The 72,089-nt window shown below is 41.8% G+C and overlaps 1 long non-coding RNA gene across 5 annotated transcripts; it reads left to right on the top strand.

The window, feature by feature from the left end:
- Window positions 1-14,228: 14,228 nt before the first annotated feature.
- Window positions 14,229-61,612, top strand: LOC141419644 (uncharacterized). Of its 5 annotated transcripts, none has more exons than XR_012444266.1 (9): window positions 14,229-14,325; window positions 14,728-15,098; window positions 17,030-17,130; window positions 23,889-24,006; window positions 28,798-28,930; window positions 29,026-44,547; window positions 46,308-46,448; window positions 53,227-53,323; window positions 54,637-61,612. It is a non-coding gene; the product is annotated as an uncharacterized lncRNA (long non-coding RNA). The 5 variants fall into 5 exon arrangements; XR_012444265.1 differs by having other exon boundaries at window positions 49,277-53,323; window positions 54,637-61,590; XR_012444269.1 differs by lacking the exons at window positions 46,308-46,448; window positions 53,227-53,323; window positions 54,637-61,612 and adding an exon at window positions 45,429-46,301 and having other exon boundaries at window positions 29,026-39,726; window positions 41,030-41,097.
- Window positions 61,613-72,089: the final 10,477 nt, after the last annotated feature.

The raw sequence follows: 72,089 nt of genomic DNA, 5'->3' as shown, positions 1-72,089 counted from the left end.
TACCAGTGGTGAGTCACAAATGTGAAATCTGACATTCTTTAACTCCCAAGAACATCTCTTAGGCCCGCCTGCTGGGTTTCTGTCCCCAGTGGGCATTTGATCAGCCTTTCCTACTAGCTACAAATCGCTTAGAGGCAGAAGCAGGTTTTGTGGAAAGGCACACCTCCAATCTTCACTTTCTGAAGGAGAGCTGCACACCTAAGGTGTCTCTCCTTTTCAGAAAAAAAGGGAAATTGGGAGTTCCCCACATGGCACAGACTGGGAAGGACCTGCTAGTTAATGCATCCTCCCACTGACAACCTGAATGACCCCTACCGGGTTACTCCTGAAGCTGCACAGCAAAAGAGGAGTTGTGGGTGTGTCCCATGCCCCAACCTTCTATGTGGCTCTGATAGAAGATTCAGAGCAAAGCTAGAGCCGAGGTTTGGGAGCTCCTGAGACTCAAGCAGTTGTTTCACCCTGTGGAGGAGGGGTTAGGAGATAGACGTACTTCTGTATTTCCATTTAGGAACCAGCTGCATTTTTGGTGAGCTTGACAGTTATCACGCCACTGAAAGCAGCCCAACACACAGAGCCCTGCACCCTGTGTCCCATCCTGAGAAAATAATAAAATGTCTGTGGTTGACTAGGCTCTGTTACATTAAGCTCCAGTTTTCCCTCCAAAATTTTATGAGCATGGGACTTTTCTGTCTCTCTGTGTTCCTTCTTAGTGAGGAAACACACACACACACACACACACACACACACACACACACACACACACACACAAACACACTACACTAGTGGGTTGAGTGGCCACTCTTAAGTCTTTCCCCAGGCTCCAGTTTCCTCTCATTTGTAGACTTGGTGTATTGTAGCTGGCTTATTGGAATTTTAAGAAAGTGATTCCTTTGTGCAATCCTCTCCCTGTGAAGGGTGCTCTGAGCAGTACCTCTCTGGAACCAGAAAATAGACTTAGGACTGATGGATTTGAGTCTTCGCCTAGGAAACTTCCCCATTGTCTGCCAGCAGAGCTCATGACTGCAAAGGTCCGTCACACACTTACATGCTCTGTGCTGTCTCAGCCATCTTCATATTCTGGGCATGTGGATTAACTTCTCAGAAAGATACATGCCACATTTCCTTACACTTTCACCCATGAGACCTGCTGAAGATAGAAACCACTGCAGGCCTACGTTTGTCTTTAACTTCTGGTCATTTCACTGTAGTCCTCACTGCCATCGTCACACCACCATGTAAGTGATCCCCAGGGCCCCAATCAATGGTTAGACAGCCTCATTGGGGCTTGGACCTTAGCTCTCAGTTCTCCATGAGGTCAATTGTGGGCTCATGCTCAGCTCAGGAGTCAGGATCTGCTGTAAAAAGAGGTTCACAAGCCAGATAGTTGTCCTGTCCAGAAAAGAAAGCTTTTTCCTGCAGCTGCCTCATAAATGGAGCTATTGGTTTTCACATCATCTTTCCCACAATGCAGATGCGAGCTTCAAATCCCAGAGGACTCTGGTGGTTAGCTTTTCTTGGTCGCCTTCTCCCAAATTGTCCAGGCCCAGGCTGAGGAGAGCTCTTCAGATCCTGACTACCCGATGGATTTTGCCTCAGTCTGCCCTGCACATGACCTACCTGTCCAACATAAATGACCTGGTTCCCCAAAGGTGTACCAAGGCATGAAACTTTTCGATGGGACCTTGAAGAATGAGGATGTTTTGATAAAGAGAAGAACTGTGGACAGGAATTGATTGTTTTTTGGGGTAATGAAATAGTCTAACCCAGTTAGCATGTATGAGCACTTGACTCATCAAGTGGCATTTGGATTAACTGCTCATCACTTTTTCATTTTCTCAGCAGTGGGAGCCTAATCCACAGTGTTCCTTAAATATCAAACTTCTGATACACAAATGGTTCAAATCTGAATCAAAGTCTCTAAGACCATCAAAGTGGAAAGCAAGACCTTGCATGAGACTTTCACTACAAACAGCAAAAAGCATACATTTATAGAAAGTGAAGAGATATTTTTGAAAATATGATTCAAAATGTAAAAAAAATTAAAATAAACAAATAGAAACAAATTAACTCTTGAAGATTTGAGGTATCATTCATTTTAAAAGAAAATCTAACTAGAAAATACATTGTCAAAGACTTTGCCGTGCACTCATTGGCCCATGCCACAATCAAAATGGTCACCATTTCCATCACCTCCAGAAGTTTTCTCATTTCCCTTTGTGTTGCTTCCCTCCCTTCCCATCCCCATGTCTATCTCTAGGCAACCACTGTTTCACTTTCTCTTACTAGAGCTTAGTTTACATTTTCTAAAATTTTATATAAATGAAACCATATATATGCACTCTTTTTTTCTTTTTTAACTCAGCATAACTCTTTTGAGATTCATCCATGCTCTTTTTTCTACCAATAGTTCGTTACTTTATGCTGTTGAATTGTACTTTATATAATGGTTATTTGGGTTACACCCAGTTTTGATTATTACAAATAAAGCTATGAATATTTGTGTACGTGACTTTATGCAGACCTATGTTTCATTTCTCTTACATGAAAAGTCAAAAGCAGTAGGTATGATAAGTACTATGTTTAACGTTTTACGGTAGCTACAGTATTGAGCTAAGACTGGCCCTACTGGAGTGTCACTACTATATGAGGAAAGAGCCACATAACATGTCAATGAGGTTAAATTGCCAAACTCCTCCCCCCCTCCCCATCTCCCAGGAGCGCCTCTGTTCTTAATCAATGGGGAGGTGACAGAGGATGGTCAACCCTCTGAAAACAAGGAAATTAATGGTTTTCCTAATTGACGGAGTGAGCACGGGCCCTCTACCATTCCTCCCTCCCGGGAAACTGCCTTGTCCTCTTCCCTTGCTGGCTGGTGGCCTCCTGCTGTTGCCTCTGGAAGGTCTCTTCTTGTGAAGACTTCCCATCTCCAGCAACCTGTCAAGGCACAGCCCAAATGAAGTTCGCTTTGTGATACCGCCATCTTGTGGTCATGTCTTTTTACTTGATCAACCCCCAAGTTCTGGAGTTCACAAGTGGTGAAGATGATGGGATTTGGGTGGTGAACAAGAAATTAGCATACTGACTAACAGTCAGTAAGACAGGCAACTGGCAAAACAATCCTGGCAAGACATAAGTGCTGGGACTCAACATCTGGAATGCCTCTGTGTCTGTCTGGCATGGCATTTGCTCTTTGCTGTAGTGTACAATGTACTTTTTGTGGTCCCCTCCAGTGCCTCATTGACTTGGATGAGGAGTCGCACCAGAATCTCAGAGAAGCCACACCGTTAAAAACGACTTTGAGGGTACAGAAGCACCTAGTTACCTGGTGAGGGAGATCAGCTGCCCACTTGGGTCCCCAACAAGGTTGGCAGTGGACTTTGTAAGATCTGTGCACCTGAATAGAAAAAGAGTGGGAGTGCATGCCTCTGGAATGAGGCTGGATCACCCCTGAACCTGTAATGGGTATATAGTGGGAGGAGCTCCTTGCAACTGGGTTGAGGATTTGGAATTCTCTGGGAAGTGAGGATACCCTTATTGCTGAAGACCACTAAGCAGGTAAATGAGCCACTAAGACAGAGACATCATGTGAAGGCTGGTTTCCAAAATGCTCTTGGGGAAGAGGTCTTTGCAAGCATCCTCTGCTTGATGCCTCTCTGCAAGATGGCACTGCTACAGTGATACTCAATTTTGCTGTTGCAGATATCATTATTCTATCCCCTTCCTAAAGGGATATCAATATCCCAACCCAGCCAATGTGTGACTTCAAGTGAATAAAAGGCAAGGATGCTTAAAGTCCTGCCCAATCCAGGACCCTGAAGGTGTTCCAAACCATGACACATTTGCTAACTCTGTGGGAAGCACCTTATTACCAGGATGCCACCTGGAGAGGAGGTGGAAGCCCAAAATTCTAGGAGAAACACTGTGGAATAAAGTACTCTGCAGAGGAGGATTGGTGATCTATAGTAGAAAAGGCACTGCCATGTCACCATTATAGAGACTGGGGTAATTTACTCTCTGCTTTGCCAATAATCACCCAGAAGGCAATAAAGAAAGAAAAAACAACAAGGGAGAGCCCAAAAGGGGGTCAGTTCTGACTAGGAGGCAGAGACCCATCTTCTCTCTCCCCTGAGGCCCAGGGTTCTCCTTAACTACCCAAGCAAGGCACCGAAACAAACAAGGGACTTCCTGGTTATATAGAATGTATCTGGCAAGGAATGTGTTCCACCTAATAGGGGATGAAATTAAAGAATTGCTTCCCTAGTACAGAATATGCTATCCCTGCCAAAGGATTCTGTACAATTAGAGCATAATTTGGGAATGACCCACAGAAATGCTTTGGATCCCCATTCAGGTGAGAGTGTGTGTGTGTGTGTGTGTGTGTGTGTGTGTGTCTGTGTGTGTGTGTCTGTGTGTGTGTGGTTGATGTGTATTTTATGGTTTAGAGGATTGTCCACCCTACATTGTGCTTCATAAGGACCTGGGCAGACTGTCAATGGAAAATGCTAGCCAAGGCCCAAGATGTCCTCCATCCTCTGGGGATGTGGGAGAGGGTCTCCCAGGCAACAAATGAGGTGTGCCATGATGACTTGACAAGTGTAAAGCAGACCGAATTGAGTACTGAGTCCACCCAACTATTTCTCAGGTGGCCACCTGACAACTATCATTCTTCTTTACTGGGCATGGTGGCTAATGCTAAAACAAATCCAGAGACTGTAGCTGCCCTAGACCTAGCAGAATCTCATGAAAGACACACTCAGAGCCATGTGTTGCCTGTTAACATGGCAAACACCCTATCTGGCCTAAATCAAAATTACCATCATCAATGAGGCTACCCTCACTTAGGCCCAAGAAACCGTCTATAGACTGGTGCAGGTGTACCCATCAACCCTGTGATGAACAGGAGAGGTTATATCGGACCCTAACAGACAAGAAGGTCCCAAATGGATGCTCACTGGTGATTCATTGGAGCAATTGGTAAGGGCTCCCTGCCTTTGTCTCTGGAAGGGCTCCTGCTGTTAGGGACTTTCCTCTCTCCAGTAACCTTTCAAGGTACAGCCCTAATAAGCTACAGGGCAGTTGCAGCGTACTACTTGCCATCTCCTGGTCATGTCTTTTTCCTTGATCAGTCACAAAACCTGTGAAATCACCACACATGTTTATGGGAGAAGTTGCCTGAGGCCAAGATGGTGTAGAAACAAAGGGTAGATACTATTGGATTGAGTCTTCATGGCCTTTCTGCATTTCTTGTAATAGCTTGTCCTCAACCACCTTATGAAGAAAATTTGCATGTCAATATTGGATTGGGTGTTCCTCATTTGTCTGATGGAATGTAGGGTAAGTGGCAAGGGAGAACCAGTGCAAACATGAACCACTACAAACTCTGACCCCAAAGTCTCATATCTCCTGCCAACTTCTATGAAGCTATGATTCTCCAACAAATGATGTCAGCAGTGAGGACACAGAGTTTTCAGTGGACCATAACTATCAGAAGTTCAGTTGACTCACACTGCTGGTCACTTGAAACCCAATCAAGGTAAGTGTGCCTTGCTTACTGGCATGTTTCTCCCTCTTGTTAGTTCTCTCTCTCTCTCTCTCTCTCTCTCTCTCTCTCTCTCTCTCTCTCCTCTGTCCATTCCCTAATGCCTGGCTCCTCTCGTCCTTCCTTTATTTCGGCTACTTTAAGGAGAAAGATGATTAGTGATGAACCTAAAGGCATATGCATGGTGCGAAACTTCAGGAAGGGGAGGGGTTCAAATTTTATAGGTCTGTTAAATATAAGACACTATCTTACATGGTTCCAGGTAGAAGAGGAGTACTAGATATGGGGGTATCTGAAAGCACCAAGGACTCTGGAGCGAAAGTGCTGGGGGACTTGCGGGGCAGAACGGAAGGAGTCCTGAGCTCTCACGTTTTTAGACAATGGGGGTACCCAACCTGCGACAAAGAGCCAAGGGGATTTTTTTAAGGTTCCCAGTTTTCCCTCTTCTTCTCCCCCGCATCCTTGCATTCTGGCCAGGGCATAGGGTATTTCCTAACAGCTCTTACTCTAACCTATCACACATCCATGGTAAACTCTTGGTCTGAGCTCTTTTTTTAAAACTCCATAGTTATAGAGGGAGTTTCATTGTGACTTTTCTGTATATGGATGCAATGTTCCCCAGTTATGTTCATCCCCACCATTATTCTCCCTCCCCCTTCCTTAAAATGACTGATAGCTTCAGTGTTCCATTTTTGTTCACGTCTTAGAAAGTATGTCAAACATATGCACCCTCCTTTGCCCTCTCTATTTACCCTTCTGCCAGGATCGCAGAGGTCCTTGACTCGAAAGGGCTCAGGGAAGGAATGAACAGACAAGACACATATTCAGAGGGCCAGAAGGCTGATGACCAACTGGCAAAATTTTATTTTTCTCCGCAAGCTTTATACAAAAGAGGAAGAGACTTAAACATCAAAAACACTGACCTAGTTGCAGCCTTTCTGTTTTGGCCACCCTGCATTTTTGCTGGCAGTGTCCTTGACTAAGTCTAAACTTCTTTTTAGTCAGGCGAAACCATTTAGCATTCCTTCCCACCTTGATAGAGGTGTGGTGCACCTGCAGATTCCGACCTTGTCGGAATGCTGCTAAGCCACAGTGACCTTGTCAGACTGTGGCTTTTGGTTCCCAACACCCTTCCCTAACCCACTAGCACCCTCCCCATAACACGACCTGTTTTACATTCCTATCCTTCATTATTTAAGTGTATATTTGTTTTTCAAAGGGATTTTACCTTGGCATTTCACCTGTGAATACATTGCCCTTTAATCAGTCTGACCCTCTCTATAACTCTTCCTTACACTTTCCCCCCTACCCCATATTGTTCAACAGTTTTCGGTGTTTCATTGTCCCTTGTGCTGACACAGATCTGATTTAATTCAATATTTTTCATTCTTTGTTGTTCTCTTTTCCTTTCCCTCCTCCCTCCAGTCTTGTCAAACAGTTCCATTTCTGGAAACATGTTCTTTCTCTGTGTGTGTCTGTCTGTGTATATACAGTCATACTTGTATTTGTGTATATGTTCATCATTTGGATCTATTATCCACATATGAGAGAAAACATGTGACCTTTGCCTTTCTGAACCTGGCTTAACACTGTTATCTCCAGCTCCACCCATTTACCTGAAAATGACATGATTTCATTCTTCTTTCATGGCTGAATAATATTCCACTGTGTGGGGGGGGTATCACATTTTCTCGATCCGTTCATCAGTTGTAGGACATCTGGGCTGTTTCTATAGCTTGGCTATTATGAATAATGCTGCAATAAACATGGGTGTGCAGGCGTCTTTAATATGCCCCGACCTACATTCCTTTGTATATATACTCAGGCGTGGTAATTCTGAATAATATGGTAGTTCTGCATTTAGCTTTTTGAGGAACCTCCATACTGCTTTCCATAGTGGCTGTACTAATTTCCATTCCCATCAATAGTGTACAAGTGTAATTGTATAAGACTTGATCATGGTGTATGATCTTTTTGATATGTTGTTGAATTTGGTTTGCCAGTTTTATTGAGAATTTTTGCATCTATGTTCATTAAAAATAGATTGACTTATAATTCTCTTTTTTGTGTGTCTTGTCCAGTTTGGGAATGAGTGTAATACCGGCTCCAAAGAATGAGTTTGGTGGTGACCCTTACCTTTCTATTTCATAGAAAAGTTTGAGGAATATTGGTATTAGTTCTTCTTTAATGGTCTGACAAAATCATTCAGTGAATGCATCAGGTCCTGGACTTTTCTTTTTTGGGAGACTATTTATTGCTGCTTCAATTTCATTGCTTGTTATAGATCTATTTAGGTGATTTATAGCCTCTTAGTTCAATTCTGGTTGGTCCTATGCATCTAGAAATTTATCCATTTCTTCTAGATTTTCTAGTTCAGGTATAGCTTTTCAAAGTATTCCCTAATAATCCTCTGGATTTCATTGGTATTTGTTGTGATAGTCCCTTTTTATCTCTAATTTCATTAATTTGAGTCTTTTCCCTCCTCCTTCTAGTCAGATTGGATAAGAATTTATCTTTTCAAAGAACCAACTTTTTGTTTTGTTGCTTCTTTGTATAGTTTTTTTTTTAATCTCCATTTTGTTGATTTTGACCTTTATGTTTATTATCTCTCTCCTTCTGCTGATTTTGGGTTTATCCTGTTCTTGTTTTTTTAGGAGTTTGAGATGCAGCATTAGTTCATTTACTTGAGATCTCTCTGTGTTTTTAATGGAGGCACGTTAATGTAGCTCTTTAAAGGGAAAAAGTACCCTTAAAGTGGAGCGCACGGTGGGATTTGGAAGCCGTCATGACCTTGTTTGGTGGGAGCAGGGGGACTCTTTGGGATAGCTCAATGAACTGTTCTTGTTGCTTCTACATATAAATCTTACTGATTGATGGGTTCCCTGTCTGTACTTTCCCATTCCGTAGGTGCCAGGTAGAGATAGAGCTAGAAAGGGACGTCAGCAGACAAACTCCAATGAGATTAGCCGCTGATGAATGACTCAAGATTTATCATGGGGGCCTCTACCTTCTAGTGTCTGACATTTTCACTGTACAGAAGATATCTCATCAGTTGGTCGGTCACACATCTCAGTGTCAATACAGTCCTCTCCTCAAAACAGTGTTATCACATCTCTGAAAGCAAGGTTGTCTGTTAACTGATTTATGTCCCCCAGATCATGGGCCTGCTTGCCAAGTAATGCCTTGGGACTATTTGGGCAGATTCATAACACTTGATCTTTGTGATAGTCAAGGAAAAACTGATGCCTCTTCGGACACGCTACCACTGAAAAAGTGACCCAGAACCTTACCTGGCTCCTTGGGTTTCAGGTACAGTACATTTCTCTTTGACTGATGATTTTGCTGATTGGAGTGGTTAGCAAAGGGAAGATGTCAGTGCCCAGTGACAACCCTTGGAGAGTTGGACTCCTTGCCTCCCTGGAGGGGTTAGGAGGTAAAGAAGCTTTTGTAAAGAAGCTAATGTTCCCATCTTAAGGTCAGTCAACTCAGACTCAATGACTATCAAGCTGAGAAGGGCCCAATAAGCTTATGTATCACATGGAAATGGTAAAATCAAAATCACAGCCTTCTGGTCCCAGAGGCATCTCAGCTTCATGCATCAGATTGGCAACTGTCTCTCTGGGGAAAAAAAACTTAACCTTTTATCCTGCTGCTGAAAGCAAAACCACTAGCTCATTTGGGCCCTCTATTCACAGAGGTTTCCTTAAATAGCTATACTTGGCCCAGCAAAGGATAAGGTAAGTTGAAAATGGATGGTGTTCACAGGCTGCTGTGACTGTTTGGCCTTGGAACCAGCTATGCAGAAATGAAAGAGGACAAGGTTCCTCTGCTCAGTGGGCAGAAGTCAATTCTTGAGTTATGTCAATGATCCAGACTTTCGGTACACCACTTGGAAAACTGCAGTCTGGCAGATTAAAGACATCTTCTCTGGGGCTACAACATGTGGAAACAAGTCCTGGTTGCTGACTAAACTGTCTGGATCAATCATAGAGATCATAGAGATGGTAAGGGCACATTCTCTCTGAGATTAAATGTAACCGAGTGGATGATTGAGCCGAACTTTGTATATCTAATGCAGGAGCTACTGCATGCACCAGATTTTGTGATTCTTGATAAAAATGGACACATCTGTTACATGGCAGGAAGAATGTCATTGCATAGGGTTGTATAGCCACTCTATCCTAAGGGATGGACTGTGTCTGTCTTTGCTCTCCTCTTGGGGCTGTTAAATATGTCTCACCACTGTTGTGATCGCTCAGGTTACAAAGTTGCTATTCAACCTGATCAGCTGATCCCAAGCATATCATTAGGTCCTTTAAAACTAACATGCCATGATTTTTGCTTCCCAGAAAATTTGTATTCTGCCAATGGTGCCCCTTTTATTGCAAAACCCACTCCACAATGGCCTAATAATAAAGACATTTGATGGAACTCCCTTGAGTCCTACCACCCACATACCTCTAAAAATTATTCAGCAATAGCAGAATGTGGCTTTCTCAAAAATTGACTCAAAAATATTTCTGACTCTGTCTCCCTCACCCATCTTAGCAAGGCAGCTCGGTTATTGAATGGTGCTGTCCCAAGAAAAGGATCATCTCCTCTTGACTGCTTCCCGGGTAGGGATCAGGAGGAGACAGACACAGAGGTTATGTAGACTTATTTGGAAAAAATTAGGATTTCTTCCTGATCATTCCTACTCATGATATCCACACCCCCCCACACACACCCTGCAACCTTTGGACAGCCTGGTTTGCATACCTCACATGTGTGACCATAATGGGGCCTATGGAATTCGAACTTGCTAGCTAAGTTTTTTTTTTATTTATTTAAAGCTGTCCTTGTCTCTCTTGCCTTTGACTTGCCACAATGACAGTGCCAGTTTTGAACTCAGGGCCTCATGCTTGGTAGGCAGGCATTCTTACAGCTTGAGCCTCTCCACCAGCCAAAGTGCTATGTTTGAGTAGAGAGTACTTGGGAAAAAAGTTCCAGCTGACTGGAAAAGTGATATCCAAATTTTACAGAGGTGGAAGGAGAGTGGCAACCCAGCATCTTGGGAGAGAACACCTTAGAATCCAGAAGATATGGGGGGAGAAAGAAGAGGATTACTGCTCTTTTGTCTTTCCAAGCTACCCTTGGAGTCTTTCTCAGCAAGAAAAATACCCTGGTGTGGCTTTCAAACTGTTGCAAGTTCATTTAAACTTAGCTGAATGCCAATCTGCCATTCCCCTCCAGATGGGCTCTTGCCAATGCTTGACCATTATTCTGCCTTAACCATGTTGAGGTTTCAGGAGCAGGAGAAGAGCATTTCAGCACCTACATTTCCCATATAAAACACCTGCAGACTTCTTTCCCACTCCCATTATCTGTCATTCCCTGCGGCAGAAAAATGCAACCTGTCTCATGGAGTAGACAAACATGGTAGGGTGGATTGGCTGCCCTCAGGTAGTCCTTCTAAAACAATTATTCAACTGCAGGGATTCTTTACTTGGAGGCAGGCAATTTGTGTCCCCCAGCCTATGTGCTTCTCAATAGGAGGGCACCAAAAGTGCCTCCTTCCACAAAACACTTATTTGTCCCCAAAGATCAGTTGTGAGAGACCTTCAAGTGCTCACTACCTTGGTCCTAGAGAGCATTCCTGTTACCCCCATGTTCAGGATCTGGGTTGTTATGCATAACGTATCCAACTATGCCTGGACTAATTCCTTGGCCCAAGTGTATATTTAAGGAAAAAGTCACCTGGCTTTCTAAGGTAGATGTCGATTATTTATGAGATTTGGTCAGCTGGGGCACTGGGGTGAACGGTTGTAGTTCATGTTACACATTGGCTTCATCCTACTGTTTGGACTCATTGATAGTGGCATTAAATGGTGCAGGAGACAAATGGAACAATATTAAGCAAAACCAGAAAATACACTTTGTATTATTTGGATCCTTTTCATTTTAATCTGATTTCTGTTTGGCTCCAGAACATGGCCCGTTTCGTGTGCACTTATAAAGAATATGTGTTTTGCTTTCACTGTGTGGTGTGTTTTAGAAATCTCAATTAGTTCAACTTGGTTTATAGTGTGAGTCAAATCTTCCATCTTCATACTTACTGTCTACTCATTTTTATAACTTATTGAGAAAACAACCTTGAAGAATCTCATACATTTGTCTATTTCTCCTTTCAGTTCTATCAGTTATTCTCTCGTGAATGTTGAAACACTGCTATTAGGTGCATAAAACTTTCAGGAATTTTATGAACTGTAGATAGAATACATACTTGCATGAGATGGTCCTATTATTTCTGCATTTTTTCTGTGAAAACTAATTTCTTTGGCATTAATAAACACATTCCAGCATTTTTATGGTCAGTGACACATCCAACACACACACAATGTTTGCAATAACTTTATAGAGATGTAATTTGCACACTTAAAATTCACCTATTTGAAGCACACAGTTGGTCTGGGGGCAGTAGCTCACACCTGTAATGGCAGCTACTCAGGAGGTAGAGACCAGGAGACAGAGATCGCGAGGATTGCAGTTTGAGGCCAGCCCTGCCAAAACATTGGAGAAACCCCATCTCAAGGAATGAGCCAGGTGGGTGGCGTATGCCTGTGAGCTGTAGGTAGGAGGATCTCGGTCTGAGACCAGCCCCACGCAAAAACACAAGACCCTATCTGAAAAATAACTAAAGCAAAAAAAGGTTGTGGGCACCACTCAAGTGGTAGAACACTAGCCTAGCAAGTCCTGAGTTCTAACACCAGAATCCCCAACAAATAATTAATAAACAAATGAATAAATAACCTGTACAACCCAGTGGATTTTAATATAACTTAAAGATTCGTCCATATTGTAGCATGTACTTGTATTTCAATCCTTTCTGTTGCTGAAAAAATGGTAATGTGTAAGACCATGCATGTTCTTCAGTCACTCATCAGTTGAGAAAATATTGGGTTGTTTCCACAGTTGGACTATTATGAATTAGGCTGGTAAGAACACTCATGTACAAGGTCTCAGGGCGGGTATTTGTTTTCACTTCTCTTGCATATATACTTAGGAGCTAAGTCACGAGGGTCATGTGATAACTCTATAATGAGCATTGTGAAGACGTGCCTAAATATTTTCCAGAGTGCCTGCATCATTTTAAAGTCCCACCAGCAGTAAAGGAAGGTTCCAATTTGTCCACATCTTCATAGATACTTGTTATTTTCTCCTTTTAACGCTAGTCATCCTAGGACTTGTGAAGTGGCATTTCACTGTAATTTTGCTTGAACTTTCCCTAATAACTAATGTTAAGCATCTTTCCATGTGCTTGTTAGCCATCAGTATACCTAGTTTGGAGAATGTCTACTCAGATTCTTTGCCGATTTACTAATTTTCTTTTGATCATTGTGTTGTAAGAGTGTTTAGAAAATGTATTCTGGATGCAAACCCCTTCCTTGTTAGACACAGGATTTTCAAATACTTTTCCCATTTTTCTCACTTCTTTTTTGGTGTTTTCCTCTTCAGAACAAAAACTGTCAGTCACAATGAAGTCCGCTCATCTATTTTTTTTTTCTTTTGCTGTTTGTGCTTTTGGTGTCACATCTAAAAAAAAACACTACCTACCAAAAGACCACAGAGATTTACTCATTCACTTACTTCTTAGTGTCTTATCATTTTAGCATTCACGTTTAGACTTAAAATACAACTTGAGTTTATTTTTGTGTATATTGAAAGGTAGGTTTTCAATGTCCTTCCTTTACCTATGGATGCCCACTTGCCCCAATATCATTTGTTAAACTGACTAGTATTTTCCCATTTAATACTCTCAGCAATCTTTTTCAAAGTCAATTGACTGTCCTGTCAAATGATCCAACACTAAACTGGTAGTGAAGGAATATAAAGAACAGACATTTGTCCAACTGCGGATTATGTTCTCCAAACTGTCTTTAGATCATTGCAACTCGGACGATGTGAACATCTGGATTTCACAGAAAGAATTACGTACCATGGTTGACCTCGCCTGCGTTTGGTCAAAAAGTAGGGTGGGAAGTGAAAGAGTAAAAACGTCCCTGGGACAGAAAAAGTGAAAATCAACACAGAGTAAGAAAGGCAATCTTGCTGTTAGGGAGGCAGGAACGCCAGACATGCATAGGGCAATTCCAATGTTAATAGGAAACATTGCTTTTCCCAATGTCATGCAGCAGCCTGAAGTTACCATGTTAAGCGCTCCCCACCTGACAGCCCTTTTCAGTGACTACTGCTTTCTTTTCTTTTCTTTTCTTTTTTGTCTTTTTAAGCGTTTTTATTAGTATATGATAGTTGTACAGGGGATTTCGTTGTGACATTTCCGTGTGTACATACATTGTACCCCGGTTTGGTTCGTCCCCTCCATTATTCTCCCTATTAATGATGTCCTGAGACTCACTCTTGTCTATCATCTGTTACTGGGGATTCCCAATTGCTGAGCTACCCTTGCCATTCATTACACACGTAGGGCTGCATCCGTGTGGCTCACCTTACAAACACTTATGGCTCCACTCCTGCCTTAGATTCCACTTGTGAGTCACTCCTTCCTATCCGCAAGCCACCGCTCCCCACGGGCTCCCTACAGGGTCCTCATAGTCTCCAACCTTCCCATTCTCTCCGCTGGTCTCCACAAGTCAGTCTACGACTTTCTAAGAGCTCATCTGATTCGGTAAAGCACCGCCCTTCCCATCCCCTATTGGTCAGCTTGGCTCCACTCAGGCCCGCCCCATCTCAGAGGATCGGAGGCAAGGGCGGTGCTCAGAGGTCTGACGGCGGCCAGAAACTCAGGGGTGAGCCCATTCTTGGGGCTGGGGGTGGCTAAGCCTGGGTTCCAGCCAGGGTCTGACTGACCCGAGCACTGTACTTTTGCTCACATAAACGTGCAGAGTAACTTATGCCGGAGCTTCGTACGGAGTGGACCGCCGTAGGCCACAGAGGGCGGGACATGTAGAACGTTCTACGTGCTGGGCAGGGCCTCCGGGGGTTTCTCCTGGTGGGTGGGACGTTGTGCGTGTGGGGCGGGGCTTTAGCGGCGTTTCACTTGGTGGGTTGGGACATTCTACGTGAAGGGCGGGGCATTCTACGTGAAGGGCGGGGCATGAGAACGTTTTACGTAGTACGCGGATGTTCGGGAGCGTGGTGGGCGGGATGCCCCCAGAGCGGGAGGTGAGCATGCGCTACTTTACCTGCAGGTGTTTCCAGAGCCGCGGCTGCCTGCGCTTTGGGGGTCGCTCACCTTCAGGATCTCAAGTTATGGTGTTAAAGAGCCGGATCCCTGGCGTTTGTGCCTAGCTAGTGCTTTCCTTCTCTGTGCCTCGGTTTGCCCATTTGTAGGGTGGCAGTGAGGACGAACTACCTGAGCACGAACGTAGAGCCTGAACTAGGCTGCGAGCCTAAGAAAAAGGAGTTACGAGATTTTCCTGATGACAACGGGCCATCCTGATTGGAGGGAGTTAGGCTTGTGACCCAAATAGTAACAGTTAGCATTCGGCCTTAGGTCCTTAGCACTGGGCCAAGTGCTTTTCTTGCTTCAGCGCATTTTGTCGTCCTAACAAGGGGGCAGGTGAGTACTATCATAATCCGCATTTTATCAGTCCCAGGAAGGTGGTGCAGGAAACACTTTTCGCAGGACCTCTCTCCTGACCTCCCCCCCACCCTCACCCCACCCCCCACACTCTCTCACAGCTTTCACAGCCTGTTGCTTGCCAGTCTGCCCTCCAGGAACACCTGGGATGGCGTGAGTGCTTCCCCAGCCATGGACCCATTTTGACACTGTGCAGTTTCTGCCCTGGCTGTGGAGTGGATGGCATGACCTTGGATGGCTTGGATGACTCTCTCATTTCACCCTCCTCCTTCCCACTCCCAAATATCACACAACAGCCACCCCGCCCCCCCCCCGCCCCATTTTGTCATTGTGGTTTTTTGTTGTTTTTTTTTTTTGGTGGAGCTGGGGTTTGAACTCAGGAGCTTTCACTTGCTAGGCAGGTGCTCTACCACTTGAGCCACGCCTCCAGTCCTGTCATTGTTTTTTTAAGGTCTAGATTCTGAGTACGGAATGAGACAAGACCAATCAGAAGATCAGCCAGATGTGGTGATACTACCATGCGGCCCTAACGCCACACTACATTGACTCCTCTCAGGCCTGTCTAACGCGGAGATGAGCAATGCCTGAAACTGGGGGTACTGAGCACTCACCCCAGCTTTCTCTTTTCTTCCTTCGTGTACCTAAATCCTCTCTAACAATATGAATAGTGATTTCTTGCTGGAGGCATAGCTCAGGCAGTACAGCGTCTGCATAGCAAGCTCAAAACCCTGAGTTCAAACCTCAATACCGCAAAATAAATGAGTAAAATTTAAAAAACATGTCTCCTCGCCCACTCTTCCAGTAGGCACAGAGCAGCACTGGATTCCCCCCTGAATTTGTGTTACGTATTTCATTTTCTTATTCCTTTAGCTGAGACTTTCAAAACACTGTGAATGTGCTCTAGGTGTCTAAACCAGCCCCCTTTTCTCTCTCATTAGCGTCGTTGTGACTTTTCCGTATATGCATATAGTGTACTTTGATCAAACTCACCCCCTCTATTACTTTCTCTTGCCCCACTTTACCCCTTCTTTTAGACGGGTTTTGTTCTATTTTCATACATGCCTGTAAAGTCCATTGATCACGTTCACTCCCCTTCACCCTCCCCCTTCCCACTGTTTCCCACTCCCAAATATCACACAACCGCATCCCCCCTCTCCCCTCCCCCCCCCCCGTGTCACTGTTTTTTTTTTTAAGGTCTAGATTCTACATATGAAAGAGAACATGCAGTATCTGTAATGTCATTTTGTAATCTGCATGTCATTTTGGTTTGCATTATGGCTAAGGATATTGAACATCTTCATGTATTTATTGGCAGTTTGTACTTCTTTTGAGAACTGTCTGAGAACTGTCTGTTCACTTCATTTGCCCATTTATTAATTGGTCTTAGACCAGCCCTTTGTTGCCAGATTTGTAATGCCATCACCAGATTGTCCTGGGGCACCTCCGATCACATTGAGGCCCCCAAATCCAGAATTGGGAGCCCTCAATATTTATACCAATCATTATCTTGATAACCATTCCACCTCATCCTACCTTCTAAATCCATAGTCCCACCTCATAATACTCTTGACCAACCTTGAGACTCTTCCCTCGACTTGTGCTCTGATCCTTCAGCCCACCCTGTATGCCCATCCAAAACAGCCCTTAGATCCTTAGGCTTGTGCACTGTACCCTGCAGGATGGTTACTAATTGTAACATTTCCTAATTTAATCTTTTTTAGCTCAAATCTTCAATATTGATAATGAAACTGTCTCACCCATCCTCTGGTACTGCATGAGCAGCCCTAGAAGCCTTCTAGCTCTGTCCTAAAGACCACCAAATGGGCCCCATGATCCTCCCTGCCCAACTGCGACACCCCCCTCCCCCGTATCTATGGCAGTTGTTTAAATGTCTTACCTTTCAAATTTAGCTAAAACTACCAAAAACATGCCGGTCAAGTCTGCCCTGAGATGACCAAACAGCTCTGTGGCAGTGAGAAGGTGAGTGCGAATCCTACGAGCACAGGCCAAGGTGAGTCTGCTCAGTGAGGGGGGCTGGCAGGAAGACACACAATGAGGGGACTACACCAGAGAGAAGTGATGAGTTGGATGGGAGGAGAGCTGGTGAAGGATGGCCGCCTGGACAGAGCAGTGGCTCTGTAGGAGTGAGAGCCAGCCTGGGCATCTTGGTGGCAGGGAAGGCTGGGTTGCTCCTGCAGGTGAGAGAGGGATAAGGGTGAAAGGTGTGATCTCAGAAGTGCTATGTGAAGAAAGAAGTGTGGAGATGGGGAGGGCAGCAGATGGGAGAATCTTGCCTGCCTCCTTCCTGTGAATGAAAGAGGTGGGAGGGGATGCAGATGTCCTTTGAGAGCAAGGGGCTATGAAGAGTGAGTAGAGGAAAGAATGGTATGGTCCTGGATGATAAGGGGGTTTGGAAGGAATGTTGTGAGGAAGGAACATGGAATAAGACAGAGGGTACGGGAAGATAGGTGGAGAGGAGGCACCTAGAAGTCCTGTATGAGAAAGGGGGTGGGAGGAGGGGAGAGGAAAGACCTAGAAATATTTCCTGTCTTGGAAAGAGAGTGAGCGGAAGTAAATAGGAATCCTGTAGAGGTGCTATTGAACAGTGAGGTGACTCTAGATAACAGTAATCCACTGTCCATTTCAGAAAGCTGGAAGAAAGGATTTTGAAAAGTTTCACCCTCAAAGAAATGATAAATATTTGTAGAGACAGACCTGTTTTGCCCAATTTAAACATTATACGCTGCATACATGTATGAAATGTCACATGCTATCCCATAAATATGTACGTTTTAATGTTTTATGTATCAGTTAAAATTTTTTAAAAATGCAGTAGCTGAAATTCTGTAGGTGAAGGAGTGAGATACATGTGCAACACACAGGAGGCACCCAGCTGGTGGTAGGTGTTCAACAAACTGCTTTCCTTTTTCTTTGTGAGGCAGGGTCTTGTTATGTAGCCCTGTCTGGCCTTGGACTCACCAACCTGTCTCAGCTTCCCAAGTGCTGGGGATTACAGGCACATACCTGTCTCAATTTTCCCTTCTCTATTAAAGTGTTAGCGTACATGCAGTAAAGCACACAATCTCAGTGGACAGCTTATGTAACAATCACCCATCTCAGGATATAGAACATTTCCAGCTCTCTGCTGCTCCCTCCCAGGCAGCCACTGTTCTGTCCTTTGCCTCCATGGCTTTGTTTTGCTTGCATGTGGGCTTGCTGCCTACCCACACCAGATCCCTGCGCTCCAGAGAACCTGGTACCCCTCTGAGTTGTGCCCTTTGGACTTCTGCTGGGGCAAGGGGCCACATTTTCACTTGCTCAGCTGGATCTGTGCTCACTCCTGTATTTTCCAGAAATATTTTGTGCTCTCACATCTCTCTGACATCTCTTTCCCTCATCCCTTTGCCCATGTGGTAAGTTCATGCATTAAAAATAAAATGTGTAGGATAGGATGGGGTGTTATCTCAGTGGTAGAGCACTTGCCTACCAGGCATGGAGCCCTAAGGGGTTCTGTCTTCACCAAAAAAAAATTTTTTTGTTTCCACGTTTTATGTCTGTGTCTTACAATTCACATTGTGTTCTCATCATTTAAATATCCCCTCTCGATGTCTTAATGATGCTCCCTTCCTCATTTCTGAATCTCTTTGCTTTAATATTGTCTTACTTTCGCTTTTTAGCAGATTTGAGTAGTCTATAGATTCTGCCTCTTTAGAATAAATTCTTTTAGTGATGGTTTGGTCATTTGTAAGATATGGTTTTTTTCTTTTTAGGAAGAACCTTGCTCAGCGTTGTGGTGCATGCCTTTAATATCAGAACTCAGGAGGGTGAGCCAGGATGATCATGAGTTCAAGGCCGGCCTGGACAGTATAGGGAGACCTTGTTTAAAAGGCAATTACAGTTTTTTTAAAGCAGAAAGAATCTCATTGACTTTCACTTTTTTATACTATTTAAAATCATTTTGTTATTTGCATAGCTTCTGGAGGAGGATGTTTAGCTAACATTTTTACCCTTGTTTTCCCAGAATATTTGTTTAATAATATAAATCTCACTCTACATGTTCCTTTAAGCTGTTTCCCACCTTATTTTTCAGTAAACTTTTCTTGTTGAAATATTGCATTTATCCAGGAAAGTGTACACACCACTGTGATCAAGAAATTGAACAGTTTCAGTGACCCAGAAGGGCCTATTTGGCTCCCCATAGTCGTTACCTGTACTTGTTTGGACATGTGAAGAGGCATTTTCAGTTGTCCCTAGGCTGAACTGTAGTGAAGTCATTGGTCAGATAGTTGCAGGGATATGGAGTCTCCTGCAGTGTGGGAGGTAGGTCTGCTCAATGTGGAATCATCCCATCCAAGATGCCCACAGTTCCTCACTGACAAATAGAAAGTCTCCACCTTCATTCCCTGTCCTGCCTCACCTCAGTCTGTGGCCTAGTAGCCCACTCTCACCCTCTGCTTGACCGTTGCCTCATTCCCAGCTGTTTACAGTTACCCACCATGTTTACCCATCACATGTGCTCTGTCCTTCCTAATGAGTCCATCTGAAGGTGCCTCTTCCAGATCAACTTGCCGGACACAATGCACCTTTCTCACAGCTTTTCTGTAACTTTGCAGCATTTAGATGTCCATGCTACCTGACCACAGACCCCCCTCTCCCAAGGACAAGAAATGTGTGTTCTGCAATTCTGTGCCTCCAACACCCAGGAAAACCCCGAGATATAATAGGAGTTCAAAAATGGTTTGTTACATGAACACTTCATGGCACAATACTCGTTAAATGCTTTCCTTATTAAGGAGGTTTTTATTTAATGCAGTAGGTAACTTGCCATGTAACATTTGTTGTACTGCTGCTTCTCTTAAGTAAAACGTTTATGAAGGTATTAAGCCTCATACATAAAAGAACCCAGATCATAAGTACATAGCACGATGGAAACATCCATGTAAGTTTTTAGGAATATTTTAAGGAATAGAACATGATCATTGTCTCAGCCCTCCAGCCAGAGGTCACCAAGAACACACTTGTGGTTGAACAAGTTGGGTCTCTTACTTGTTGCAGGAAGGGAGGATGGCCTGTGGATGGTTTGGTGAACATGTCACGTAAGGCCGGTAAGATCTAGGCCTGTCAGATGATTTGGAGCAGGGCTAAAGAAGCAGCCTTCAGCAGATACTGAATCTGCCAGCAACTTGATCTTAGACTTCTCAGCCTCCAGAACTGAGCAATTAATTTCTCTTTTTTATCGTTTTTACACTTACTTACATGTGTATACATTATTTGGGCACCTCAATGCACAATAGTTTCTATTGTGCGTCGGTCTGTTTTGTTTTAGTAACCTGTGTGGCCTAAGACACTGTTTTCTACATGGCTGCACCATTTGACACTCCCTCTAGCAGGTCAGGGAAGTTCCCATTTTTGCACATTGTCACCAGCGCTTGGCAGTAGACTTCTCCCTTGCTGTAGCTTCAGTTAGCTATATGTGGACCTCTTCATCGTGTGCCCTAGTTACCTCTTAAGAATGTCTTATTTATCTATTTTCATTAACACAAATTAATTGTACATATGAATGGGATGCAGTGTAATATTTCTATGCTTGCATATGCTATACACTCATCAAGTCCAACCTCCTTTTATCTACCATCCGTCCACCTCCAATCCCTTCCCAATTATCTAGTAACCACTATTTTACTTTTTGGCTTTTTAGCTTCCACACCTGAGAGAGAACCTATGGTATTAGTGTTTCTGTATCTGGCTTGTTTCCCTTAATGTAATATCCTCCAGCAACAAAAATTGCAAATGACAGGATTTCATTCTTCTTTGTGACTAAACATAACCAAACTCTGTTATATGTATATACCACATTTTCTTTTTAGTTTCATCTGTTTCTGGGCAGCTAGGCTGATTCCATATCTTAGCTCTTGTGAATAGTGCCACAGTAAACATGGGTGTGCAGGTCTCTCTTTTCATATGCTTGTTTCATTTCCTTTGAATCCGTATCCAGGAATGGAATAGCTGAATCATATATATGGTACATCTGTTTTTAGTTTGTTGAGGAACCTCTACACTGTTTTCCATACTGCCTGTACTAATTTACATTCCCACCAATAATTTACAAACCCATCAATATCATATAAGGGTTCCTATTTCTCCATATCCTCGCCAGCTTTAGGTTCTGTGTGTGTGTGTTTAATAGCCACTCTGACTAGGGGGAGATGTTATCTCATTGTGGTTTCAAGTGGTTTCGATGTTCATTTCCCTGATGGCTAATGTTACTGAGAATTTTTTCATATGTCTTTTGGCCAGTTGGGTTTCTTCTTTTGAGAGGTGTGTGTGCAGATCATTTGCTGATTTTTAATTGGTTTATTTGGGTCTTTGTCATTGAGATTTCTGAGTTCTTTATATATTATTGATATTAATCCTTTGTCCAATGAATAGCTGCCGAAGATTTCTCCCATTCTGTGGCTTGTCTCATCACTCCTTTGACTGTTTCTGTTTTTAGCTTGAGGTAATTCTATTTGTCAAGTTTTGCTTTTGTTTTCTGTGACTTTTTGGGTCCTATTTAGAAAATCCTTGCCTGTTCATCAAAAGAAATGGTCTCTAAACTGAAGAGAACACCCACAGAGTGGGAGAAAATATTTGCCAGCTACACATCAGACAAAGGACTGATAACCAGAATATAGAGGGAACTTAAAAAACTAAATTCTCCCAAAACTAATGAACCAATAAAGAAATGGGCACGTGAACTAAACAGAACTTTCTCAAAAGAAGAAATTCAGATGGCCAAAAAACACATGAAAAAATGCTCACCATCTCTAGCAATAAAGGAAATGCAAATTAAAACCACACTAAGATTCCACCTCACCCCTGTTAGAATAGCCATCATTAGCAACACCACGAACAACAGGTGTTGGCGAGGATGCGGGGGAAAAAGGAACCCTCTTACACTGTTGGTGGGAATGTAAACTAGTACAACCACTCTGGAAAAAAATTTGGAGGCTACTTAAAAAGCTAGACATTGATCTACCATTTGATCCAGCAATACCACTCTTGGGGATATACCCAAAAGACTGTGACACAGGTTACTCCAGAGGCACCTGCACACCCATGTTTATTGCGACACTATTCACAATAGCCAAGTTATGGAAACAGCCAAGATGCCCCAGCACTGACGAATGGATTAAGAAACTGTGGTATCTATACACAATGGAATTTTATGCAGCCATGAAGAAGAACGAAATGTTATCATTCGCTGGTAAATGGATGGAATTGGAGAACATCATTCTGAGTGAGGTTAGCCTGGCCCAAAAGACCAAAAATCGTATTTTCTCCCTCATATGTGGACATTAGATCAAGGGCAAACACAACAATGGGATTGGACTTTGAGCACATGCTAAAAGCGAGACCACACAAGGGAGGGGTGAGGATAGGTAAGACATCTAAAAAACTAGCTAGCATTTGTTGCCCTTAACGCAGAGAAACTAAAGCAGATACCTTAAAAGCAACTGAGGCCAATAGGAGAAGGGGACCAGGAACTAGAGAAAAGGGTAGATCAAAAAGAATTAACCTAAAAGGTAACACACACACACAGGAAATTAAAGTGAGTCAACTCCCTGTAAAGCTATCCTTATCTCAACCAGCAAAAACTCTTGTTCCTTCCTATTATTGCTTATACTTTCTCTTCAACAAAATTAGAGATAAGGGCAAAATAGTTTTTGCTGGGTATTGAGGGGGTGGGGGGTAGAGGGAGGGGGCGGAGTGGGTGGTAAGGGAGGGGGTGGTGGTAGGGGGGAGAAATGACCCAAGCCTTGTATGCACATATGAATAATAAAAGAAAAAAAAAAAAGAAAATCCTTGCCTGTACCAATGTCTGCCTTTGCTCTCTTTTTTGTCTTTGCTTTCCATTCTCGTTGCTCTCTGTAATTCAATCACGATATTTTCTGTTGCTTGATCTTCCTGCTCACTAATATACTTGTAACTTGTTTCTAGTCAGGTACTAAAACCATGTTTGTTGATTGCTTCCTTTCTGTTTATTTTTTGACAACAGACTTTTTGTGTGTATTCGCAAAACATACATTCTAATTTTCCAGTGATACTTTCCGTCTTGCCCTCTCTTAACTTGAGCGTATTAATTTCACGTTAGTTTAAAGTCAACGTATAATAAGTCCAGAATTATGGTCAATTGAAGGCCAGTATTCATTGTGCTTTTTATTTTTGTCTTGATCTAGGTTCTCGACATGTATACTGTTTTAAATTAAATGTCAGACATTTTAGAGGCTTTGGAATTGGGACCCTTTACAGAGGGTTGACTCTGTCTGGTGGCAGGCAACCATAATAGTGTCAGTCAGCGTTCTGTTACTATAAGAAAAGCCCAGGGTAAGCAACTTATAAAGAGAAAAGGTTTATTTTGGCTCCCAGTTTTAGAGGCTTCAATTCATGATGAGTTGGCCGTGTATTGGCGGGTACACAGCATCATAGGGAGTGGGATTTTCTGGTCAGTAGAATATTCTAGTTAATAGAATTAGTGGATGTTGTTGTGAAACATGCTTCACACCGGGCCTGTCTGGTAATCTGCAGTTGACCCATGACTGGAGAGATAGTTCTTTGGATTTGAAAAAGAACAGTGCCGTTTGAAAATGGCCACTTTGTAGTGATCATTGTTTTGAAGGAAACCTGTTGTGATCTTGTAGCTACTTCGTGATGTTACTTGCTGGCCTTGTGTTAAAAGAACTTTTACCATAACTATTTTCCCTTTGTTTTTGCCTTTTCCATCTGAAGACACAGAAATGGTGAAGTGTATGCTGAAAGGAAATTCAACTTGTAGATAAACCTTTTCCATTGCCTGTAACTGGATGCTCAGCAAATGTCTGCTCTCTTCCTTTTGATTTTTCTACAGGTGAGTGGTAATCCAGAGCAATGTCACAAAGGTCCACAAGGCACCTACTGTGCGTGAGGTGCTCTGAGAGACTGGGGGAATTGGGGTGAGTAGGGCTTTTGAATACCGGGCTGGGTTTGGATGGAGTTCTGTGTAGCAGGCCTGTGGAACAAGGAAAGTGTTCTGGGCCACCAGGGGAAAGGTACAAGCTTTCCTCCAGAGACCGGCCGCACTGTCTTTGGAAAATAGATCATGGGAGGGTCAGGAGTCTAGAGAAGCTTTGTGAGAAGTGCAGTTGAGGTGGCGGAGGCCATAGCCTTAAGTGTGAGGAGAGAGCAGGGGACAGGGCAGGGTTAATGGGAACCAGCCACTGATCAGATGCCGGGACAGGGAAAGGGAAGGTATATTAAAGGTTGAGCTTGGAGGGCCATGCGACGGTAGTGTGGGCAGCCATGGGCAAAGAAGCTGGTGAACTCAAGCTTCCGTTTAGGTCACATGTTCTTGAATCCTTTGAGCTGCAGAGCTCCATTCACTGTCACCTACAGGTGGAAATGAGGACATGAGGACAGGTTACCGGACACTGAAATGCTCAGAAGAACAGTTGTCTGGCTGTTTCTCTTCCCTTCTGCCTCAGGAGCTAGAGAATGGGCAGTTGGTGCAGTGGTGCCCTTCTTGTTCTCATAGCCCATGTATGCACATGTGTGTGTCTCACACACACCATAAAATTGCTTATTGTAGCAGTCAGTGCTCAGTGTCCCTTTGTACAGTCTAATCTGTTTTGTCAGCCAGAGAGGTATTGGGACTCCCACCTGGTTTGAGGGTAGCCACCCTTTCAACTTTATTTCATGTGAAACATGATGGCTTCTAATACTTTCAGTGGTATGGGAATGGGGCAATTTCAAAGTTAACTGGACTCTCCCATCATTTATCTGCTTTAATGCCCCGGGCTGGCCTGCACCGCATGATCCTCCTATTTGTGCTTCCCCACATAGCTGGGAATACAGGTATGAACCACTGTGCCCAGCCATTGGTTGAGGTGGGGTCTTGTGAAATTTTTCACAGGCTGGCCTCAGTCCATGAGGCCATGTCTCCTGAGTACCTAGGATTAGAGACTTAAGCCACTGCACTGTGCGATTTTCTCCAGTTCTATGAGTTATTTCTTCATCGTGGTAATTGTTTCCTTCGATGTGCAGAATCCTTTTAATTTGATGCTGTCTTACTTGTTAATTCCTGCTCTTATTTTTGAGTAACTGGAGTCTTATCCAGAAAGTCATTACCTATGCCTGTGTCTTAAGTGTTTTTCCGTAGTAGCTTCACAGTTTCAGAGTTATTTTTTATTTATTTATTTATTTATTTTTAGTTTCAGGTCTTACATTAAGATCTTTGATCCATTTTGAATTGGTTTTTGTACAGGGTGAGAGATAGGGGTCTGGTCTAGTTCCAGTCTTCTACATGTGGATATCCAGTTTTCCCAACACCATTTGTCAGAGGCTGACTTTTCTCCAATACTATGTTTTTGGCTCCTTTCTCAGAAATCAGGTGGCTATAGCTGTCTGGGTTTATTTCTGTGTTTTCTGTTCTGTTCTGTTTGTCTGCAAGTCTGTTCTTGTGCCAGTAGCACTGTAGAGTATAATTGAAGTCAGGTATTGTGATAAATCCAGCATTGTTCTTTGAGCTCATTTGGTGTCTATTGTGCTTCCATATGAGTTTTAGAGTTGATTTTTCTATTTCTGACATTGGGATTTGTTTGGCGATTCCATTGACTCTCTCAATTGCTGTCAGTAGTATAACCATTTTCACAATACTAATTCTGCTGATCCATGAACATGTGAGGTCATTCCATTTTATAGTGTCTTCTTCAAGTTCTTTCTTCAGTGTTTTATACAGTTTTCACTCTATAGGTCTTTCACTTTAGACTTACTCCCAGGGGTTTGTTTTTGTTTTTTGAAGCTATTGTGAATGGGATTTTTTTTCCTCCTGATTTCATTCTCAAGCTGTTAGTGGTTGTTATGTAGAAAAGCTACTGATTTTTTGCATGTTGATTTTGTATCCTGTTACTTTACCAAAAGTCTTCATCTGATCGAAGAGTTTTCTGGTAATGCATTTAGAGTCTTTTAGTATAGGATCACGTCCTCTGCAAATAGGGGTAATTTGATTTCTTCCTTTACTATTTGTATCCCTTTAGTTCTTCTCTTCAAGCAATATGTTGAGTATGAGTGGGGAGAGTAGACACCTTGTCTTGTTCCTTACTTCAGGGGAAATGGTTTCAGTTTTTCCTTGTTTAACATGATGTTGGCTGCAGGTTTGTTTTATATAGCCTTTAATATATTTAAGAACATTCCCTCCATTTGCAGTTTTCTCAGGGCTTTCATCATGAAGGGATTTTTGAATTTTGTCAAAGGTGTTTTCTGCCTCTATTGAGATGATCGCATGATTTCTGTACTTTATTCTGTTTATGTTCTATATTATGTTAACCAATTGGCAAATGTCGAGCCATCCTTGCATCTCTGGAAAGAAACCAGCTCAATCATGCTGTATGATCTTTTAAATTTAGTGTTGAATTCAATTTGCAATAATTTATTGAAAAGCTTTTGTGTCTGTGTTTTTCAAGGAAATTGTTCTATAACTTTTTTGTTGTGTCCTTGTCTGGGTTTAGTATCAGGGTAATACTGGCTTCAGAGAATGAGTTTGGTAGTATTCCCTTTCTATTTCATGGAATCGTTTGGGGAGCATTGCTGTTTTTTCTTCCTTCAAAGTCTGGTAGAATTCATCAGTGAGTCCATCTGTTAATGAGCTTTCTTTGTTGGGAATATCTTTATTACTCTTTCAATCTCATTGCTTACGATAGATCTGTTTAAGTGTTTAATATCCTGTTGGGTCAATTTATACAGGTCACATGCATCTGGAAATTTATGCGTTTCATCTTGAATTTCCAGCTTATTAGAACAGAAAATTTTGAATTATTCCCTAATGAGCCTCTGAATTTCATTGGCATTTGTCGTGATGTCCCTATTTTCATCTCTAATTTTATTAATTTGAGTCCTTTACCTCTTTCTTTTGATTAGTTTCACTAAGAGTTTGTCAATCTTGTTTATCTTTTCAAGAAACAACTTTTTTTGTTTTTTTTTTTTTTTTGCTTTTTTTTTTTTTGCATTTGTCCTTTGGGTTTTTCCCCCTCCAGTTCACTCATTTCTGCCCTGATCTTTATTATTTCTTCCTGCCTATGAATTTGGGGTTTGGTTTCTTCTTCTTTTTCTGATAGTTTGAGCTGTATTATTAGTTATTTATTTGAGATCTCTGATTTTTTTTTTTTAAGCAGACACTCAGAGCTATAAACTGCCCCTTTGGCACTGGGTTTTGCTGTGTTCCAAAAGTTCTGGTAAGCTGTGATTTCATTTTCATTTGCTTCCAAGAATGTTTTGATTTCCCTCCTTATTTCTTTGATGACCCACTGATCATTCATTTCAGTCTCCATGCATTTGTGTATCTCCTGTACTTTCTTTTGTTGTCTTTTGCTATGGAGATACATATAGCAGGAAGGGGGAAAGAATATAGGGACGTTGTAAATGGTGGAAGGGGACAGCCTCACCAGAAACAGAGATTGGAGAAAACACCTGAGGGAGGTGAGGGGATGAGCCACGCAGGAAGGTGTGGCATTCCAGGCAGAGGGAACAGCAAGTGCAAAGGCCCTGAGGTAGGAACTTGTGTGGTGATTGAAGGGCAGCATGCCTGGAGCAGGTGGCAGAGATGTAGAGAGATAAAGCCAGACTTTCTAGAAACCTAAAAGCATGTGCCCTATTTTATTCACACACGTGCACCTGCATACCTGTGCACACAGACTCTCACATGGATGCAAAGCATTGCAGAGTTGTGCTTGCTTACTGTTTTAGGCCAGTTCTGCAGAATGAAGGTCTGACATAGGAATCCTTGTCGGGGTGATTTTGTGAGTGAGAGCCATTGGGAGATCTGTGCGCAAGAGTAAGGGAAGCTGAGAGTAGGGCAGGCTAAGAAGCCTAGCAAGGTTGTGATTTTGGTACAGGAATGGTCTCACTCTGCCTGATCCATGGGATGATGTGGAGCATGAAGGATGCCACAGAACTGATGCAACTTCAGACCAGGGATCTGGACTGGGTGTGCTCACTGTTTGTGGCCACGGGTGCTCCCTGCCATTGGGAACAGGGGTGCAGGGGGAGGGCATTTTTGGTTAGGTGATTTCTGTTGGCCAAGGGCAGTCTTCTGGAGGAAGGACCTTAGCAGGTGATGCTAGCCATAAGTGGGGACAGGACACTGGCCCCACACAGTGTATCTGAGCAAAGCCCCAACAGTATCTACCTCAGTCATACAGAGGAATAGAAAAGAAAAAAAAAAACCCTCAACCAGATCTTTAAACTACACACAATAACTGTTCAAAGTCTATGACTAGGGTCCACTCCCTCTGTTCGGTGCCTGTTTTGTCTTCCTCTGTGCATAGACCTCCATTCAGACCAGTAAGCTCCACATTCCTCTTTGCTGGTTCCAAGCCTTGTGTCACAGTTCTCCCTCACAGGCACTTGGCATCCTGATGTGTGAAAAACCCAGAGCAACAGCTTCCATGCTGCTTGGTTTGATGTGTGTGTGTGGCTGCAAAATTTTTAGGTTAGCGCTTAACCCCCAAGGTGATGGTATTAGGAAGTAGGCCGGTGGGGGATGATTAATGCCCTTTATAAAGGCCTTGAGGGAGAGTTTGTCCCTCCCTTTTGCTCTTTCTGCCCCTTTCACCATGAGAGGACACAATTTAACCCTTTTGCTCTTCCACCCCTTGTACCTTATAAGGACACCGCTTTTGTTCCTTCTGGAAGGTGTGGCAGGCAACAAGGCACCAGTTTTGAAGCAGAGAGCAAGTCCTCACAGACTCAGAATCTGCTGGTCCATGATTTGGACTTCCCAGCCTCCAGAGAAGTGAGCAGTAAGTTTCACGTATTGAACAGTACCCCAGTCTGTGGGGTTTTGTTATTGCAGCGAGACCAGACTAAGACACCTGCCTTGCTCTTCTTCACACAGGTCAATCTTGTTGTCATCTGGAAAATGAGAATTCCTGGGTTAGGCTACATGAACAAGGAAGAGCCAGTGAAGCCTGCACTGAGAAGAGCCTGTCATTCTCCATAAGCTGTGGCACCTGCCTGATGTGCCAGTGTGGTTAACATGGCCAAGAGACAGGAGGAGCCAAGAATGGCTTTGCCTACTGTTCTATCCTTTCTGTGCTTAGCATTCACTGCAGTGGAGGTGTTGATGGTGGTTCAGGTGAAGGAGTCAGGTAGCTGAGGGGCAGACCCAGGCTTCTGCTCTCTAGCTCTTTAGCTTTTAGGGCAGACCTTGTGGGCCTTTGGCCAGCCTCACAGAAGCAGTGAGCATTCAATGGCAAGGAATAGGTCACTTCCCAGGAATTGGCTATTCTTATTCCAAGTCATTGGAGAATCATAGGCAAACAATTTTTAAAGTCTGAGAGATGAGGACCTGGCGTGGTCTCAGTCCTCAGATCTCATGGAGGTGGGAGAACAGGGAAGCAATCCTAGTGACCTGAAGTTGGATATGGTCAGTGCAGAGATAGACAGGAGCTTGCTGTCATAGCACCTCAGTAATGTTATTTTGAGCTGGTTCTTACAGTGGGAAGGATTCAGGAGAATGACCTTAGAGATGAAGAAGTCCTAGGACAAGATCCTAGATGTGGACATGGTTAAGGAGATGTGAAAGTATGGGGTGCTTGGAGAAGGGAGGCCCATCTAAGATGATTTGTAAGAGATAAGTCCCCTTCATGGGGGTGGGTATCACCCCTGAGAACAGACTGGGAAGTCACTGGAGGTGGAACAGGCATGTGGCTACCCTACTTGTTAGGAATCACAGAAAACTTTGGATTTGGTATGGAAAGTGGCCATAGAAATAAGTAGTAACTGGAAAGGTTCACTGTGACACACAAGTTGGGAGCCAGCCTGCTGCTGCTAGTACTGGCCAAGCTCACTCGGGAGTCCTGAGCATGCAAGCTCTACCAGGTGGCTCTGCCAGTGTCTTGGAGACTTTGAGCTCTGCCTGCCACAGAAAAGGGAACAGTGTGACAGGTGGGGGCTGGGGGCAGGGCTTTGGACTTTTTGTTTGTGTAAGATGGAGGGAAGAGGCAATAAGAGGAAGTATTCTAAGTCCTCATGTTTGGGGTGACCATGACTCGAGGCTCATGTTTGTCTGTCACACAAAGGAAAGAGAGAGCTCAGTCATTCATGCCATTGGGGAACAGGGATGTGGTTTCCAGCGCCTTGGATGAACTTTGGTGCATTGACCTTCCTTAGCAGTCTGCAGTGTTGGTGACCCACTCTCAGGTGTGACAGCCTCATCTTAAAATGATGATAAGCCACTTGTCATATAGACACAGGACTACAGAGATAGTGAAGGGAGGGAGCCTCAGAGTGCTCTAAAAAGAAAGGACCTATATTGTGCCCATGTAAGGAGGTAGCCTTTTGTTTTTCTTACAGCGCTGGGGATCAGACCCAGGGCCTTGCACATGTTAGGCAAGGTCTTTGCCACTGACCTGCACCCCCAGCCCAGGAGACATCCTTTGGTCAAGCAAACCTAACCACAGATTGGGAAAGTTCTGTGAATATTACTGGTCGATAATATTGCTCTGATTCCTAACGATCCTGTGTCCTGAAGGAACAAACAAGATCATTGAAATGTTTAAACCTTTTGCTTCAAAATAATTTCAGATCTAGAAATAATTTCCATCAAAATAATGCAGAGATCACATATGCCCTTCAATCAGATCCAGCAATTAATGTTTTCTCACATTGGCTTTTTTATTCTCCCTCCCTCCCTCACTCTACATATGCATTCTTTTATTTATATATTACACAATACAGGTTGAATGTCGTTCATCCAAAATGTTTGGGATTTTGGACATTTCAGATTTGGGATTTCCCCCTGCATAGACTTTACTGGTTGAGCATTCTTAATCAGAAATTCTGGCACCTGAAATACTCCAAAATCTCAAAGAAAATTGGGTGCTGGGGATCAGACCCAGGCAGGGCCTCATGCATTGTTAAGCATGTGCTCCATCCCTAGTCCCTGACACTTTTCTTTTGTATTTTTCATTAGCAAATATAAGTTGTACAAAGGGGTCTCGTTATGATACGGCCATACATGCATACAATGTACTTTAGTCAAATTCACCCCCTCTGTTACTTTTACTCATCACTCTTCTCCCCCTTAGAAAGCAATTTTAACTGGTTTTATCATTCTGTTTTCATACATGGCCATAAAGTACTTGAACCATATTCACCTACCCCGCTTCACCCTCTCCTTTTGCCCTTCCCCCTCCTGCTGGCACCCATCCCCAAACAGAACCTGTTTTACATTGCTGTCACTTATTTTTAAGAACTAGATTCTGCATATGAGAGAGAACATATGCTATTTGTCTTTCTTCGTCTGGCTTATTTTGCTTAACCTGATGATCTCTAGTTCAATCCATTTTCCTGCAAAGATGTAATTCCATTTTCTTTATGACTGAATAATACTTCACTGGGTACGTATGCCACATTTTCTTTATCCATTCATCGGTTGATGGGCACCTAGGCTCATTTCATATTTTGGCTATTGAGAATAATGTTGCTATAAACATGGGTGTGTTGGTATCTCAACTGTATGTTGACTTACATTCCTTCAAATATATGCCCAGGAGTGATACAGCAGGATCACATGGTAGCTCTATTTTTAAGGAAACCTCCATACTGATTTCCACAGTGGCTGCACTAATTTACATCCCCACCAACAGTGTATAAGGGTCTCTTTTTCCCCCACTTCCTCACCACCATTTGTTGTTTGTTTTCTTGATTGCCTTTCTGACTAGGGTGAGATGGAATCTCAGTGTAGTTTTGATTTGCATTTCCTTTATGGCTAAGAATGTTGAACATTTCTTCATTACCCGTTTGTACTTCTTTTAAAAACTGATCGAGTCATTCGTCCATTTACTAATTGGATGATTCTTTTGGTGTTTGATTTTTATGTATTGATCTTTATGTGTTCTGGATATTAATCCTTTCTCTGATGAATAACTAGCAAAGATTTTCTCCAATTATGTATACTTTCTTTTGCTTCTGGTAATTGTTCCTTTTGCTGTGACGAAGCATTTTATTTTGATGCAATCCCATTTTTCGTTTCTTATTTTCGGAGCAATTGAGGTTCAAGTCAAAAAAGCTTCACCTGTGCCTGTATCTTTAAAGGATTCTCCCTGTTTTCCTCTAGGAGTTTCAAAGTTTCACTTATTTTTTTTTAATTTCTTTATGATTTTATTAGCATATAGTAGTTGTACAGGGGGATACATTGTGATATTTACATATGTGTTTACAATATATCATAGTAGGATTTATCCCCTCCATCATTCTCCTCCTTCCCCCCTTATCCCCTTCTTAGAACAATTTCAACAGGTTTCATTCCTCTATTTTCATATATGGATACAAAATACAACCACCATATATACCCTCATTCCCCCTTTCCTTATGTCCACCCCCCTCCCACTGGTACCCACCCCTGTAAAAGATTTATTTTTCCCTCCTGCCCTTCATTTTTGGGCTATTGGAGTTTGGAGAGATAAAGAAAATGCTAGAAAATGAAAAATATTGAAAGAACCCATCTATACATGAATATAATATAAATGCACTGTACAGTAAGCTGTTGAATATTAGGAGAGCATGGTGATAGGAGGGGGTTAATTTGATTAAAGCACGATATATAGAGACCTGAAATACCAAGGCAAAACCCCCTTGGACTATCAATATACACTAAGCTTTAAAAAAGTTTCACTTCTTACATTAAGATCTTTAATCCATTTCAAATTAATTTTTGTATAGGTTAAGAGATAGGGAGAGCTGCACCCCCAGCCCTTGAAACATTTTGAGTGTTGAAAGACTTTTGGATTTTGGGATATTTGATATCTTTGGGTATTCAACCTCTATTTCTTTTTCCAAACCATTTAAGAGTTAATTACAGACATCTTCCATAGTTGCCCTTGAACACCTCAGTGTGCATTTTCTAAGGACAAGAACATTCTCCCACACAATCACTCTCTTAATATGCTTGGGCCCCCACAAAAAGATACCCTAGACTGGAGAGCTTAAATAACAGATACTTACTTCTCATAGTTCTGGAGGCTGGAAGTCCACAATTAAGGTGCCCTCCTATTTGGTTTTGGGTGAATGCACTCTTCCTAGCTTTCAGGAGGTTGCCTTCTTGCTATGTCTTCATGCAGAGATAGGGAGCAAGAGCGAGCAAGTGAACGCTCTGGTATCTTTGCTTGTAAGGACATCAGTCCTATCAGATCAGGGCCGCCCTCTGATCTCATTTAACCTTAATTCCTTAGAGGCCCTATCTGGAACTGCAACCACATGGGAATTTAGGCTTTCAACCTGTGCATTTGTGATGAACACAAACATTCAGTCCATAACAGCCACCAAGACAGTGTAGTACTTACTAAAATCACGAAAGGTACCATTGATGCAATAGTATGATCTCATCCACAGGTCTCATTTGTTTTTGCCAGTTGTCATTCAGGATCAAATCTATGCTCATACGTTGCATTTAGTTGACGTATCTTTTTTCTTTCCATTAACATGGAGCAGCCCCCTCACACACATCCCTATTATGTGGATTCATTGTCTGCCACGCCCATTCATATGTGACAGTATGTGGAGATAGCATCTTAAAAAGGTATAATTGAGGATAAATGCAGTCCTTGGGATGTATCCCAATCCTATACGAGTGGTGTCCTTATAAGAAGAGGAGGCTAGGATACAGAAAGAGGGAGAAGACAGGCATCTATTAGCCAAGAGGCCTCGGCATGAAACCTTAATCAACTTGCTGACACCTTGATCTTGGGCTTCTAATCTCTGGAACTGCAAGGAAATAAGTTTCTGTTTTTCACCCAAGAGCCAGGCCTGGTGGTGTGCACCTGGGTCCTAGGTACTTGGGAGGCTGAATTCGGGGCCACACTGAAACAACATAGACAGATCCCGTCTCAAACATACACACAGACAAAACACCCCCACCCCAGCCTATAGCATTCTGTCTGTGGCAACCTGAGCACGCTAATTCATTTGATTTTCATAACCGTGACACTTTGAAGATTATGGGCCTTTAAAGCAACCCTTAGTTTGGGTCTGTTTGTTGTTTTCTCATGATTGGGTTTAGGTCATGCATCTGTGGCAGGAAGTGATGCTGTGGTCTTCTCAGGGCTTCGTATCAGGAAGAATACCTCTCATATGATTTCTGGGTATGACCCACACTTGTTTTAGGGTGGGAACTCTGAATAACTCACCACAGAGAACCCTATATAAGAAGGAACGAGAAGCCCCCACTTAACATTTCCACACCACCCAGGGGTGGTCATTTCAGCAGCAACAGGAATATGTAATTATGGGGGCGTGTTATCTGAGGACACGGCTGAGAACTTCACTCTAGAGTGGGTGAAGTACAATCCTGTTCAAAGCCTGATGCTGGTCTCCATGGGTAAGGACGTCCATGCCATATATATGTGGGTGTTGGAAGTTAGGTTGTGAAAGCTGGGAGGCCTCTCAGGTGACTTGCACACTTGACCTGTAAAATGGGCATAATGCCAGTATTTACTTCACAGGGCCCTTGGGAGGATTAGAGAGTTTATTGGCAGAAAGCTTCTAACCCAGTGCTCAGCCGTATGGAATAGGGTCACCCTTCCCTTCTCACAAATTAGAAAGCTGAGGCACAGACAGGCCTAGGGATCAGGAGTCCAAGATTCCATTCCAGGAATCTGAGGCAGGATTCATACTGTGAATCACCCTAGTGCCAAAGCCACACTTCCTAGTAGTTAGGCCACTGTGCAGCCCCTTGTCTTGCAATGACCCAGCCCCTCACCCAATCAGGCTTTTCAGCCTTGGTATTCTGGATGGAGGGCAATGACAAGAAGTGAAAAGATCTCCAAATAACCTTACCCCGACTCAGTTTTGCTTTGAGCACGGAATAATAGCCTCCAGGACAAAAGTCGGGAGTGGGTCAGTCAAGATGGTGTGAGGAAGAGCCCTGGGAATGGGCTCACCTCTTGCCCAGGACCTAACACGTGATGTTGCAGTTAATTTGTACAACAAATTACCATGGACCGAGTGGCTTAAACAGCAAAACATTATTTCTCTCAGTTCTGTAGGCTGGGAAGTCCAAGATCAAAATGCCAGGCAGTTTGGTTCCTGTGGAGGGCCTGCTTCCTGGCCTGCAGAAAACTGCCTTGCTGTCCTTACCTGGCAGAGAGCAGAGAGAGGAGAAGCAAGAGCTCTCCTATCTCTTCTTCATAGGGCATTAACCTCATTTATGAGGATGGATACCACCCTTTTTCACCTAATTACCTCTAAAAGGCCTCACCTCAAGATATCCTCTATCACACTGGGGGTTATGGGTGACATGGGAATTTGGGGCAAGTGGACACAAGCGTTCAGTCCTTAACAGATCTGAAAGACAAGAGAGGTAACCCAACAGCCAGGGGAGAGGTGGGCAGGCCTGAGCAGAGCAGCCTGACCTGTGGTGAGATGAAGAGGGCAGTGCCAGTTGGAATTAGACAAAATCATGTGACGATAGAGCAATGGTGGGAAGGAAGGAAGGCTGCGGGGGGAACAGCAAGGGCCACGTGCAGAGCCTAATGGTGCATGCCTCACGCAGGGCAGCCCTGTGCAAGAGTGGCATTCAGGGTGGGATGCAGAAGCTGAACACAGAGGTGGGAGTCCAGGGAGGGGTGACGTGTTTAGTTTATTCAGCCCAAGGCCACAGTATCTCCCCAGGGTTTCTCAGCCATGGTTTTGTTGACATGTGCACTGGATTACTCTTTGTCATATGTGTTAGATCCTCGACAGCATCTCTGGCCTTGGCTCACTAGATGCAGTAGTGCCCTTCCCAGTTTTAGCAAGCAAAAATGTCTCCAGCTGAGAACCACAGATCAGAAGGGTTTCACCTGGTGCAGTGCGGAGTTTGGCAAACTACTTCTGTGAGGGCCAGCTTGTAAATATTTTAGGCTTTATGTGCCCATGTGGTGTCTGTCACATCTACTCAGCTCTGCCATTGCAGTGGGAAAGCAGCCACAGATGATTTGTAAAAGAGTGAGGCCGTGTTCCTATCAATCTTCATTGATGGAAACTGAAACTTTAATTCCACAGGTCACAAAAATCATCTTTGGATATTTTCAGCCATTTAAACATGGAAAAACATTCTTACCTTCCTTGCAAAGCATACAAAAACAGGCAGCAGGCCCTATTTGGCTCAGAGGCTATGGTTTGCCAACTATGATCTAGCAGGTGGAATTCCTGCTTTTTGTCCAAGCTGCCCGGGTTCAAGTTCCCGCATGGGCATGTGCAGGAGCCTTTCATGCAATGTTTTATGAAAGTGGCTTTCCAAAATTTATCTTTGCCTGCTTCGTCTCTTCTGGTCCCAGTCATTAACACAGGTTGAAGTAAATATTGAGTAGTCTAAACTCCCTGATGCTACAGATGGAGAAAGTTCGGGCTTCAGAAAGTTTCCATGAAAAATACAAGATTTTCAAGTAATGTCTACAAATTAAAAAAAATTATTTCAAGCCTATAAACACAAATTACAAGAGTACTGTAGAAAAGTCCTGTGAAAGCATTGCCTGCGTTCACCAAATTTGAGCTAAAATTCAGGACATGCTATGAAGAGCAAAACAGCATAGGGCCACTATACAGGGGCCGTCTTTGGCTCGTGTATGTAACAGTCCATCTCTTAGCCCCATGTCATGGTAACCTAAGTTGCATGTTATTTCTTATTCCCTGAGTTTGCAACCAGCAATAACGCATTCTCAAGACCCAGAATCTGGTTGGGGGTTGGGGGGAGCTCAGTGGTAGAACACATACTTAGCATGCACAAGGCTCTTAAGTTTAATCCCCAGCACTTTCAAAATGGAACAACAACAAAACACAATCCGGCAAAGGCACAAAGTAGGAGTTTAAAGCCCTTTTGCAGCAAGTCTGGTGGAGAAAAGGAGATTCTGATTTCTTCAATCTGCTCAGTATAGTGACACTGTTGGACTCTATGGTGTATGTATGTCCCTGACTATCTGCAAAACTTGTTGATTATGATCTACCCACATGAAGCAAGTTGTGTTGGCAAGTATGCAGCACTCCCATCAACAGCAATAAGTAATTGAGGGCTATGTGGTTGTCAGGCAACATGTTCCCTAAAGGACAGTGACATTCGGCCAAGAGTTTCCGGTCTGTGGACTGTTTTAATTTTCGTGGGCATGGCTGTTTATTATATGGTGTCCTGCATGTATGATGTTCTTATAGGCCCCCAGAATTAGTCACCCTAGACTGGTTAAGACGAGAAGGGCCATTTGAAGAGCTCATTTGTGGTTGTTGTAGGTTGTGGTTAGCATGGTTTGTGGGGGCTGGTCCTCGGGGGAATCTGCTGCCATGTAAAAAATCTACCGGCATTATTAGCCAAACCCCATAAGGTCCAAAATTGGATGAACTGAAGCCCATACTAGGGCTGGTTCTTACAGACTCACCAGGCTCCCCTAGGCATGGTCTCTCTAAGTTCCTAGAAAGGTGAGGTGGTGTGGCTCAGTGCAATCCCAACTGATGCGAATAGGAAGATAGACGGTTATAGGCAAACAAAGTGTATTGCACCTTGCATTCAGTGTCTGCGTCAACTTAATTGATTACGGGCTCATCTCACAACTGGCCACATATTTGTGGGATGTGAGCCTCTGGAAACGATTGTTGGATGTCAGTTGTTACAGGATAGGCTCATCTTGAAAAAGGAGGTTATGGAGGACTTGACAAGGGGATAGTTATTACACGATGTATCCTAAGATCAGGTTGTCAGCAGCCAGCCCAGCATGCAGTTACATTTGCCATGTGTGGATGGCTATGGCTGAGGTTAGATACAGGTTTGCTTTGTTGGGCAGTTGTGCATTCTTTCTTCTGATAGAGGTGTACTGAAGTTTCGGTTTCCCACCAATGACCAGTAGTTAAGTACCATCAACGTGCCTGTGTCAGCATGAGATGACCTATGCAGGTGCTTGCAGCATTGTCTTTGTTGTGTTTTGTGTTTTAAAGTTGTTTACTTAGCCACCTAATGTCGTGGATCCTGAACTTTGGGGGCAATCTCCTATGGGGTCCTCAGAGGGGTCACACATCTGAGCCGTTTCTGTCCCTATTAATCAGTATACCGCTGTGTTTCAGTGGCGACCTTCTGCTGCATCGCTTCTGATCTAGGGGAAGATGTTTTAGGAGAGCATTTTTACAGCTTCACTAGACTCAAGCCTGGCTGTGTGGGAAGTAGTTGTCCTTTTGGGTGGAAATCCCCCTTGCATAAAGTGCTGAGGTTTCATCATAGGACCAAACATGTTTTTATGAGAACTGTCTTCACATAACACCCAAGCTTGGATTGTTTCCTGGAGCAGACAGTGTTGTGATCGCAGAACTCACTCCCACGGATTATGATCCTTTGTAATGGTGAAGAATTCCCGAGCTGGTTGTAAACACTGATATTTTAGATGTGCCTTGGTCCAGATAATGGGATGTAGCATTGCTTTCTTTGACATATTGAGATGGCCAGGGAAGAGGTGGATGGAAAGGTGCCTCTGGCTACTTAGCTAGTGTGGTTTCTTTCTGCATCACTAAGTAGGGCTTGTCCTGGAGGGTAAGAGAGCATTGTCAGAAATAGGAATTTTATTCAGCCACAGAGAAGAATGAAATTTTCTCATTCACAGGTAAATGGATGGAACTGGAAAACATCATCTTAAGCGAAGTTAGCCAGGCTCATATGTTCTCATATGTTCTCCCTCATATGCAGATTATGAACCTAAAACAAATGCAGTAATATTATTGGACATGGGTCACCCACTAAGGGGAGAGTGCACATGGGAGTTATACGGAAAGGGAAGAAAACCTAAAACTTGAATGTGGTTGATGTGCCCACTGTAGAGGAGCGAATATAGTTATCCTAAACTGGAAGAGACAACTATGGGAAGGGGACTAGGAGGTAGTGAAGAGGTCTGGTAGAGATGAACCAATGTGGGTTGCAATATACATGTGCATGGAAGCAACGCTAGCAACCTCTCTGTATAGCTGTCTTTTTTATTTTTATTCATTTATTCACCTGTGCATATGTTGTTTGGGTCATTTCTCCCTCCTGTCCCCACCCCCACCCTCTCCCCCTCTCCCCCTCCCTTCCAGGCAGAACCTGTTCTGTGCTTTTCTCCAGTTTCATTGAAGAGTAGAAATAAGCAATAATAAGAAAGACATAGCATTTTTGCTAGTTGAGATAAGGACAGCTATACAGAGGGATTCCTAGCATTGCTTTCATGTACAAATGTGTTACAACCCAGGTTGATTCATCTCTAACTGATCTTTACTCTGGTTCCTGATCCCCTTCTCGTGTTGACCTCTGTCGCTTTAAGGTTTCTGTATTAATTCCTCTGAAGTGGGGACATCAGATGCTTTCATGTTTTGGGTTTTCTATCTAACCCCGTACCTCCCGTATATGTTCTCCCCTTGTCATGTAACCCAAGTCCTACAACATTGCTGCATTTGCCCTAGATCTAAAGCTGTCTTTGTCTCAAACTAGCAAAAACGCTATGTCTTTCTTATTATGTGTTTTCTCTTCAACAAAATTGGAGAACAAGAGGGCAGAACAGGTTCTGCCCGGAAGCAGGGGAGTGGGAAGGTGGCCCAAACAATGTATACACATGTGAGTAAATGCGACAAAAAAAAATGAAAGAGGAAAAGGCCAGTGATTGTAAGCATGTGTATTGTTGGCATGGTTCACGTTTATCATCACTGTAGGCGTTCTTAATAGCTAGAATGTTACCTATGTAACCCCATAGGGTTTGTTGGGATGGTCTCCGGGTTGTAAGGTTTTTAATTTGATTACGCCAATACTGGGTGCATGCTCCCTCCTGGCATGTTTTAAATGGGACTCCATAGGTATGGCTCTTTGCTCTGTTTGGTGCCACTAGTATTTAATAATAATCAGGTGGAGCTGATTTGTGGTCACAGTTGGCCCACAGGACTTACAAGGCACCTGTGAGTCACAGACTTCATCTTAGAGCCGGACTGAGTCACAGCTGGTGCTTGTTGCAGTAGCATAGCTAAGAGGAAGAGTGCAGGACTTAGTGTTGGTGTCTGGTCATGTTTGTAGGAAGATGACCAATCCAGATAGTCAACGGCATGGTTCCCGTTGTCCCCGATCTGCCCCATGTTGTATGTCTTCGTGTGCTGTGCTTGTGGGCGTGGTGTTCCCAGACAGACCTTATCAGCTGGGGATCACCAGGGCAGAATAACCCAGCAATGGATGTGTCCTCACAACTGGCAAGGAAGGAGCGTCTCGGGTGAGGAGGGGCCCAGCAAAAGAGGAGGGCTTAAAGTTGCAGGTCATTCTGTGCTTAGCAGCCCTCGGGGCCCTAGAGGATCACCCCAGTGGTGTCCCCTGCTCCAGTGGAGAGAGTTCTACCTCCTGAGTGTGGAAAACAGGTGGAGCTTTGTTCTGCAGGGCCTTCAGGGAGTGAAGACACCTCTCTGTGGACAGGGGAAGGTATTATGCTTGGCATGTGCTGAGTGACAGTCTCAGAAGGTCTCAGAGATAGGGTACACATCAGGGGCACATCAGGATCGCAGGGAAGTGGCTGGGCTGTGGATTCTCTGTGATGGAGGAAGAATGAATGTCACAGGTGGGTGGATTCTAGTGTCTGGGCTCCTGTGTCCATGAAGCAGTAATTGTGTGTGTCTTGTGTGCAGTAGTACAGGTCACAGTGCCTCTGTTGGTCTCCTCATTTATTACACATTTTAGTATGGCATAAGGGTTGTGAATTGCTGTAACAAGAACAATTTGATGGTATTTTGAAGACTTGACGAACTTTTGTCCTACAAGTTTCTGTATAGGCCTTGGTTTGACAGCAAATTTACTGTATGTCTTGCTACTGCTGGGGTCAGTAGGGTGGTGGCATACCCTAGCAAAGTGGTTTTTTAATGACCTTGCTATATTTGCTTTGCAGTGAAGCAGAAGCTGGGATCTGATGACACCCTGAGGCACATCCACAAAAGCTACTGTGGGAACACCGGGGTAATGTTAGCAGAGCTGGAGTTCACAAACACCTGTGTGGGTCTCTGCCCTCATTAAAGTATGACTAATAGTTTCTGCTGCTGCTAGGAGACACCCAGTGAAATGGATTTCCCAGGTCTGAGGTAGCCCTGCTCCTCTCTAAAGGTTTCCTCCCATGCAGTAGCCCAAGGGTCTAGATGTCTGGGCACTGGTACAGTCTAATGACTGACTTTAAATGTCCCTTGACTGGTCGAATCACTAATAGCAGTCCAGTTTTGCAGCAACACGATGCCTCAAAAACCTGAACTCATGTTCCCACTGGTAGAAGGGGTAAGGTGGCTTGTCCCAAAGGGCTGGGGACTCCCTCTCCTTCCAAGCTTTACCTGCTTTGTTTGTTTGGTTAGTTCATCTTTGGTGTTCTATCTCACCTCCTCCCTGTCTTGTTTGATATGAATGCAGATAAGGTGCACCAACACACACAGAGCAGAGGATGGTTTGGCTAGTTTTTACCCATGTCTCTTCATCTCAAATGTCTTGGGCATACATATTTTCCAGCCCTGTCCTTGCCAAAGCCCCAATCGAGGAGTTTGCCTATTAGTCACGGACCAGAAATAATCCTCTATTGCTAGGAGGATTGTACACAGCCTAGCTCATAGAGCACTCTGGTCTGTCCCTAGTATGGATACTGGAGTGTTAAGAGTAGGGTTGCCACGGTGTGCAGTTCATTGTCTGGCCTCTTATGCTCCGTGCTCACTCCATAAAGAAAGCAATTACTTTTCTTGTTTGGAGGATGCTGACCGTCCTCCCTTTGGTCCCTACTGTGCCAGGCTGGAGGCATTTCTGGAGTTCTTGGTGAATTAGTTCCACAGACAGGACATGTGGCTATTTTCTCATGGATTTGTGCCACCTCGGTAGAGGCAAGCGTAGCAGACCATTGAATACTATTTCTTTATTAATAAGGGGGCCTCTGTGGCCGATTGGATTTTACGGGGACCTCTTCCATCACACAGGGAACAATAGGAATCTGGGCGTGGAGGACCACTGGTTCTGTCCAGTGGGGGTTTCGTTTTTCATAATTGTCCACGTTGCTACCAGGAGGCAGTTCTCTGAGGGTGAAGACCTTGAGGTTGATTGTGAGAGCCATTTAGAGCAAAAGCAGTCAGTAGGTGTTTTTCGTTTGATCCAGAGGCTCTAGAAAGCCAACTTCGGAGTGGTAAAAAGTTCTGATTGCAAGTGTTCCCCTCAGAGAGGAGAGGTGAAGTGGTAGCCTCCTCTAATTCATCTGGTACCTGTTACTCAGGTCCCCACTAAAAAGTGGAGGACTTATCGGTGACTCGATAGATAGGCCCAACAGGTGTCAGAACTAAGGAATGCGTTCGCACAACGGTACCAACATCCCTCCTGTCCATTGTGCCTCCTCAACATGTGGTTGGTGGCGCCTGGAGTTTGTCTTGTGTAGGATCAGGAACTGATATGAGTTCCATGTGAAGCCCCCAAATTAAACAGACCAGCAGGGGGTATGGACCTTTTGGGGGCACTCGTCCATCACTCAGTGTGATGTCACTTTCAGTCATGTTGTCTGTGAGATGACATCCTGTCAGGTCTGGAAAGGAGGATGGTGTTGATGGGATGCCAAAGCTGGGTTCTTGGTGGGGATAGGAGCAGACACCTAGGCCTGTCTGCAAGCCCATGTGCAATCAGTGGGTGACCAGGAAAGATGGATTGTTGACTCTCAAAGGTGAATGTGATAGTGGTGGCCCTTGGGTGACCTTCCCCCTGAATAGAACATATCAGCCAAGTCTGTTTCTCCATACCATCTTCCCAGATTAACTCAGATGTCATTGGAGTGATGATGTCTGTCAGAGGTGCTGTACTAAAGGGAACAACTGTGTTTCACCCTCCATGTCTTGTACGTGGCATCCTCTCACCAGTCATGGCTTTAAGCACAAGGTCAGACCTAGGAATTGCAAGGTGACATGGTAGGAATTCATCCCCATTCTTTAGCTATGCCAGCCATGACAGGCTGTGCCTGAGCTGGTGATTTATGTATTCACCCCATGCCAGGAGAGGAAGGCTGACTAGTGGCCCCGGGCAGTGCTACCAGTGGTGCAGACACCTCAGACTGGTTCCCTCAGGCCACCTACTGACTGACAAGTTCATTCCACTGATGGGAAAAGGCACAGTTTGGGGATAGCAGTGAGGACAGACACATCTTTTATCAAAACTAGTCCAATTTTAATAGTTAAGTCATTAGTTACCCCTCTGAACATCCTCCTAAACCAGTCAATTCCTGGGGAGGTCCCTTTAATGCTGAGTGTTTTCTCAGATAAGGAGGTGTGAGCACGTGTGACCAACAGACTGGGCCACTGTTGTCTATTTTTTTGGAGCCCAACCCATAGTTAATGTGGTGAAGCGAAGATAGTCTGCCTGCACAAGCCAGTTCTTTGACCACTGCATTCTATCTGAGGTCTGGTCCCGGTCCCTGGTGGAGGTCAGGGACGGGACTGAAGGGGAGGAAGTCTCAGAAGAGCCTGGCTGCCAGGGCTGTGGCCCAGCTCTGGAAGTATTATGCTCTTCCACTGATTTTCGTAGAGAACATCCAATTTGGGATCCTCTTAATTCCTTACGGTTCAGTATAACCTGTGATGGTTAATTTTACGTGTCAACTTGACCAGGCCACAGGTCAAACCTCATTCTGGGTGTGTCTGTGAGAGTGGTTCTGGATGAGATCAATGTTGACTGGGGAGGCTGAGTAGAGCAGATAGTGCTCCCCAGGGTGGGAGGCCTGTCCAGTCAGTAGAAGGCCTGAGTAGAACAAAAGCTGACCCTGCCTTGAGCAGAGGGGACTCCTTGTGCCTGACTGCTGGAGCTGGAACATCCAGGTTTTCTGGCCTTGGAACTCAAACTGAAACGTGAGCTCTTCCTGGTCTCGAGTCTGCTGCCCTTCAGACTGGAACTGTAAAAAAAATCAGTTCTCCTGGTCTCCTTCTGGCCACGTACACACCTTGGGACTTGTCAGTTTCTGTAACTATGTGAGCCAGTTCCTTATGATAAATTCTGTGTGTGTGTGTTTCTACCCTTCCTTTTTTTGGTTGTAATGTCCTCTGGAGGACATTACCTGATCCACAACCACTCTTATTCCTCAGAGGGCTCCCTAAGCAGGGCCTGGCTGTAGGTGGTTTGTTTGGACCTGGAGCTGGGTGTCCTCACAGTTCATAGTGATTTTGTTTTGGGCCATGTGGGACATTGTTTAGAGAGTTTACAGGCAACTCTTCACCATGCATTTGTCTTTCCTGAGTTTCCTGAGGGCAGCTTTGGCCCCTGGGATTTTTCCATTGCGACCCACCATGGACAGCCGCTAGGACCAATGTCGATCATGAGCTCTGGAGAAACAACTGTGTGGACTCAGGATTCAGTCAGCCCCTCAGCCTCACCAAGTCCTCATGCCCCCAACACCATCTGTCACCTGATGTGCGTACTCTGACTTCACTGATTATGGTGTCAGCTAATGTTTTCTGTTGACATTCTGCCCAGGGGGTTATGAGGACTCATGGACACATGTACAAGCCACAGAAATCCTCACCAACAAGTAAGATGTAGAGTATGGTCAAAATCCTGCTGAGGAGTTGTCATTCGCTCTTCTACACTGATTGTGCAGAATGCTGCAGTAGGGACACCACTGTCCCAGCCCAGGGTGTCACTTCAGCCTGTGTCTGATCTCATGGGGTGGGGAGGTTTGAGCATCCACCTCCTCTCTGGGTGGCCTCCTGGTGAGAAGCAGTCAGGAGTAAGGGCCAACATTGGTTTCCCAGCTGAATTCAACAGTTCAATAAGACAGCCACCTCCTCCACAGTTCCCAGGTGGACAGGGATATAAACTTCCTTGCCTCTAGTTTCTTTAAGTAACTCTTTAGCTGCATTAGCCCAAGTGTTGGCATCTCCAGTACCTCAAGGGAGGGGCTAGAACAGTGACATCTGCAACAGAACAATTGAATGTCACAACAGCCATGGCATGCTAGCTGCTTGTAAAGACCACTCCTCCAGTAGTGTGTAGGGAACAGGCTTCAGCCTAATTTGGCTGACTTCTCAGCTCAAATACCTGTCATTGTGGTCCCCAGGGATAAGGATGTCCTCTCCTCTCAGAATTCCCCACATCACATGTGAAACTCCTCCTACTATAGCCCATCCTGGGGTCAGGGTAGCCCACTCTCCCTCCAGTGGCACGCACTGCTCCCTTCTTTGCCTTCAGGCCCACAGACCTCACAGTGGGGTTCCCAGATCCATGGCTGACCTCCTTCCTGGGGCAGCTGGCCACAGAAGTCAGTTCTTATGAGGTGATTTCATTTAATTTAGGTACTGGTGTTGGCTGTCTACTTGGCCAGTCTGGTGAGGCACATGAGGAGACCACAAAATATGGAGTGTAACAGCACAGAGCAATGCCATGTCTAACTGTCACAGTGGCATCCCGGATTCTGAGCCCCACCACTGAAGGCCTCGCGTGATCGATTTGACATTGATTATCTTACTAACTGTGTAGACCCCACACCAGTTCATCGCCCAAATCCCATCCTTACTGCACTGCCTAGTAAGTTTGAGGTTTTGAGGACATGATTATGAGGCATCAGTATCATACAACAAGCTGTGATTTTGGCAGTGCTGGGACAGGTCACATGAGAAAGCAAGCCCTCACTGCAGAGACCTCCTAAGACAGTGGCATGGGGTCATCACCCAGAAAGGCAAGTGGGCAACGGAACTTGGGGTGAAAGGGTAATTAGAGGTTACATGTCTAGTTGCTGTTGCTCAGCAGCCACATGGCGAGTCTGTGTCAGGGTCTTTTATAGTCCGTGGGCTTGTTTTATGTACAGCTTGCCAAATTTGGGCACAGTTCTGCAGGGTATGCAAAGCAAGTATGCTCTAAATGACCAAGAGTAATATTTGGGCTATATTTAAGGCAGCTGGACAGGCAAAACTTTGAGTTTGGCACCAGCTGGCTTAGAGCTAATGACCCTATCCTACCGTGAAGTAAACCACAGAGGGTCAATATACAGGAGCCGTCTTTGGCGTGTTTATTTTGCAGCCTTTCATATTTTTATATAAATATATTATACTTTTGATGGAAGTTCACATTTTGTAAATATGCTTATAAATTAACCAACCATAAAGATGCCTGCACTATTGATTAATTTGTGCACAAGGCTCCACACTTAATCAACTGTTCCATTTTTTTAACAGCCTTTAATTTTTATGTGAAGAAGAGATTGAGAGTATTTTCAACTTATTATTCAGTTACTCCAGCACCTGTTACTCCAAGACTATTCTTTCCCTGCTGAGTTTCATTATGGGCTTTATTGATGATTAACTGATAAACTACACGTAAGTCTGTTTCTGGATTGTTTATTCTGATCTGTTTATCTGCTTGTCTGTCCTCATGCCCATACTTCACTGTCCTATTGAGGTCTTTGCATTCTTTCCGTAGTGTTTTGTTTCCTCTACAGATGTCTTGTACATATTGTAAATTTATCCCTAGGAATTTTTCTACATTTTTTTTTCTTGGAGGTACTGGGGTTTGACCGCAGGGCTTTGTGCTGGCTAGGTAGGCACTCTACCTCTTGAACCATGCCTGTAGCCCTTTTTGCTCTGGTTATTTTTGAGGTAGGGTCTTACTTTTTGCCCTGGGTGGCCTGGACTGTGATCATCGTATTTATGCTTCCTGCATAGCTGGAATGACAGGCTCATGCTACCATACCCAGTTACTAGTGGAGATGGGGTCTTGTGAACTTTTTGCCTGGGCTAGCCTCAGACTATGATCCTTCTGATCTCTGCCTCTCAAACCAGTACCCAGCTATATTTCTTAATACTATAGTAAGGAGCATCATTTTACAGTTTCATTTTCTTGTTTTCCTTATATGTACAAATACAATTGTATATATATACAGTTTTATGTATTGACACTTTATCCAGTGATCTTGCCAAATTTACTTATAAATTCTAAGCACATCTAAAGATACTTTTAGTTCATCTAACATTCAGAAACATATCATCTGCAAGTGATGGTGGCTTTATTTCATCTTACACCTTTGACTTTTTTCTCTTGATTATTGCATTGGCTAGGACATCTGTTTCAGTCCTGAATACAAATGATGATTGCGATAGAAGATATGCTTTTCTTTTTGCTCTTGATATAGAAGAGAACTCGCTTGTTCACCATGGACTACCGTGTCTGTTGTAGATTTTATGTAGATGCCCTTTGTTAGATCAAGGAAGCTCTCATCTAGTTCTACTTTGCTAAGTTTTTACCATGAATGGAAATGCCTCTCCTATTCCCTTCATTCTGGTGGATTTCTAATTTTTTTTAATATTATTTTAATGACAGGGTACTTATATCTTATGAGGGGGAAGGTTAATTGCTTGTGGGCAATTTACTTTTTTGGTGGTACTTGTATTTGAACTCAGGGCTTTGCACTTGCTAGGCAGGTGCTTTTACCACTTGAGCCACTCCTCCAGCACTTTCATCTCTGGTTATTTTTGAGAGAGGGTCTAAACCTCAATTCTCCTATTTTAGGTTTCCCGCTGTAGCTGGGATAACATGCACATGCCACCAAGCTTTTTTTTCCCCCTCAATGAGATGGTGTATCACAAGCCTTTGTGCCAGAGCTGGCCTAGAACTGTGATCCTCCCAATCTGAGCCTCCTAATTAGGTAGGATTACAGGCATGAGCCACTGGCACTTGGCTGCCAATTTACCTTTTGAACTGGAAACCTTATGTAGATTCTTATTTACTTAAAATCACTCTCGTATGTGTAGTAATATTCCCTTTCTTAATCCTGATGTTATTTCTTTTATTTTTAATCAGATGCCTTTGGCCCGTATACTTTTTTCCTAGTGATTTTGTTAATGGAATCTAACATTTTGTTCTTAGTTGTTAATATCTCATTTTATTCTTATTACTAGTTTTTACATTATTCTGCTGTTGTGCTAGATGTTTGGTTTATTTCTCTCTGAATTCCACTTAAGATAATTTTGCATTTAAATATGTAGACTTTCCTTTTAATTTAAATGTTTTGGCTACATTCTACATATTTCTACATTTAATGTGTAATGATTGTACATTTCTAATAGGTTTATAATTTATTTTTTTCCTTGACAGAATATCTTAGGAGAGCCAGATTTTTCTATTTCTGATTGCATTACATTGTGCCTAGACAAAATATCCCTGTGGTTTGTTGGGACTTCCTTTGTGATCTTCTATTCAATCATCTATATTGAAAATGTTTCTTTCGTGTGTTCATCATTGGCTTTAAATATGTGTATGTACACCTATATCCGTACACACACACGCAATCAGGCTTAATAGTTGTATTATTCAGCTGAGTCATTACATTTTGTCTGGTTGCTCTAAAGCAGGACTGTTAATTTCTAAATTTAAGAAGCCAATATCAGATAGAAGATTCATCACTGTTTTTGGTTTTGGCAGTACTGGGGGTTGAATTCAGGGCCTTGTGCTCGCTAGGCAGGCACTCTAGCATTTGAGCCACTGTGCCTCTGGTTATTTTTGAGATAGGGTCTTGTTTTATGCCCAGGGTGGCCTGGACTGTGATCCTCTTATCTGTGCTTCCCTATGAAACTGGAATGACAGGCATGTACCACCATACTCAGCCACTGATTGAGATGGGTTCCCATGAACTTTTTGCCCAGCTGACCTCAAACTGCAATCCTCCTGATCTTTGTCTCCAAGTAGCTAATGGCTTGAGCCACTGCACTTACCTATTATTTTTAAGAGCTTTGTGGACTTTATGTTTTTAGGTGCATAAACATGCAGTTCCATTATGTCTTTTCTTTTTATTAATATGAAATATCTTTTGTCCTCCTTAATATTTTGCCTTCATATTTTATATCCACTCATTTTCTTAGCATTGGCCTAATTTTTATTTTACTTTTCAAAATTATGAAATTTTTTCAACAAACTAAAAATGTAGAGAAAAATACTTGGCTACTGTTGCAAGCTACATGTTTGTGTTATCTGCCTGCTCCCCAAATTGGTATGTTGAAACCCTGTCCCCTAACTGGATGGTATTAGGGTATGGGAGTTTTATGTAATAATTTGGATTGGATGAGGTCATGATGGTAGAACCACCATGATGCTATTAGTGTCCTTTTAAGAAGAGAAAGATGCTGGAACTGAGCTGGTTCTGTTTGCCCAGTTGCAGACACAAGAAGAAGACACCATCTGCACACCAAGAAGCCAGCCCTTTCCAGACATCAGATCTGCTGGTGTTTTGACCTCAGACTTTCCAGTCTCTAGCGCTGTGAGCGATAAATGTTTATAGTTTAAGCCACCCGGTCTATGACACAATAGTGCCCCTTATCTCCAGGGAATGAGTTCCCGGACCCACTCATTAGCTAAAACCACAGAAAGTAGCAAACCCTATGATTTACTGCCTTGTCCATCCATCCTCTGTAAGCACTTATAAAGCATTGTAGCCATGGCTTTTGCAGTAACACTAGCAGGAATTTCTTAGCAACCTCGACCTAATAATGGTTTATTTTTCTTGTCAAGAACTTCCAGCTTTTCACATAAAGGAAGTACTGTATGGCTTTCCTTTGACATATCTGAACTGCCAGCATCACTACTCTTACATTTGGGGGCCATTATTAAGTAAAATAAGGGCTACTTGAACACAAGGATTGCAATACTGTGACAGCTGATCTGATAACTGGGATGGCTACTATGTGTCCAACAGGCAAGTAGTGGATGCAGTGAAGATATGATATATAAAGGGATTATTCATGGGACTGAGTGAGACTTCGTCATGCTACTCAGAATGGTGCACAATTTAAAACTCATCAAGTGGTTTTTGGGGGGTATTTTCAGTTTAATATTTTCAGGCCACAGCTGAACACAAGTAACTGAAATAGTAGAAAGCAAAACCATGGATGAGGGGGAACTACTGTATTCTGTTATAGCAGGCCAAGCTGACTAAGGTTCTCTCAGGCTAGTATAGACACACATACTTCCTTGGATTCATCTTTGTATTATGTATGTCATTTTCCATCCTTGCTCCCTACTTTTTTGCATACTCATAATAAAGGTGCTCTGCTCTCCTTAGATGCTAAAGACAGAGGCAATACTACAGTCAGAGCCCTGGCAGAGGAGGTGGTACACAGGCCCAAACATGTAGCCCGAGCCCAAGGGTTGGTGGCGGAGCCTTATACTAAGTCCAGAATACATCCTGTCTTCAGTATGAGCATCACTCCACATGAGCATGTCAGCAGCACTCTGCCAGTGTAATTTCACGGGATCCCCTGAAAGTAACGTGGCACCATGCAGCAAGGGCTTTCTTCTCGCAAGAATAGAACCTGGCCAGGGACCTGTCTGCATGGCCTTGGCCCCAGCTAGTGTCAGGCACTGGAGAGAGCTTAGAAACCTTGAGAGTGGCCGCCACTTGTGGAATCTAAGGGCAGCACTGAGGACAGCCTTGACTCTTCCGGGTAGCACATGCTGTTGTCAGTCTTGGTCATCTGCTCTGACAACCTCAGATTTTTGTTTTTTGTTTTTTTGTTGTTGTTGTTGTTTTCTGAGATAGGGTCTTGCTTTGTAGCCCAGGCTGGTCCAGAAATTGGAATCTTCCTGTTTCAACCTCCCAAGTGCTGGTGTGCACCACCACACCTAGCAACCTTGGTGTTTTAATTATTTGGTGCCTTGGCCTCTCAAATCTCAGGTGCCTCAGCAGCTTTCTGATACCAACAAATATTTTTGTCTTTCACCCCTTTTTGAGTTGTTCTCACTGGGAGCATTAGCCTGCTAAAAGCTGTTGTATCCTCACCAAAAGCAGGAGTGTCTCTAAGATTTTTGTTTCTTCAAAGTGTTAACAAAAACCAGGTGAGGTGCAGGCATCCCTTTTGTGTACAAGGGAGAAGAAAGAAGTTCCTATATATCTTTTCCTCATCACTCAAGACTGACTGTTTCAGGTGGAGCCATCCTGTGTTGTTGCAGGATCAGTAGCACTGGGAGATGAGGAAGGAAAGTATATTTCTTTTTGGCAGTACTGGGACTTGAACTCAGGGCCTTCACCTTGAGCCACTCTGCCAGCGCGTTTTTGTGATGGGTATTTTTGAGATAGGGTCTCGCGAACTATTTGCCCAGGCTGGCTTCAAGCCACCATCCTCCTGAGTAGCGAGGATTGCAGGTGTGAGCCAGCTGCGCCCTGCAGAAGGTGTTTTTCAAATGCTACACATAATAGTCATGACTCCCAAATTCCCAGAGAACAGGTGGCTGTGAGTCTCCATATGCCCTCTTTCTACACAGTCCTCTGAGCAGGGTCGGGGGCTGCCACTACTGCCAGGTAAAGTCTCTAGTCTCAAGCTCCAATGCCACCATTCCCTGTGACAACAAGTGATGGCTCCAACCACAGTGGTCAGCTCTGGGTGCTGATGAAAAGGCACATGGGAGCTTCTTGCCTCTGCAATGCTGGCAGAGTTGGGGTGGGGGTGTTCCCCCTCTCTGCGGACTTCAGGAAAGGCATTTGCTCCCTCAACTCCCTAGCAGAACAGACAGACCTGGCCAACACAGAAATAGCCCATAAAACTTCCCCTTTTTTAGCTGTCATAGGCCCCTAAAGCCGTTGTTCTGAAATCCTGAGTCATGTCTTATAGGTTGTCAGATTCCCAAACCAGACCTGATAATTCACTTTTGGGAAGAAAGTGCCTTGGCTAGAAGGGGAAAAAATCTAGTGCTCACTTGCCTGTGACTTTGGGTGGTGGATAGAAGGAAGATTCCAGTTTGTGAGTAAGACATTGAACCCTTTGCCATGATGTCTTCCCTAAAGGATGTTGGCCTCTGGTGGTTCTCACATATGCAAGCCACAGGGCATCTCCACACATCTCCCTCCATTCTTTGCTGTCTTCAGCCTCAGGATATGGAGCCTGGCACTTTATTTATTGCTGGTTTGCTGAGAATTTATATTGTAGGACTGGTGGTGTTGGTCAAGCTGTAGAATGCCTGCTTAGCAAGCATGAAACCCTGAGTTCAAACCTTAGTACCGCCAAAAAAAAATCTGGATAATAAGACTTTATAATTGTAAATGGACGTCAAATTTTATCAAATCTATTTTTTGTAACTATAGATATCATTGTATTTTTCTCCCTTGTTACATTGACTACATTTTCAAATTCATTGGCATTACTTTTTCATATTTTCACCACTATCGTTTAAATGTTTACACTGTAGTGGAAGCCCACTATATCAAGGACATTTGAGAATTTGTGTTTTCTTTTTTTCTCCCCTCACTTAGCTAAGAATCCCTGGCTTTTATTAGTCTTTTCAAAGAAATAGCTTTGATTTTTCTTCATGGTTTGTCCTCGAGGCGTGTGCAAACAAACATGATGGACAAAACTTGTAAGAAGTGCTAAACGTAGCACGCAAGCTAGGCGCTTAGGAGATATGAAGAAAACTCACCCTGTGTGCAGGATAGATAAGAAATAAGCAAGTGGCTTTTAAAATGGGCATAATTCACAAAATGTCTTAAATACAGTTAACAAGAAAGTTAGATTATAGTTATTTTGTTTTTTGTTTGTTTGTTTTTGGCAATACTGGGGTTTGAACTCATGTCCTCATACTTGCTAGGCAGGACTCTACCACTTGAGCCACTCCACCAGCCCCAAGCAAGTAAGTCAGTAGTAAGGCATGCTGCAGATAAATAGAATAAATGGGATATGTAATGGAACAAACAAGAGTATTGCTTATACATAGAAAGGGACAGGAAGACCAAGTCATAAGATATCCTACCACCCGAACTATATTATGCCTACATTGGCAATCAGTATCCTCTCATTGAACACAGAAAAAAAAAAAGCTGTCACTCTCAGGAGGCTAAATTTAGTGAGCAAAAGCTGAGGGAAGCAGGATATGTCATGGGTTGTGTGCACTTTCAGTCGTTTTGGGTCTCTTATTCAAGCCTTGGTTCTCATCCTCAACTTAGTGAGGCTGATGCAACAGAGACAGACAGAGAGAGAGGCAGAGGCAGGGTCTGTGACCATTGCCTAACAGCAGAATCTGGAAATGTGGTTCTTCACCCTGTTTGCACCCTATCCCAAGTGTGTTATCCTCTGCTTCTTGATGGTTTTTAGTTTTTTAAATATTTTGTGTTTTTAGGTTGACTTAATAAACCATGTTATTCGAGCACTTTAATTTGGTCTGCAAGCCTTTCTCTTCTGGGACCTCACACATTAACAGGCTCCACAAGATGAAGGTGAGAAGGAATCATAATTCCTAGTTTGGTGATTTTACATAAATAAATCAGAAAATACAATGAAATAATTGGTTAAATTTTTGAAGGCCAGTATTGATCTGGGTGGTTATAGGGCAGCTATCGTTCACAGGCCTGATCATAGGGATCTTGAGTAGTCTTGAATGCTCTAGGGAAAAGGCTGAAGAGGGATCATAATTTTAGTTGCGAAGTTTTAGCTAAAGCAATGAGACAGCTGGCATAAATGATGTGGGAGGTGGGACCCAGGGCTGGCCTAGGGGACTTTCGACTGTTCTCTAGTACTCACTCCACTGGATATTCCCCCCTCCCCCGCCCATTTCCCTTCCTGTTCCCTTTTCACCATACTCTGCCCTCTCATTGCCCCATTTACCTGTACTTACTCCTTCATTACCCTCCTCTTTCTCCTGTACTAATTCCAGCCCATTCTCGTCCTGCAATTCATCCTCATCCCTTCCTGTCTGGGTTTGTGACTCACTTACCTCCACTTGCCCACTTGTGGCCCATCAGGTTGCCATGTGTTCCCCAAGAAACAGGAGTCTCAAGATCCATGGGAAATAGTGTGATCTCAGCCCCCACCCCACTGTACTGTGATGTTTTGGGGGCAATAAATTATGTCTGTAATATTATCAGTTATTATGTTTGGTCACAAAAATACAGGTTACAGAGTAGTTAGATTAGATTTCAAGAATCTTTCCATCTATATTGCAAATGGATGGATCTTACCTTTAGGAACCTATTTTTAAAATGTGAAACACATTTTATTCTCAGGTAATCATATCTTTTAAAGTCTTTAGGAAGATGATGGCATTATCATCACTTTCCAATAATAGAAGTATAAAATTTCAGTTTCCCTTTTACATCTCATATAAAAATAGATCTTCACCTAAAAAGCAATGGTAGCAGTCCTTCTAAGGTGAGTTCAATATTAGTTAATGTTCTGTTGCAAGTATTTCATACTTTGTACATTAATAGGTTTATTATATGTGAAATGATCTACTGTGACATCTACTCATAATAGATGCCATTCATTACTTAATATATGAAACTTCAAGCTTACAAAGCTGATAAAATAGAGGACTAACCTTTAATGGCCCTGATACCCCAGAAAGAGTGTCTATCTGTAGGAAGATCAAATGGCTATTTCTAGTTCCTTTGGGTATCCTCCCTGAACACTGCACCAGGAGCATGCAGTCATCCCCACATTTCCTTTCCCTGAAAAGCAACTGAATGGGACATGTCTGGCTTACAGAGTTCATCTAAAAAACAGAGGGAGCCCATGACTCACTTTCTTGCAGGGTAATCCAGAGACAAAAAGAAGACCTGGAAGGGCACAGACACGGTTTCAGATCTAACTCACCCACCTGTTTTGGTAAATGGAAATCCTGTCTATTCCCACATTTTGTACAGCTTGGGTTGCTCACTTCCACCAGAGATGGCCTATGAGGACCACATATGCAGTAATTCACAAGCAGGACCTCTTGTCCTGCAGCATATGTGCATATAGTTCTTGGCTGTGGCTATTCAGACTGTGGGCCTTGATTTTTGTCTCTCACTTTGAAAAATGTGTCACCAGCAGTAGTGTCACTTTGGGGGAGAGTAACTCAAACTCCCTGTGGATATGGAACGATATTGGTGGGCTTTAATACAGGATCTTTGCACAGATATCAGTGTGCATCCTAAGTAAGAAATGTGTTCCAGTCTCAATTATTTTAGGTTTAGGTGACCTGAGAATCATTTTATTTGACAAGCAAGAAAATAATGCCAATGTGCCTTAAGACTTGATTGAATATCTGTTCTGTCTGCCCATCTATTCAATGTATTCACTCAAAAAAACCCTCCACATTGAGCATGTGTAAATTAATTATGAAATCCTATATCTAGACTCTTACTTCATTGTAATATAGAATAAAGTATGCTTCTTAACATTTTATTTTATGAAAAGGTAGTATATCTACATAGTACAATCTTCAAAAACTGTGAAAGGATACACAGATGTCTCACTCCTGGTTTCATCTCCCCAGCCACCCACTGACCGCTTTCCTTCTCTGAGGTAATCTGGGTTACACCAGCTTCTTGTGTCTCTTTCCAGACATAGTTTATGCTTCAATGGGGTACTTATCCTTTCCCCCTTTTATATGCAGACGGTAGCATATTATACTCACTACACTACATCTTGTTTTTCCTATCTAATAATTTAATTTGGAGATTATCTCATATCACTATAGAAATGACACCCAAGTTCTTTTTATTCCCTTTGTCTAAGTAGGAGTTTTCTGTACAAATATATTAGTGTTTGGGAGAAGGAGAACCCCGGTGCTGTCGTTTGGGCAGCTTCCCAAGTTTGATCCCTAGCACGATAAAAAATTGTTTTAGGCCAGGTGCTGGTGGCTCACACCTGTAATCCTAGCTACTCAGGAGGCAGAGATCAGGGGGATCACGGTTTGAAGCCAGCCAGGGCAAATGGTTCATGAGACCCTATCTCGAAAAAACCCATCACAGAAAAGTGCTGGTGGAGTGGCTCAAGGTGCAAACCGTGAGTTCAAGCCCCGGTACTGTAACAACAAAAACAAAAACAAAAATTGTCTTCAACAAAATTGCACAGGCAATTCAGTGGAAAATTGGAGTTCCTATTTCAAAAAATGGTTCTGAAACAATTGGATATTCAAAAATAAAGCCACACTAAGTACCTTCACCATACATAAAATTAACTCAACATGGATCGTAGACCTAAACCTGAAATCAAAACCTGTATTTCTGGAGGAAAATCTGGGAGAAAATCTTTTAAACCTTGAGTTAGGCAAATACTTCATAGAGATAACACCAAAATTCAAAAGACATGTTTAAAGAGATTGAAGCCACAGAATGGAAGAAAATACTTGCAAATCAAATATCTGTCAAAGAACTTGTATTGAGAATATAAAAACTATCAAAACTAAAAAGTGGGTCAGAGGATAGGTACTCATCAAAGAAGATATGCAAATGGCAAATAAATACATAAAACGTTGCACAACATCCTTAGTCATGCATATAGGAACTTCAAATTAATACTACAGTGAGTTACCATTATACACCTGTTAGAACGGGAGCCAGGGCACCTGATAATACCAAGTGTTGATGTGTACATGGAGCAACTGGACCTCTGCTATCATAGGTAGGAGTGCAAAAGTAGCACAGGCCCCTTAGCGATGGTTTTCCAGTTGTTTGTGAAGTTAAGCTTGTACTACCATACAGCCTTGCAATGCTGCTCTCAGTTATATTTACTCTGGTGAAATGAAAATTATACAAACTCAAAAACCTAAAAATGAAAATTTGCATAGTAGCTATATATATATAGTGTTGGATATGGATCCCTGGACCTTGTATATGCTGGGCAAGTGCTCTACCACTGAGCAGAATCTCCATCCCCTAGCAGATATATTTTTAATCAACAAAATCTGGACACAATCTAAGTGCGTTTGAACCAGTGAGTGGATAAACAATGTGAGCCTACACGATATAATACTGGTCAGCAATAAAAATGAAAGAACTAATGACACATGTGAGATGTGTCTTTGAATTTATTATGCCAATTGAAGGAATCTAGGGTCAAAGGCAAACCTACAGAGACTAAAAATATATCAATGATTAGGGGGAAGAGTTCAGGAAGGGGCTTATTGCAAAGGAGACAGAACTTTGATATGAAATCTTCACTGTAGTGGTTACATGACTGGGTTTACCCAAATTCACAGAACTATAGCTGGACATGGTGGCACACAGCTATAATCCCTGGACTCGGGAGGCCGAAGTGGGAGGATTGCAAGTTTTGGGCTAGCCTGGGCTATCTAGTGAGACCCTGTCTCAAAAGAAAGAAAAAGTCAGAGCACACATAGTATCTGTCCACAGTGCCATAAGAAAAAGTCATCCATTAAGGATGCTGCATGCCACCTCACTGTCAAAACATAGTGCTCTTGAACTAAGAATTGTGCAGGTCACCCCAACCCTTAATCCTGTCCTCAGAACAAATATGGAAAATAGTCTGCATTCATTCAAAGCTTCTTTAAGAACAATGGAAAATGAGAAAACATTCTAGGCGAAAATAAGACGTTGGGGTTGAAGTGTGGTAACCTTTTGTGTGATGGCATGCCTATGTTATTTTTCATATACATGAAGCATACCTAGTTAGTTGATTTGTTCTTTAATTTGTCAAACTGGTAAACTACATTAAACAAGTCAGTGAGTATTTTATGACCATGCAGTGAAACCCAAGTACACAGGAAACTCAGCCAGAAAGGACACATGGAAAGAGTAAACTCAAGTAGCACAACACTGAAGACATTTGTTTGTACTTTTCTCCTTTAAAACATTAAAATAACAAAAGGCTGAATGAAAAACAAATGTCTATTTGAGGAGGCTGGTTTTGGAAAATCAGTGTTTTTTTAATTCTATGAGGCCATCAAATGTAATAATATTGGAACGTGTCCTTGGACATGAGAGGATACCGCCACTGTTAGTTTGATTAAAATTTCAGGTATCAAGAGATTACATATAAAATGATGCTGAGGAGATTCCAAGATGGCGGCTAGAGGGAGGAAGCAGAAAGCGTGCCTCCTAAAGTAAAATCTTGGAGAGACGCTGGAGATAACACCTTACAGGACAAACCACCGAGAAGAGGCAAAACTTTGACTCCTCCACACCTCCAGCCTGCACATAGCATTTCCACTTCACATTGAACGGAGAAACCAGGAGGGCTCCCGCACCGCCGCCAGACGGCAGCACCCAGACGTCTTGGGGAGACGCGGACCACAAGGTGAGCTAAGTGGTACGCGGTACTCCCACAGACAATCCTGGGCCAGACCAGCATAGCCCCCTGGACAGACTGACCCCTACCCAGGGAAAAAAGAAAAAAAAATAACTGAATAATAAGCAATAACAACAAAAAAGACATGGAGCAAAGAGGAAAGGGCGCCCTGAGTGCCGAAGAGAGGGGGAGGGGAAATCCTCACAACAAGCCTGCTGGAGAAGGCAGGAGCGGCAGCACATGCCCAGCAACCAGGAGCGGGAAAGCTTGTAAAAGCAGTGGTGGGAGGAAAACTCCACAGGAGAGGGGGGAAGACCAACTTCCCATGTGAGCTGTAAATAAACAAGCCGGCTGGAGAAGGCAGGAGCAGTGGCACATGCCCACCAACCAGGAGCAGGAAAGCTTCTAAAAGTGGTGGTGGGAGGAAAACTCTATAGGAGCGGGGGGGGGGAGACCCACTTCCAATGTGAACTGTAAATAAACATGCAGGCCTGAGAAAGCTGGTGCAGTGTCACCTCCCCCAGTGTGCTTGGAAAGGGGAAAGCTTGTAGCAGTGGCGGTCCGGTCGCAACCAGGAGAACTCTAAGTAAACAAAGCCTGAGGGGCTAGGTGAGTGTTAAGCTCACTCCTGAGATCTGCATAAATAAAGCCTTCAGCAACAGCAAGCTGACAGCTGCAGGCATGTGATCCACAGTCTCAGCCATTCAGAGAACTGTCTCCAGACTCCTTTTTTTTTTTCTTTTTTTCTCTCTACCTTTCATGAGACAACAACTGAACTACACCTGCATGCTGAAAACTTACTGAAACTGTAATGCATTTGAACTTGGGACACTTTGTGGGGTTTTTTTGTTTGTTTGTTTTGTGTTGTTTTGTTTTAGATTTTTTCCCCTTTGATGAGACAATGAAAGAACTACTTAAGAGACACCATCTCCAGGATTGGAGGCTGAGGAACTAACACCAAAATTATTAAGACTGAAACTTTATTGCATTTGAACTTGAAGATTTTTTTCATTTATTTATATATATTTTTTGTTTCAATCCACTTTCTGTCTCTCTAATGCCTGTTCAGCTTACTCTTGATTAGTACACTATCTCTCCCTCTTTATATCTTTGAAACTTTTTTGTTTGTTGGTTGGTTTTCTTTTTTTCTACTTGTTTATTAGTTTTTCCCTTTTTCTTTAACTTCTTTGCTTTCCATCTCCTCTCACCCTTCCATTCTAAATATCACCATTGTTATTATTACAAGCTAGAAAATACTTAATTGCACAGAGTACAGGGACAATAACAACACCACAGGCAATGATGGGAAGACAGAAAAAACAGGGACCAGTTTCCTCACAGCAAAAAATTAGTACAGGAACCAGAGGGAAATGAAGAAAACAGATACTCAGATCCAGACTCCAAAAAAATGAAGATAAAGTATGCCAAAGAACCCAATGAAGCCCACAAGAACAATCTAAAAGAAGAAATACTACAGGTAATCAATTAGAATTTTATAGAGATGATACTGGATATGGTCAAACAAAATGTACAGGAGACACTCAAGAAATTCGAAGACAACAAAAGTAGAGAATTTGAAAAAGCACAAGAAGAAATAAAAGAAACCATAGAGGCACTGTATAAACACCAAAGTGAAACAAAGAACATGATTAATAAAGAAATAAATGAACTCAGGACAAAAATAGACGTTAAAGAGGAAACCACCCAGGATATGGAAAACCTCAGGAAAAAGACCGAAACAGAACTTTAAAACAAAATGGAAGGCCAATCCAGCAGAATAGAACAAACAGAAGACAGAATCTCACAACTCGAAGGTGAAATGGTAATTAAAGGAAAAACCAAAGACCTATTAGTTATACAACTCAAGACCTGTGAAAAGATAATGCAAGAACTCGCCGACTCCATCAAAAGACCAAACCTGAGAATCATGGGCATTGAAGAAGGAGAAGAGGTGCAAGCAAAGGGAATGTGTAATATATTCAACAAAATAATAACAGAAAATTTCCCATATCTAGAGAAATCTATTCCCAAACAGATGCAAGAGGCCTCCAGAAAACCAAACAGACCAGATCAAAATAGAACTACCCCATGGCATATCATCATTAAAACAACAAGTACAGAAACTAGAGAAAGAATATTGAAGGCTGTAAGAGATAAAAAACAAATAACATACAAAGGTAAACCCATCAAAATTACAGCAGACTTCTCAACAGAAACATTAAAAGCAAGAAGAGCTTGGGGTGGGATCTTCCGGGCCTGAATGAAAATAACTTCAACCCCAGGATACTCTACCCAGCAAAGCTATCATTCAAAATAGATGGAGCAATAAAAGTCTTCCATGATAAGCAGAAACTAAAACAATATGTGACACAAATCCACCACTAACAAAAGATCCTTCACGGGATTCTGCACACAGAAAGTGAAACCCAACATAACCATGAAAGGGCAGGCAGCACCAAACTACAGGAAAAGAAAAAGCAAGAAAGTAGAGAGTAACCTCAACTTAGGTACACACAATCAAACCTTCAAACAACTAAGACAACTAAATGACAGGAATCACCACATACCTATCAGTACTAACACTCAATGTTAATGGACTTAATACCCCATTAAAAGGCACCATTTGACGAACTGGATTAAAAAAGAAGATCCAACAATTTGTTGCTCACAGGAGACCCATCTCACCAACAGAAATAAGCATAGGCTTAGGATGAAAGGCTGGGAGAAGATTCACTAAACCAATGGCCCCCTTATTTTATCTCTGACAAAGTAGACTCCAAACCTACATTGATTAAACGAGATAAAGAAGGACATTCCATACTAATATAGGGTAAATAGACCAAAAGGAAATAACAATTATCAACCTATATGCACCGAATTTCATCAAACATACCCTGAAGGACTCCAACACAGTGATTGTGGGAGACTTTAACACCCTATTATCATCAATAGATAGGCCATCCAAACAAAAAATCAATAAAGAAATCCTAGATCTAAACTATACAATAGATCAAATGGACCTACTTGATGTCTACAGAACATTTCATCCAACTTCTTCACAATATACATTCTTCTCAGCGGCCCATGGAACTTTCTCCAAAATAGATCATATCCTAGGGCCCAAAGCAAGCCTCAGCAAATATAAGAAAATAGAAATTATACCATGCATTCTATCTGATCCCATGCATTAAAACTAGAACTCAACAACAAAAGTAAGAACAAAAAACATGCAAGCAGCTGGAAACTGAATAACTCATTGCTTAGTGAACAATGGGTCATTGATGATATAAAAGGGGAACTTAAAAAGTTCTGGAAGTCATTGAAAATGAAACACAACATGCCACAACCTATGGGACACAGCAAAGGCAGTCCTGAGAGGAAAGTTTACAGCCATGAGTGCATATATTAAAAAGACTGAAAGATCCCAAATCAATAACCTAATGATACATCTCAAACTCATAGAAAAACAAGAACAAGCAAATCCCAAAACAAATAGAAGGAAAGAAATAATAAAAATAAGAGCTGAAATCAATGAAATAGAAACCAAAAAAAAAACCAAACAAACAAACAAAAAGTTGGTTCTTTGAAAAAGAAGATTCTTCCAAAAATGCAAATGAAAAATAAAATTTGAACAAACAAAAGTTAAATTTGCTCTGCAGCCAATTGTTTTTGGTCAAAATACCTGGATAAAAATGTCAAGGTAGTTTTGAACATGTCCAGCATTGTGCAGTCATAATTAGCAATAAAAATTCATCAAATAGATGTTACTGCAACATTGGTCATCTCTCTGGCTTTCAGAAATTTTATGAAGATGGTAAGAATGGATAAACTTTTCAATTTTAGGACCTGGCCATGAAATGCTAAAATGCTGTCAAATTAGATGTTGTTGATTATTTTACAGGATAATCTTAACACTTGGAATTTTAAAACCTATTTACACTCTAAATATTCTTTAAAATAATTTAAATATGAATCTTCAATTTATTCATCAGTGTCACTAGTTGATTTAGTAATTTCATTTTCCTTTACACGATTTGTGGATTATCCAATAAGCATTCAGATAGCAACATAATAAGTTATTACTTTTGAAGCTATATTGTGTATTTTAATCATTCCTTGATTTAATTTTTAAACTACCATATATTGAATTATAGCTAGCTCTCTAAAATGTTTTATACTTTAAAAAGTTATCACTTTTCATAATTTAGATTGAAGCATAATACCTTACAAAACTTCACAGATCATAAAGATAGAAGGGCATGAATTTTCACAATGTGACTACAACTATGAAACCACTACGTGGAGTAAATAGAACCCTAACAAAACCTTAAAGTTCATTCATGTCCTCTTCCAGTCACTACTATACTGAACCAAAAAGAAATTATCTTCATTTTTAAAACAATAGATTAATTTGTTTTTTATTCCTTGTTTATTTTTGAGATATAATTCACATAACATAAAATTTACTATTTTAAAGTGTATGATTCAGTGATTTTTCAGTACATTCACAATGTTGTGGAACTATCCACAACTATGTAATTCCAGAACATTTTCTTAAAAAAATTTTTTTTATTGTTGTGCTGAGGGTACATTGTGGCATATAAAAAAGTTCTTACAATATATCATAGTTAAATTCACCCCCTCAATTATTCTCCTTTATTCCCCCCATTTCTTGAATAGTTTTAACATGTCTCATTTTCCATTTACATACATGTGTACATAATACTTCAACCATATTCACCCTCCCACACCCTTTCCGCACGTCCTCCCCCTCGCCCTGGTACAGACCTCCCCAGCTAGGACTTCCTCCCTCCTGTTCTCTGATTTTGTAAAAAAAAGAAAAATGACATTTTTGTTTGTTTAAGATAGCAATACAAGCAATTTCCTTGTGACATTTCCATGTACATATGTAACATAACCCAAATTAGTTCATCTCCTGTTTTTCTTCTTTCTTCCTTAGTCTCCTTCTTATGGTGATTTCAACAGGTTTAAAAATTCTATACTCATTCTTGTATAGAGAGTACATCAACCATATTCACCTTCTTAACTTCTTTCTTTTAGCCTCTCTCTCTCTCATATTTGCCCTCCCCTTAGTGTGACTTGTTTTTCATAACATTTCTGCATTTGTATTAGGTCTGTACTCCACATATGAGAGAAAACATGTGGCTTTTGGCGTTCTGGACCTGGCTAACTTCAATTAAGATGATGTTCTCCAGTTCCATCCATTTACCTGCAAATGACAAAATTTCATTCTTCTTTGTGGCTGAATAAAATCCCATTGTATATAAATACCACGTTTTCTTAATATATTAATCAGTAGTGGGGCATCTTGGCTGTTTCCATACCTTAGCTATTGTCAGTAATGCTGTAATAAACATGGGTGTGCAGGTTTTAACTTGGCTTGCATTCCTTCTATCTCAAGGAGTGGTATGGCTGGATCATATGGCAGTTTTATTTTTAGTTTTTTTTAGCAGCCTCCATACTATTTCCTTAGTGGTTGTACTAATTTACATTCCCACCAGCAGTGTCTGAGGGGTTTTTTTCCCACATCCTCACCAACATTTTTTGTTGTTTCTATTCTTGATGGTAGTCATTCTAACAGGAGTGAGGTGGCATCTTAACGTGGTTTTGATTTGCATTTCCTTTATGGCCAGGGATGTTGAGCATTTCTTTATGTGTTTTTTTGGCCATTTGGACTTTTTCCGTTGCAAAAGCTCTGTTCAGTTCATTTGCCCATTCCTTCGCTGGTCATTTATTTTTTGTGACTTCAGTTTTTTGAGCTCCTTGTGTATTCTGGTTGTTGATCCCTTGTCAGATGTATAGCTGGCAAAGATTTTCTCCCATTCTATGGGCAGCCTCTTCAATTTGGTGACCGTTTCTTTGGTTGCATAGAAGCCTTTGTATTTCATGTAGTCCCATTTGTCAATCTTTTCTCTTAGTTGCGGAGCCACATGAGTTCTATTTAGGAAGTCATTGTCTATGCCTATTAATTCCAGTGTATTCCCTACTCTTTCCTGCACTAGCTTCAAAGTTTCATGTCTTATATTAAGATCCTTAATCCACTTTGAGTTAATACTTGTTTAGGGTGCATTCAATTCTAGTTTCATTGTTGATTTTTTTGTCTGGATGACTGATCTGTTGCTGATAGAGGAGTATTGAAGTCTCCTACCCCACTGTGTTGAGGGGATATCTGTGTTTTTAAGTCTAGTAATGTATGTTCAATCAAGTTGGGTGCACCGACATTGGGTGCATATAAGTTAACAATTGTTATTTTGTCTTGATGTATTGTTCCTTTTATTAGTATGAAGTGACCTTCTTTGTCTCCTCTGACCAATTTAGATTTGAAGTCTACTTTATCTGATATAAGTATTGCTACTCCTGTCTCTTTTTGGAGGCCATTAGGTTGGTAAATCTTCCACCCTTTCACCCTGAGGCAATGTGTATTTCTTTCTGTAAGGTGGGTAATTTGTCGGGTCTTCCTTTTTAATCCAGTTTGCTGATAGAGGTCTTTTGATGGGAGAGTTAAGGCCACTAACATTCAGTGTTAATATTGAGCTGTATGTGTTGATTCCTGCCATTTAGTTGTTTTTGTTGTGTAAGGATTTGTGTGTGTACAACTAATTCTATGCTACTCTCTAATTATTTGTCTGCTTTTCTTGTGAGTTTAAAAAATTCCCATCCTTTCATAGCTATGTTTGTTATCGTCTATATGTAGGATGCCTTTTAGAATCTTCTGTAGTGGTGCTTTAGTGGTCAGGTATTGTTTTAGTTTCTGTTTATTATGGAAGATTTTTATTCCTCCTTCAATTTTGAATGATAGCTTTGCCGGGTAGAGTATCCCAGGACTGAAATTGTTTTCTTTCAGTGTTTTAAATACCTTACTCCATCCCTTCTTGCTTTTAAGGTTTCTGTTATGAAATCTGTTGTTATTTTGATGGATTTACCTTTATATGTTATTTGATTTTTCTGTCTTACAGCCTTCAATGTTCCCTCCTTGTTCTCTGTGTTAATTGCTTTAAGTATAATATGCTCTGGAGAGCTTCTATTTTGGTCATGTCTATTTGGTGTCCTGGAGGCTTCATCCATATTGTAGCCTGGATACATTGTATTTCATTCTTATGACTTAATTATATTCCATTGTATAGATATACTACATTTTATTTATTCAGTCATCTATGAATGGACATTTGGGTTGTTTTTACTTTTGGCTATTAGGAGTAAGTCTATGAAATTTGTATATACGTTCTTATGTGAGTAAATTAAGACTATAGTTAAGTTTTGCTTATTTCCAAGCTTTATGGTAAGTGTATATTCTTTTTTTTGTTTGATTTCTTTTACTCAACATTTTGTTTATGAGCTTTAGCCATACTTTTGCATGCAGAATAACTTTTCCATAATTGTTGTCTAGAATTCTAGTGTATGCCTCTACTATAATTATTTTTTGTTCTGTTTATGGGCATTGGTATAGTTTCCAGTTATTGACACAAGCTAGTTATGTGTGATGAACATTCAAATACACCTTTTCTAAAGTGATAACATGAATGCATTTCTAGAATGCCAAAGAAGTCCATATTAATACACTTTTTCAGCTTTATTAAGGTAAAATTGACAAAAATTGTGTGCATTTAAGGTATATGATGTCAATGTTTTGATATGCATATACATAACATATCCATCACCTCACATAGTACCATTTTTAGGGAGGATGAGGACATTTAAGTCTACTCTCAGTAAATTGTAAGTATATAATAATTGAACTATTTACTATTAATTGTAGTCACCGGACTGAACATTGGGCCTTTCAAACTTATTCATCTTATAGCTGAATGTTTGTGTCCTGTTATCAATCTCTTTCTCCTCTCCTGGAGTCCCACCATTCTACTCTCCTTCTATTTGACCATTTTAGATTCCACAAATAGTGAAATCATTTGGGATTTGTCTTTCTATGTCTGACTTACTATACTTAATAAAATCACAGTGTTAATTAATTGGTATAATGACATTTTCAACAGTGTCTCTATACATTGCTGCTGCTCTATTAAATTTGTATTGATAAAAGATTTAAGGATAGCTAATTGTGAAGTTATTCAAGAAATATAAAGGTAAAATGGAATTTGGCATGTGTTCTTAAATTTACTTCTGATATTGGAGAAAGACAATGAAATATGCACATAAAGTACACAGGTTTCTATGTGATGCTAATGTTTCCAAGTTAGTATACATCACATCCTTTGCCTGAAAATGTCTCTTCAACTTTTCCAGACCATTCATCCAAGGTCAAAGCCTTCTAACAATACAAGAAAGTATAAATCCAATGTAGAATCAGTAATTGTGAGACAAATGTGAAACATTTGCAGGGAGTACAGTCCGTTTCATATAAAAATTTTAAAATATTTCCATAATAAAAATTTAGTTCCTAAATAATGAAATATACCAAAGGAGACATTCCTTTAATATCAATAATTGTAGTTTAAAGGATGTATAAAAATAGGTTTTGAAACTGGCTTTATTGAAAGTGTGCATATTTTTGCCAGGTCAGGTGGCATATACCTGTAATCTTAGCCTCTCAGGAGGTGGAGGAAGGAGGACCACAAGTTTGAGGCCAGCACTAGCAAAGCTATGGAGACTCTACCTCAAAAACAACATACAAACAAAAGGGCTGGGGGCATGGCTCAAGTGGTAGAGTGCTTGCCTAGTATATGTGAGCCCTGAATTCTAATCCTCAGTACCACAAAAATAAAGAAAGAAAGAAAAGAAAATACACTTACTTTTAAATTCAATTCAATTATTTAGTTAATTTTGCCAAGTAGTTTTGCTTGGTTGACAATTTGGATCTATAATAGAATTTTAATCATACTCATAATCAAGGTCTAGGAGCCCAATATCTGAGATTCAAATTCCAGGTCTGCTTCTTATTCATAGTAGGACTTTGAAGAAGTCATTTCACTATTCTAGACCCTCTTCTCCATGTGTAAAATCAAGCATTAAAACCTAGCTTTTCAGGGTTAGTAAAAACTGGGCGTTTGAAAATTTTGAGGTAGTACACAACACAGATATGAACAAAAACCTGGAAATAAGGGATTCTAAAGTCTACTTTTAGAGTAAATAAAATTTCCAAAGCATAATTTCAGAAGGATAGAAAAATAGCAAAATCTTAGTCTAAGTAGGATAAAAGCCCAGACTAAACAGGAATCAGGAATCTGTTATGCTCAATGGCAAAGTAGAATGTAACTGCCATTATGAAACCAACTTAAAAGGTTGAAAGTCCTGTACAATGTTCCATTCTAGGAGCTGAATCAACATTAGAAATCAGGATTAGGAAAATATAATTTAAACTGGAGCTAAAAATAAGATAAATATTCAGATAAAAATTAAAAATAATTATATCCTTTCCTTACAGAAATTAATGAGAGCTTATTGCTTCTAATATCCACATTGGCAGATTACATTAAAATTTAAAAGTCCCATTTTATGGGGTTTAAGAATAAGGCCACAACACCAATATAATAAAGAAAGGTGGAAACTAAAACTGGGTTACTGTGCAGTTGTGTACTGTATTCACCAGCTACATGTGGCTATTGAGCTCTTACAACATGGGAGGGGGACATTGAGATGAGCTTGAAGATTTCAAAGTTGGAACACAAAAAAGATAAAATATCCCATTCTATTTTTTTCTGGGACTAGGGTTTGAACTCAGGGCTTTGTGCTTGCAAATCAAGTTGCCCTACAACTTGAGCCATGCCTCCAGTCCCTCATTCTTATTTTTATATTGATTACATGTTGAAATGATAATATTTTGTTTTATTAGCTTAAATAATTCATGTCATTAAAATAAAAAATAACATATCCTTTATCTATATTTTTCTAAAGGGTCACAAACATTAATCTTGTTCCAGTATTCCAAAATGTCCCCTCATTGAATCTAAATAAAAATTTTATCCAAACCTATCAACTGAGGAAACTGAATAACTCATTACTTAATGAGTAATGAACAATGGGTCATTGATGAAATAAAAGAGGAACTTAAAAAGTTCCTGGAAGTCAATGAAAATGAAAACACAACCTACCGGAACCTATGGGACACAGCAAAGGCAGTCCTGAGAGGAAAGTTCATAGCCATGAGTGCATATGTTAAAAAGACTGAAAGATCCCAAATCAATGACCTAATGATACATCTCAAACTCCCAGAAAAACAAGAACAAGCAAATCCCAAAACAAATAGAAGGAGAGAAATAATAAAAATAAGAGCTGAAATCAATGAAATAGAAACCAAAAAAACCGTACAAACAATTAATGAAACAAAAAGTTGGTTCTTTGAAAATTTAAACAAGATCAACAGACCCCTGGCAAACCTGACTAAAATGAGGAGAGAAAAAACCCAAATTAGTAGAATCAGGAATGCAAAAGGGGAGATAACAACAAACACCATGGAAGTCCAGGAAACCATCAGAGACTACTTTGAGAACCTATATTCAAATAAATTTGAAAATCTTAAAGAAATGGATAGATTTCTAGATACATATGATCATCCAAAACTGAACCAAGAGGAAATTAATCACCTGAATAGATCTATAACACAAAATGAAATTGAAACAGCAATCAAGAGTCTCCCCAAAAAGAAAAGTCCAGGACCTGATGGATTCTCTGCTGAATTCTATCAGACCTTTAAAGAAGAACTGACACCAACCCTCCTTAAACTGTTCCATGAAATAGAAAGGGAAGGAAAACTGCCTAACACATTTTATGAAGCCAGTATTACACTTATCCCAAAACCAGGCAAAGATACCTCCAAAAAGGAAAACTATAGTCCAGTCTCCTTAATGAAGATGCAAAAATCCTCAATAAAATAATGGCAAACCGAATTCAACAACACATCAAAAAGATCATTCACCACGACCAAGTAGGCTTGATCCCAGGAATGCAGGGGTGGTTCAACATACGTAAATCAATAAATGTAATAAACCACATTAACAGAAGCAAACACAAAAACCACTTGATCATCTCAATAGATGCAGAAAAAGCCTTTGTAAGATCCAACACCATTTCATGATAAAAGCTCTAAGAAACCTAGGAATAGAAGGAAAGTTCCTCAACATTATAAAAGCTATATATGACAGACCTACAGCCAGCATTATACTTAATGGAGAAAAACTGAAACCATTCCCTCTAAAATCAGGCACTGGACAAGGGTGCCCACTATCTCCATTCCTATTCAACATAGTAAGGGATTCCTAGCCATAGCAATTAGGCAAGAAGAAAGAATAAAAGGAACACAAATAGGTAAAGGAACTGTCAAAATATCCCTATTTGCAGATGACATGATCCTATACCTTAAAGACCCAAAAAACTCTACTCAAAAGCTTCTAGACACCATCAATAGCTATAGCAAGGTAGCAGGATATAAAATCAGCATAGAAAAATCATTAGCATTTGTATACACTAATAATGACCAAACTGAGAAAGAATATATGAAAACAATCCATTTACAATAGCCTCAAAAAAAATCAAGTTCCTAGGTGTAAAAAGCTAACAAAGGATGTGAATGACCTCTACAAGGAAAACTATAAACTTCTAAAGAAAGAGACTGAGAAAGACTATAGAAAGTGGAGAGATCTCCCATGCTCATGGATTGGTAGAATCAACATAGTAAAAATGTCTATACTCCCAAAAGTAATCTACATGTTTAATTCCCATCAAAATTCCAATGACGTTCATTAAAGAGATTGAAAACTCTACCATTAAATTTATATGGAAAGACAAGAGGCTATGAATAGCCAAGGCAATACTCAGTCAAAAGAACAATGCTGGAGGTATCACAATACCTGACTACAAAATATATTACAAAGCAATAACAGTAAAAACAACATGGTACTGGCACAAAAAACGACATGAAGACCAGTGGAACAGAATAGAGGACTGAGATATGAAGCTACACAACTATAACCAACTTGTCTTTGACAAAGGCACTAAAAATATACGATGGAGAAAAAGCAGCCTCTTCAACAAAAACTGCTGGGAAAACTGGTTAGCAGTCTGCAAAAAACTGAAAGTAGATCCATGTATATCACCCTATACCAATATTAACTCAAAATGGATCAAGGATCTTAATATCAGACCCCAAACTCTAAAGTTGATACAGGAAACGGTAGGAAATACTCTGGAATTAATAGGTATAGGTAAGAACTTTCTCAATGGAACCCCAGCAGCACAGCAACTAAGAGATAGCATAGATAATTGGGACTTCATAAAACTAAAAAGCTTCTGTTCATCAAAAGAAATGGTCTCTAAACTGAAGAGAACACCTACTGAGTGGAAGAAAATATTTGCCAGCTACATATCAGACAAAGGACTGATAACCAGAATATATAGGGAAGTCAAAAAACTAAATTCTCCCAAAATTAATGCACCAATAAAGATATGGGCAAGTGAAGTAAACAGAACTTTCTCAAAAGAAGAAATTCAAATGGGCAAAAAACACATGAGAAAGTACTCACCATCTCTAGCAATAAAGGAAATGCAAATTAAAACTACACTAAGATTCCACCTCACCCCTGTTAGAATAGCCATCATAAGCAACACCACCACCAACAGGTGTTGGCGAGGATGTGGAGAAAAAGGAACCCTCTTACACTGTTGGTGGGGATGTAAACTAGTACAACCACTCTGGAAAAACATTTGGAGGCTACTTAAAAAGCTAAACATTGATCTACCATTTGATCCAGCAATACCACTCTTGGGGATATACCCAAAAGACTGTGACACAGGTTACTCCAGAGGCACCTGCACACCCATGTTTATTGCGGCACTATTCACAATAGCCAAGTTATGGAAACAGCCAAGATGCCCCAGCACTGACGAATGGATTTAGAAAATGTGGTATCTATACACAATGGAATTTTATGCAGCCATGAAGAAGAACGAAATGTTATCATTCGCTGGTAAATGAATGGAATTGGAGAACATAATTCTGAGTGAGGTTAGCCTGGCCCAAAAGACCAAAAATCATATGTTCTCTCTCATATGCGGACATTAGATCAAGGGTCAACACAGCAAGCAGATTGGACTTTGATCACATGATAAAGCGAGAACACACAGGGAAGGTACGAGGATAGGGAAGCCACCCAAAAAACTAGATAGCATTTGTTGCCCTCAACGCAGAGAAACTAAAGCAGGCTTTAAAGCAACTGAAGTCAATAGGAGAAGGCACCAGGAACTAGAGAAAAGGCTAGATCAAGAAGAATTAACCTAGAAGGTAACACACATGCACAGGAAATCAATGTGAGTCAACTCCCTGTATAGGTATCCTTATCTCAACTAGCAAAAACCGTTGGTCCTTATTATTGCTTATACTCCATGAGCTTCAACAAAATTAGAGATAAGGGCAATATAGTTTCTGCCGGGTATCGAGGGAGTGGGGAGTGTGAGTGAGGGGGTGGAGTGGTAAGGGAGGTTGTTGGGGAAGGGGGGAGAAATGACCCAAACATTGTATACACATATGAATAAAAAAAAGAAGTGATACACATTACCTGCACAAGATACCCTAACATTACCTAAAACCCTGTTGTTCAGGAATACAAATCCAAATAGACCAAAAGCTAAAGCCAGAGGAGAGGTTTCCTTCAATTAGTCTCCAATCTTCAGCACAGATTTGCAAAATTAAGTCCATTTCAATTATTTCCTTTCAGTTTAGTGACAGAGAATTCCTTTTTTATTATTCTGTATCCTGTAACTTAACCCTTGCTCATTAGCAAGGTGACACTAGTTCACACAAAATAGTTGACTTTTAGATGCAAAATAAGAACCAATGATTATAATGAATAAAGCCATATTCCAAGCCTGCCAAGGCAGTGACTCAAAAAATAAATGATGCTGATTTTTAATATGCAGCATAGGAATCCATATTTTTCTATTTACTACTTCCTGAGCACTTAACACAATACCTTTACCACTAAACTACACTCCCAGCCAGAG

This window comes from Castor canadensis, chromosome X (assembly GCF_047511655.1).
Source record: "Castor canadensis chromosome X, mCasCan1.hap1v2, whole genome shotgun sequence".
NCBI classification, from domain to species: domain Eukaryota; kingdom Metazoa; phylum Chordata; class Mammalia; order Rodentia; family Castoridae; genus Castor; species Castor canadensis.
Note: the sequence above shows the minus strand (reverse complement) of the source record. Positions and strands in the feature narration are given on the sequence as shown.